This window comes from Ambystoma mexicanum, chromosome 1p, assembly GCF_040938575.1.
Source record: "Ambystoma mexicanum isolate Mex_15411 chromosome 1p, UKY_AmexF1_1, whole genome shotgun sequence".
NCBI lineage: Eukaryota > Metazoa > Chordata > Amphibia > Caudata > Ambystomatidae > Ambystoma > Ambystoma mexicanum.
Genome location: NC_090921.1, coordinates 607,487,582 through 607,559,670, shown reverse-complemented (window position 1 = coordinate 607,559,670; position 72,089 = coordinate 607,487,582).

Below are 72,089 nucleotides of genomic sequence, written 5' to 3'. Positions count from 1 at the left end.
CCTGTCACTTTTAGTATCGCATTCTCACCCTTTCGCCACTGGCTCTAGGGCAGATATCCTCATCATTCCATTCTGAACCTGTTGCCTTTAGTATCGCATTGTCACCCTTTCTCCAATGGCTCTAGAGCAGATTTCCTAATCACTCCATTCTGACCCTGTCACTTTTAGTATCACATTCTCACACTTTCTCCACTGACTCTAGAACGATATCCTAATCATTCCATTCTGAACCTGTTGCTTTGAGTATCGGATTCTCACCCTTTCCCCGCTGGCTCTAGAGCAGATATCCTAATCATTCCATTCTGAACCTGTCGCTTTTAGTATCAGATTCTCACCCTTTGCCCACTGGCTTTAGAGCAGATATCCTCATCATTCCATTCTGACCCTGTCACTTTTAGTATCACATTCTCACCCTTTCATCATTGGCTCTAGAGAAGATATCCTCATTACTCCATTCTGACACTGTCACTTTTAGTATCGAATTCTCACCCTTTCATCACTGGCTCTAGGGCAGATATCCTCATCATTCCATTCTGAACCTGTCACCTTTAGTATCGCATTGTCACCCTTTCTCCAATGGCTCTAGAGCAGATTTCCTAATCACTCCATTCTGACCCTGTCACTTTTAGTATCGCGTTCTCAAACTTTCGCCACTGACTCTAGAGCGATATCCTCATCATTCCATTCTGACCCTGTCACTATTAGTATCGCATTCTCACCCTTTCGTCATTGGCTCTCGAGCAGATATCCTCATTACTCCATTCTGACACTGTCACTTTTAGTATTGCATTGTCACCCTTTCTCCACTGGCTCTAGGGCAGATATCCTCATCATTCCATTCTGAACCTGTCACCTTTAGTAGCGCATCGTCACCCTTTCTCCACTGGCTCTAGAGCAGATTTCCTAATCACTCCATTCTGAACCCTGTCACTTTTAGTATCGCGTTCTCACACTTTCAACACTTGCTCTAGAGCTCCTAATCCCTCCATTCTGAACCGGTCAATTTTGGAATCGCATTTTCACCCTTTCACCACTGGATCTAGAATAGATTTCCAGCAAGCGTGTGCTTCTGGTTGGTGTTAGTCATCTTTGTCACCTGAGATGAGGAAGGGACTAGGGCCATTAGTTAGAGTTTAAGCTGAATGTTTGTGCAGAACAATGTGTGTGTGATGCTTTGCACTATGGAAAGGCATGAGAAAGGTCCTAAGAAACGCACATTGCTGTGAACGGGAGAACCTCAAACACGGCTATAGGAATTTAAAACATGCTGTGCAGTCTCCACTTCTCCCATTCCTTTTCTAAAGATACAACTAAGGAACATGGTAGAGGAGACAATGGTGTTGATCCTGGCACGGCAAGTGTCAACGAGATGCCCTGTTCCTAAACGTCCTGGTGTAATGGCCGACGATAATGGGCCAGAGAGACGCAAGTAGCAGAGAATTTGGAGCAAGACTCCAGAGACATTTGTGCCCCAGGAGTCCATAGAGGATATTCTTGTATATAAGAGGAGACCTGGATTTTCAGGATTCGGACTGGTCATTTGCTTTATTTACTTCAACATTTCAATGACAAAATCCTCCCCCAGTATCAAGAGCCTTAGAGAACTGTAAAAAATCAGACATGATGGCATGTCCTAGTTTGTTGATACATCTAATTTAGGGGTTTGGAGATTTGCCTAGAAGCTTGAAGGAGCATTTGTTATCGTCCACTACAAGACAATCACGACCTCGGCGGTAACGCCGGCGGTATTAGCGCGGGGGCTATTAGCGCGACCGCCATAGCCCCCGGCGCTAATAGTGCGGGATCACGAGTTGGGCGGACTTGGAAGTCCCCATTCCCCATTGAGCCCATTCGGGGATGCCCTATTCCCCATTGGGCTCAATGGGGAAATTTCACGCTCATCCCACCGGCGGGATGAGCGCGAATTCTCGGCGGATTTCACACCAGCTCAGAGCTGGGTTGAAATCCGCCGAGGCCCTGATTCAGCGGACCTTTAAATCCGGCAGTAATAGCGCTACCGCCGGATTTAAGGTTTACCGCCAAGGTCGTGATGAGGCCCAGAGAGAGGAAGAGCAAGATGATGCAATACCAGAAGCTGAGGTGGAAAGCGCTTTGAATGACCCAATGCTGGCACCCATTTTTTAGTTGGGCACAGCATATGTTCAGTCCATTAACCCCATGTCAGCAGACCATCAGCATGCATTAATCCACATATCTAATTAACTAGCACACATGAAGGAATATCTGCAGTTTCCAGTGGACGGGCATCATTACTAGTTCAGAGTGAATCCCTTTGCTCTGAAGTTATATCCTCAAATATTCAGCAGGATGATTGCCCTGTTGGTGGATCTTCTACAAATAAAGTGTGTTCTCTTTCATCCATGCTAGGCAGGATGGTTAAACATGTGTTCGATGTGTCCACAATGCAGTTCAGATTACATAGACAGTGGGCCTCATTACGACTTTGGAGGTAGCCATGGTGCTATTAGCGCCATGGCTGCCTCCAAAGTCATGTCCCCGGGCTCTCAGAATGGGTACTTACCGGGTCATTCCAACCTTGGAGGACCCGGTAAGTCCCCATTCTGAAAACCATTCCCCATTCGAGCCCCCATAGGGCTCAATGGGAAGTCCCCATTCTGAAAACCATTCCCCATTCCCATTCGAGCCCCCATAGGGCTCAATGGGAATGGGGAAGGAGCTAATAACGGGCCTGCAAACAGCTGGCCCGTTATTAGCTCCCTGGTCCCTTAGCGGCTCCCGCTAAGGGCGGCTGGTAAAATCAGCTGGCCTTAGTGGGACCCGCTAAGGGACCTCGGAATGCGGCGGTAAGGGGTTAACGGCACCAGCATCCTTAGCGGTGCCGATAACCCCTTACCACCGCACTCGTAATGAGGCCCAGTGTCTGCCTTTGCAGGACCACGGTTTGATGATCAGTCAATAAATGTCTCCTCTAGTGGAATTCTAGGAGCTGGGATCTAGAGGGGTCATGTTCTCTCCATGGGCATGTAGAGCACTCCTTCCTCCTCAATGGGCTCAGAGACCGAAGGATCCCCTATCAGAAGCCTTCATGTTCGTGGTCTGATAAAGGGTGCTCATGATAGCATAGTTATAACACCATCTGAAGTTTCTAGTCAGATGTGTTGTGCAGCATTCGTCCCTGAAATGAAGATTACAGGCTTCAAATTCCAGTCTCACTGCAGTTGATCACGACAATACAGTTTTTATTGGTACCAGAGAACTTGATGAGTGGAGTGGAATGGAACTGTGTTTTTTACATCAGATGACAACACGAATGGTGCGGAGTGACACTGGGTCGGAGCCTGCGGAGATGGGATTGGCCACAACAGAAATCAAGCTATAAACCAACCCTGTTTGGTGCTGGCAGCTTTTGTTCAACCACTGACAGGATATGCAGAGATAGTGCAGAAATATAATTAAGTAAGAAAATTATAATAACTGTCAGAATGGAAAAAGATACAAGCCTGTCAGCATCCAGACATTTTGGCCGCCAACAAATCCCATCAACTACAACCTGCAAAGTCATTGGTGAGAGATTGTAGGGTTTGTAAGCAAAAACATCTGCAATTTGACAGGTTAGCTATCCCGAATGTAGCAGATGTAGCAGATCACATTTGATAATAGCCTACAATTCATTTGTTGTTTATGAGGCTTTCCCCTATACTGCATTTAGAGAAGTTGTGCTCAGACAAGCTAAGCAGGATGTGTCAAATACATTTACACTTTCCTCTTTAGGCTGAATCTTTTAAGCAGATTTTCAGAAGCTTGACAGACTCTACCCCAAAAGCGTGCTCATGTATTACCAGGCCACTGTTTAGACTTGCTCCCACACTCCACCCCTCCGATCCTTTTCTTCCATACCCCTTAAGAATCAATCTAAGCAAATGACAGATTCCATAAACGAAAATACTGTTTGGTCCTCTAGGGGCCAAGGACCGGCATCCCTTTACAATGTGCACCAGCTGTAATAAACAACTATTTTGTGCCGCAAACGTCCCTAACCCCTCCCCATGCCCACAATCCAATCACACATCCATGCAAACATCCAACACATGCACAACAACATTCTTCTCCAACCCACACTACCTCATTTACATTCCACTTACCACCAGTCAATCCCTTGCAGATACACTTGCATACAACTTGTGGCTCTATAACACATTATTCTGTGCCACAGATATCACTGAACGTATCCGCACCTACAACCTTGACACACTCTTCATTACTGAGATTTGGTCCACTCCCACGTAACACACATCCTCAGTATCCTCACACCTGAAAGGGGTATTACAGTAATCCACACAAACTCCTAGGCCTGCACCCACACTCAAATCTATAGAACTATTCTCCTTCCACCTACTAATCAACACTGAACCCAGCCACATCAAATGCACTACATTTTCTGAGGTAGTTATGGCAGACCGTTCCATCAAATGCCTTCCTCCAATAGCCCAAGACTGGATGCATACAAGCATGAATACAAAAATCCATGTGGCCAACTTAACTATAGTAAGGCAATCTTCCATCCCTACAAGAACCTCCCCACTGATGTACCAAAGGAACACTGCATCTATCTGTGTGGCCCAGCTTACTCATCAACAAAGGTCACTTGCCTGACAGATATAATCAGCCAAACCTTGGCAGGCATTGTCAAAACACACACTTCAATTATAGCACAATGCAACAGACCCAAGCTCTCCCTCCCATGGAACACACAGGAGCTCAATGACAGCAAGTATGCTGTCAGCAGATTGGAGAAGCTCTGGTGAAAACAATGATGAGCCTTGGTTGCCTCCTTCTTGATGGCACCACCGCCCTTCTTTCAGGCCGTCCTGTCTCTACACTGGGCCCCCTGAATCACAATGCCATTCAACACGCCCCTCCCTACCACATAAAAGAAAAAAAGAAAGCCAACCACATCACGCATCCTCAAAGAGGTCCATTAGCTTCGCCTGAAAGCTTGCATCGCCTTGAAGTCAGTATGCATCACCAACAAGGCTGTGATGTCCAATGCCCCACACTGATTTTCTGAAAATCTCACAGTCTCTGGACCAGTGCAACCAAGATACAAAGCATACATTTCTGAGAAAATAATAAAACAAGCCTTCCGGTATGCCCACTGACTGTGGAACAGAATTGGCACATTTATCAGAATTAACCCAGCACTTGAGCATTCCTGTATAAAGATGAATAGCCAGCTCATCAAGCAACACCTAACCGATCACTAACCATAAACAAAGTCGTTCAATCAACTCTAACCTTGACTCTCCCTCGCATTGTATCGCTGTACACCTTACGGTTAGGCACTCTGCTGCTCCTGAGCTCGGTTGGTACTTCATAAATCCCGAACCTAACCCTCAGGGTTGTGCTGCTTTTGAACTTCTGTTCTATGTCCATTGGACTGAGAGATTAATGCTTCAATGTTTCTATTTCTGAATCGTCTTTCATCTAACTTTCCCCTGAATCGCCCCACTGTCCCCGCTCCTTTATAAGATCAGGTGGATTTTGGTCAGAGTTGTGGTATTTTCCTTTTGAACCAGGCCATTCTCCCTGAAGATTAGTCTCCTCTCATGCTTTGGTACCAAGCCATTCAGTTTCCAAGGTGATAGTCTCGGATAGACCACTATCTTTCTGAGACCATCAGCTTGGAAACTGAATGCATCAGCCTTCAGTGCAGGGCGTGGAGGGGTGGGTTCTATGGAAGTTGTGCTACTAGTCCTATTCCTCTAGAGGGACTTTATCTTTGAAATTAATCCCATAACTGGCATTGCAACATCTATCTACATAGTGCGGTAGTAAGGGACTTCATTCAGTTTCATAAGACCTTCTTTAATCATTTGATTATTTGCAGTGTAGATTTGCATCAGGTCTCTATGTGTCATCAATATGGGTTACATTGGCAGCAATAAGCACTGTCTTTGTGCCAAGTGTTGATTTCTGACTGTATATCATCTGGTGCATTGCATTTTTCCATTCTTCCATTCTAGAAGTAACTTGTTGTAACGAGATAAGTTTGTGACGTGATGCTTTTGATTCCTTGGAATAGATGCTCGTTACATTTTAGCCCTCTAAGGTACTCTTTTTGGTGGACCTCTGTTCACAGGTTGATAGAGTTGGAACATTTGTGTAGGGGTCAATTTGTGAGGTTTTTGCATGAAGGCTTGCTTTTGAGAACTTTTCTGTCCTTTGAGACAAAATATAATTAAGAGTTTTACTTGAATCAGGTCATTGTTCTTCCCGAATTTTGTTTGGAGACTCTGTTGAGAAATCATCAGTATTCGTTAGATGCACTTGTGGACGTAGTAAATGCAGGGAGTATCTAGTTGGAAAGAATTATTTCTTTCCACATTTCAGATGCATTGTGCATTTCATTAGCTTTAGTTCATTAGGGCAAGAACCATTCAATGTTGACCTTAAGTTGATGACTGATGATCAATTTATGAAATATATACATTGGAAAAGGTACAGCTCCTCTCTGGATTTACAGCAAAGTGCACTCAGAGTATGAAAGCTTTAGGGGATGATTGGAAGGGAATTCTGTGATGATTCGCCAGGTCTCGTCACTTCTCCCATTGGGGAGCCCTTTGCTATGAGGCTATGGAGGTGAGGCTGCTACCCACTAGTTCCCCTAGGGGTGGTAATATACATGAGACTCTTATAGGGAGGTACTTTCCTTCAGGGATAAGGACGTCCACCTGGGGAAAGTCTCCATACTACCACCACTCTACATAAATCCCTACCCTCATAGTCACCCTTTTCATCCCCCCTTGAGAGTGGAACCATGTGCTGCTGTAAACCCATCACTGTGACAACTATAAGACCCATTGAGACGAAGAAGAATGTGAGAGGCATATGGAGTAACCAGATGAAGAATCAGCCAAGTAAGGTAACGAGGTGGCTCATTGGAGGCATGAAGAGTACCAAAGAGACTTTCACAGATGGGGTTGATGTTACACGAGGGCAGCGTCAACAGTTTAAACAGGAAAGTGAATATGGGCAAAGGAGATCTCATTGCAGAAGCCAGGAATACATGAACAAAGCAATCAAACAAAAAGTGGGCCAGTAGATCGGGATGAAACTAAATTAATTCAATACATATCAAATTTTAATCAATAAACTCATAACAAAAAACAATCTTTGTATCATAAAAATCAATAAAACAATCAATTCATTCCTTCAGTGACAACCACATACAAAACTCATTCAGACATTCATCTGTAAAACACCACAATGTAATTTCTAAACCAGTAAACATTGGTAATGTTGCTACACCAATTATTTCGATTGTCACATTAATCAGTGACCCAGTCCAAAGTATCAGGTGTCGTTATACATCCGGTATTCTATTTGACCAGATGATTCACACAAAAAAGTGCCGACACGTGTTTCGGTCAAAGACCTTCATCATGACGTATGGCATGGAGAAATCACCCAGCCCTATTCTCAACGTATATGGGCAAGTAGTCAATCTAAAAAAGATAAAAACCATAGTGTCATCCCTATTTCTTAAAACAGGTGACTAGTAATGTCACAAATGTGTTATAATTCAATAAACACACACGCCCCTACTCACCCCCAAGTTCCAACTCAAGGGATAGTGAACGGGACAGCGGAAATCAATCCTCCACTGGAATCAATATATGTTGAAAACCTGTGGAACCAACAAAAACAGCTCTCAGCACTCTGGAAATACACCGAGTACTCAGTGTTCATTCCTGTACCCAAGATAAATAGAGACAATAAAATCACTTACAAGCACCCATGGTGCAAAGTGGAGATCTTCAAGAGACTATGACTGACAATTGCCCCCTAGAGCCACACGTTGTTCTTAAGGGGATTGCCTTTACTTCCTAGCATGCATCCGTCAGTGATATTTCACAAGGCTACAGAGAAAGCACAAAATAACAGCTCCTTAATAGAGAATATTTCTCTTCACGTACATATTCTGAATATTATGACTATTTGAAAAATGTAAAAAGAAAAAGCAGCCACATGCTCAGAAAGCTAGTATCTACTGTAACAGTCGAAATAATTGGTGTAGCAACATTACCAATGTTTACTGGTTTAGAAATTACATTGTGGTGTTTTACAGGTGAATGTCTGAATGAGTTTTGTATGTGGTTGTGACTGAAGGAATGAATTGATTGTTTTATTGATTTTTTTATGATACAAAGATTGTTTTTGTTATGAGTTTATTGATTAAAATTTGATATGTATTGAACTAATTTATTGTCATCCCGATCTACTGGTCCACTTTTTGTTTGATTGCTATGTACTATACCTGAAGGATCAGGGACTTAAGTGCAGGTCTACCCCTTTATTTACAATATACATGAACAAAGCCCAGGATTTTAAAAGTCAGAATGCTGCAGCTGGAGCATTCGCATTTCTCCGGGAGTGAGAGAGGAAAGGAAGGATGTTGCCAGAGCGTCCTGAAAGCCAACTAAATTGGTGGAGGCATGACCGCTGGAAGGTGGACCGTTGGGTACAGAAATTATGCTGAGGCATCGAGCCTGTCGCGGAGCATTGCAGGAAGCAAGAAGTAGGAGGAAAGGCCCCTTCAACCTCATGAAGAAGCAGAGCTATGTCCCCTAGGCACTACAGGTAACGGGAATGACGGAAAGACTGGGTGGGGTCCGGGAAGAGGTCCAGCTCATTTCAAATGCATCAGGAGGCCTCTCCCTCGTTGCAGCAGCCAAACCCATACCACCGCTCAGAGTACCTCAGGAGGCATCTCCCTCGTTGCAGTGGCCAGGCCAATACCACTGCTCAAGCAGAGTGCAATGGGAGTCATCTCCCTCGTCGCAGTGACCAACCCAATACCATTGCTCCAGCAGAGTACCTTATGAGGCATCTCCCTCGTCGCAGTGGCCAGGCCAATACTACTGCTCAAGCAGAGTGCAATGGGAGTCATCTCCCTCTTTGCAGTGGTCAAGCCAATATCACTGCTGCAGCAGAGTGCAATGAGAGTCATATCCATTTTCACAGTGACCAAGCCAATGCCACTGCTCTAAGAGAGGGCATCAGGGGTGATCTCCCTCAACGCAGTTTTGCAGGTTTTAGTGGATATTTTGTTGCAGTGGCCTAGGGATATTATTTAGCTTGGTATAGCCTCATATATTGTGGTGCCTGGAAACACTTTCTGCTGTATAGGTGTCATACAAATGCTCAATAAATAAAATAAATATTAAGACTTTCACAAAGAAGGGGGTTGATGCAGTAATGTTCAGTTTACTTACCAGTATTCTACTTTACATTGAGCACTACTGTTCCCTTTTACCAGTACTAGCTTCACTACTTCCATTGTTGACCGGCTTTCACCTCTGTTGATGTGGGTAACAGAGTATTATAGGTCCAGTGAGGGGTCATTACATACTCTTCGAAGATGGGAGTGAAATTCAGAGAGTTTACAGTGACAGAAAAGGGCTTGTCTCTGCGTAGTATTCCGTGGAAGAGTAGGCAGATTAATGAAGATCACAGTAAGTAATCTCATTTTCATAAACAGCAATACACTTTCACCCTGTCATACACAGCTGTACACTCTCACTGCTAATGGTACACCTAAACAATAAGTCCCGAGCAGGGGGGGCATTACCACTTGAGGTAATGCCCCGGGGCCCATAGTTACAGGCTCGAGTGAAGCCACACACCCCTGCCGGGGACTTGATTCCAGAAATTCTCGGGCAGGTAATGCCCTGGCGTGGGCCAATCAGATTGATTGTTACAATCTTAATGACTCTCACTGGGTACTAATTAGAATTGCATCCTCAATTGCCCACATATTGCCCTGCATGCTCACCTTGCCCATTGGACTGCTGATTGTAGGAACGTGAGGGTGCTAGAAGTCAGTGTCTGAGCGTAGTGATTAAGTGAGTTTTCACTGTCATAAAATACTTTTCACACCTAATACTGCACACTCTCCAAAGCCTACCATTGCCTTTCATTATGGAGGCGGCAACGTTTCCTCCTTTCTGACATAGCTCCGTCATCTACTAGGTATCTCTGTCACAATTTAAACTTGATAATGAATATGTGTGTGTGTGATGGGGATGAGCAGATGGAAGGGGCATTGGACGGTGTGCACATTTTTGTTAAAAAACGTAAAACATGTGTTTTGAAGGGCATTCTGTTTTTTAACTGTAAACTGTATGATACACTCCATTACCACTTTGATTGCTTGGTATTTGTAATAAAGCTGCTTCTTATACAGCTTATTGTAGGTTCCTTCAGTTAAGCTTTATTGTAAGTCTCATTAAGATGGTACAGAGCGAACCACTGGGTCTCATCACCCAGGCTGACTTGTCCCCAACTGACTAAAGCCGGAACCTTGACAGGCACTCACACCCAAACATTCACTGCAGCACATCAACATTCTCTCAACTCATAGATACATAGCAAGCACGATACAACACATCCTGTTCCGTTACAAATAACCAAAGGTGAACACAGTCACACCACTGACTAGCAAACACCATTCACACGGCTCTCATACATCCCCTAAAACTCCACCAGAGAACAGATGCACCCAATCAAACGTAATCAGCTTCCTACACAATGTGACAACAAAACCCAAACACTGCATAACTATATGAAACCCCTCGTAACAAAATCCGTACTCCTTCCGTCCATTCCTGCCACGAATTAGACATCTAGCCTGCCACACTAGAGTACACACCTGCCCCTTATGGGCTACCGAACTACATTCCTCGGCCACTAATAACAAAACAAATCACCTTCCATCCGTCCCTCCCACAGACAGATCTGCAGACCCCCACTCCAGAGCACTGCCAAGCCTCTAAATAGGCCATTACGCTGCCACATCCACATCAACAAGAAACCGTACTAACCTACAAAAAATGACATCAACCCGGACACAGGAAGTGCTGACAAGAGAGGGAAAATCTCAACTACCTTCACACACTCGCATGCACACTTACACACAACCCAACTCAGCGAGAAAGGCACACACTCGACAAACACTCTGCACGTTCCACTCACACACAACTTCAACATGCTGGCCAGGCACATCAAAACCATCACACATCACAATTGATTACCATCCTGCACCCAATTGGCAGATGAAATTGAGTCATACATTAATCAACTGCACCTACAAACCCATGAGGATAAAAGGTATAGTTGATTAAAAAAAATAACAATAAAAATATGCAACAAGGCCCAATTCTTGACTTTAAATCCAGGACTTAACACACCATGAACATCTTTAATGCCCACACACCCAAGTTGGCCGACGGGTGTCCCCTACTAGACTCTAACCACTCTACTATCTGCATGTATAACATCACTCCATCTGAATTGAGTCAACTACTGGTGATAGCACAACCTAGTCACCATCCTTACACCTAAATATTACAACCACTGTTGTCATGACCAGAGGCGTTGCTAGGGGAGCGGAGGGGGCTATAGCCCCGTTTTTTTTGTTGTAGCCCTGGATAGAAGCCCAGGAGCTACAACCAAAAGGCTAGCTAGCTCCGAGTCCTGACAGTCTCAACATTAGCATAGCCCCGGACCTCTTCCAGACCTAGCAACACCCCTGGTCATGACCGCACTAACTAGTATCCTAACCAAACGCATCACTTAAACCAGCACAACATCCATACTTTAAAAAAAAAAATTCTCTTCAACGTGGAAGGCGCTACCATCCATTCATAGCCTTATTTTCACATAATAGGAAGGCACGACCTCCACACTGTCACACAAAATCCCCTTCTCTACTCATTCTCTACATGAGGGCGCAACCCACCCAAACCTTTTTGGGTAACCTCACTTTCCACACACAATGTCTACATACTTCTTCACATGCATTATTTAGCTGCTTTCGTATCATGCATTTCAAAGCACCGTTACTGTAACTCAGAGACATGACATTGAAACAAACTTCTCTTCTCCAACTGCCGCAAAGCTTGGCTGGCATTTCCCATGCTGGTCACTAACAACAGCCACACTGTCCTCTTCCTCCCGCCTCAACACCAGTCTGCAGTATATCTCAGCATCACGTGAGGACAATAAGCATTTGACCGACAAAGTTGCTTTATTGTAATCCCTGCTGGTTGTGCATTTGTCGCCCTTTTTAGTGCGTCTTCACAGTGTAAGTAAGCCCTTTCTCCTTATCCAGTTCAACTGAATCCAGGGATCAGTTCCTTGGGCTTTCTTCCCAAACACGCACTTGCCTATATCGGGAGCCATAACGGGTGCGAGTGCAGTCTGTGGCACCTTACTCTCTTTATTCTGTGCTCCTTTACTTCTGTCGCTGGGTGGTCCACTCATGGCACATTCCAGCATGAAACATTTTGGAAAGACCCAGTTTCAAATCCTCACTACGTCCAGAGGTGCTCTCACTGAACAGCACTCCTTTAACTTTTATCCCTGGGTAGCGCTGGGGCCTTTTCTTCATTTCACTTCCCCCTGGGTACTGCGCCTAGCTTCTGCTTCCAAAACTTTTCTTCCCTGGGGCTTCACAAACTTTTCCCCTGGGGCCTGTACTAGGGGTTCTTCTTAGCTACTTACACCCCTGGTTACAGCGCGGGGCTTCACAAAATCTCCCCCGGGGCCTTATACTTCCCCTTCCTTTTTCCCTGGGTGATGGGGACTTCACTTTGGGGGCAGTGGTTCCCCTTCTTCTCTGCTGCCCCCCCCTCAGTAGGCTACTTTCTCTTCTTTTCACGCACGTTCCTTTCACTTTGTTTCCTCATTGCCAGTGTAATAAAGCTGCTTTCTTAGACACTCTCTTAGGTTCCTTCAGTTAAGCTTTATTGTAAGTCTCTTTAAAATGGTACAGAGCAAACCACTGGGTCCCATCACCCAGGCTGACTTGTCCCTAACTCACTAAAGCTGGAACCTTGACAGGCACTCACGCCCAAACCTTCCACTGTAGCACATCAACATTCTCTCAGCTCATACATTCATAGCAAGCACGATACAACAGTATTATTAGGAATCACGTTTGAAAAAGGTGTCATGATGGAAAGACAATACTGACTTTAGAACAGGAAACACTTCATCATTAAATTCAGGTGAATTGGAGGGACATAAATAAGGTCCTGAAGGGCCGTATGTTGTGCAGCTCTGAAACCAATGAAACATACACTAAAATCAATACATAGAGTTTCATTCAAACTATATGGCAATCACATGTTGTTGCTACAAAACACATTCTAATGTGTGCACCCCAAAGGACTCTAATCTAGAAATACAAAAATATTCAAATGCATCCTAGACAACAGTGGGCAACCATGAGAAAATAACATCTTGTCTTGAGATTCCGCAAAAACATGTGCTACTCGGGACCAAACTCTAAGCACCCACTTCTACGTATCCGTGATGTTAAGTCATTTAAATGAGCTCCTGTCAATCCATGGTCTTCAAGGAAAATGTTGGTTTGTGGGTGGCTTCATGGAGGAAGAGGGTGGAGATCAAAGGTTGCTCTTTGATTGGCTGTGTGAGACAGGTACGAGAGTACCTTTACTTGCGTGCAGGTGTGGTTGTGTTTGAATTTGTGTAGGGTATTGGTGTTTACGGCACACTTACTGTAGATATCTCTCATGAACCACAGTGCTCTTCTACCAGGGGTGACTGTTAAGCATAATAATGTAGCCAGTGGAGTAACTTTGCTGAAAATGTTGGGGGGACATGACATCTGAAGAAAAGGTGCCCCAGCCAAATGAATGGTGACAAAATGGTGTGCCGTGAAAGTTGAGGGGGGCAAACACCCCTGTCCCCCCATAAAATAACGCCCATGAATGTAGCATCTCAAAGACTTGGAATGCCTCATAGCTGTGACACGCAACATGCACTCTCGCTCAACAGCAGAGCCAGAGCCAGCCTCAAAACTTGAGGAGGCGGGGTAGGGGGGGGCTGAATGGCAGTTTTGAAAGCTGTGAGTGGAACAAATAAACCCCCGGCTCTGTTGAAATAAGAAAAGGTTGCTCTGAGTCTAGGAGGCTAAATAGCTATTACGCCTTCCCTCGTCCCATTAGATGCGTCCTTCATCCCAATTCATGGGCTATTTAGTTTCACAAAGATGTTAATTCATTGGAGGCGTGGGCCATCTAAAAGTTAATCAGTGTGGTTAAGCCTTAGGCTTCATCATAGTGGGGTCAACTGATTTTGCCTGGCACGCTTTTGTCCTCGACCAAACACGAAATAGACACAGAGCACACCTTGTTAGATGCTAGTTATTGGTAATTTAAGTTCGTGCAAACAGAAGTATTTTAATTTAAGGGATATTCTAGGTGCTGGGGAGAGAATCACAGCCTTAGCTGGTAAGGAACACAACAAAAAATGAGTTCCCAATGTTGTCCTTGGCCAGTGTAGTTTGCTGCAGTCATGTTAATGAGTGTTTAAATGTTAAGTAAATACCCGGCTCTCCGAGGTGAGGAATTGTACAGGCTCTTGCGTTGCAAGGGGCTGGGTATCACAAGAGAGCGATGCCATCTGCCTCAAAGTGGGAGGGCTTAAGCCCACCCTTCACAGTGGTTGGTGCTGCCCAGGCTCAACAGGGATTTCATCACTTGCAGTGCAGTCTCCATTCCAATATCACGTATGCTAGACTCGTTACAAGAAGAGGTGTGGTAAAACAGTGTCAATAACAGAATTCCTGCCACTTCTACCCCACCTCCATTCTACGAATTTGGCAATAAAATACGTACTTCAAGTAAATACCCGGCTCTCCGAGGTGAGGAATTGTACAGGCTCTTGCGTTGCAAGGGGCTGGGTATCACAAGAGAGCGATGCCATCTGCCTCAAAGTGGGAGGGCTTAAGCCCACCCTTCACAGTGGTTGGTGCTGCCCAGGCTCAACAGGGATTTCATCACTTGCAGTGCAGTCTCCATTCCAATATCACGTATGCTAGACTCGTTACAAGAAGAGGTGTGGTAAAACAGTGTCAATAACAGAATTCCTGCCACTTCTACCCCACCTCCATTCTACGAATTTGGCAATAAAATACGTACTTCAAAAAAATGAGGAGTTACCACAGAGGAATTAGCACTTAGGGTAATTCCTCCAAAATCCCTATGATTGCCTGCATATTCCCACAATGGGGAATAACAGCATCATGTTGCCCCTTGTGATCAGGTGGATGCTGGTTGATTACAACTGGCAGTAACTTGCAAATAGCCGCAGTGCGTCTTATGTCTCTTTCTCTGAGCAGGCACTATGGGCATTGGGGGGGGCAGATGGCCAATGCCCTAGCCCCTCTGTATGCCCGCAGTCTGCGCAGGTGAACATGACATGCTTTCATTACAAACAAGGTGGTGTAGAAGAGAATTATTCAGCAACTTTGCTTCTGTATACTTAGAACGGCTACATATGGAGTGCATTTTCATGAGGATATTATTAATTCTGCTAACTCACAGTGCATTTGTGTTAATGAACTAGAAACTACTATAAATCCACACCTCGTGACCGCCCCCTCCCCCATTCCTTCACTTCCGTGGGACCATGGCGCACCACCAAAGCGGGCGGTCACAGGACGTCCCCTCAGGCATGCGGGAGCGTGGGTTGATCCAGAAGTCCCCAGGCTGAGCCCTTTGTAGGGATTTGCCTGGTCTTTCCAGCTATAAACAAGGCATTAACATTCTTGGGCCTGCACTCGGGGTCTGTCGGTGGCTGTCAGCCATCTGCGCGTGTGCTTACAGCTAGGACATGCTCATTAGGGCCGACAGCTAGCCGCCACTTCGGCATCCGGCACATGTGCTTCCTGTCCACCGTGGGCCATCCGGCCCCACTGCTGCCGCCCTGCTAGAATCTGATTTCAATGGCTTGGGACGGGGGTACGTCCCCACAGAGCCTTCGCAACAAACAACGACGAGCAGAAAACATGTTAATTGGAATCTGATTATTTTTCCTGGTAACTGTTTGCAGCTGAGCTGAATACAGCGTGTACAGGATGCAGTCTGGGCAAAAGGGCGGGCGTGTGTCACTCTCATCTAGTTTAATCTGAACTGACGTCGTGTTAGGGGCAAACAGAGTTTAAAGACGTGCGTATGCTAAACGACGTTGTTCATAGTCCTGGCCCAATGTAGCCTACCCATAAAGCCAGCTCTTGGTCTTTTGTCTATTGTAAGGCGCGGTCTGGGCCCGTGATGGACAAAGTGAAGTGACGTTGTTAAACACCAGGCCCTGGGCCGTATCTCCGCTTGAGGGGATGCTCAGACAGGGAAAGACAACTTTTAGACAGCACAGCTGCTTGAGGTCTAGGTAACTGGTCAAGAATGAAGCTTCCCTTCAAAAGAGTAAAGGGAGAAGGCAAACCAACAACATAAGAGGGAATCCATGACAGTTTAAACTCCAAGCAAAACATGCTGCGCAGTTACTAAAAGTACCTGAATGGAATGGGTAGATGAGGTTTCTAAACATGGACGGGTGGGGGGGGATACTAAAGTCATGCTTATTAAATTAACATTACTCACATTGTGTGTGATATTTATTATCCCACAGTGAACATTCTTACCTTTTTAGTTGCACAGCTCCATGTGCTAAGAGCCTAATGGACTCTGGCACAGGTGACCGCTTCCTTAATTATAGCACTCATATTTACCTCGCCAGTAATTTGGGAGGAGGTCATTATCCCGTGATAATGACCCTTCCTTTGGTCCATAAGGCGCATAATTTACAGTTCTGGATAATCTTATAATCATCTGTTATGATATCACAACTATCCGATTTATACGCGAGAAACATTGTTGTACTGCTCTCTCCAGACAAAGTCAACCTTACTCAATAGGCCTGTCCCTGCACCTCATCCATGGATCATCCCTGATACTTGCCCAAGAACCTTTCCTCCAAAAGTCCACTCACACACGTCACGCACCCACTCAAGACCCATCCCGAGGCCCATCATTGGCCCATTTCGGTCCAGAGGACCACCTACATGACAAGCCACTTCCTCGAATTGAAGGTCATCCCTGCAAGGAGCCCCATGCCTGCGCACTTTACCCATCCATGCCCATCACCATTCCCTGTAACATTGCTATTCTGGGTTATCACAAGAGACCGGCGTTTTGATTTTTTGTTTTGGTATTAAAAGGTATTATAAAGAACAAAATGTACATTATAAGTATATGAAGAAATGAACCAAGAGTCACTCAACCTACTTTTTATGGTATAAAACACATCAGTGACTTTTAATATCCTTACTATGTACTGTTCTATATTTCATGTATATCTCTTATATTCATGTAAATGCTGCTCTAGAGTTTGATCAAAAAGAATGGTATAATCTGCATATATAATGATATATGCATTTTTTCGAATGTACTCGACTGCATGAGACTTGAAATCAAGACCTCAAGGACACCTGCACCGCATCATCTAAACAACAGGGGGCCCAGTGTTAATCTATAATGACGCCATTCTTTGAGGCACATGTTCTTAATTTTAAATTTTCACATGAATACAATTATCCATACATTTAAAAGCCTAAGGATGACTAGGCAATAAGCTGTTGCAGCGGCACAACTGGTGTTATGCCAATGCTAGTCTAAAGTGAGAAGGACCATTTGCATAGACACCAGTTCAAGCCCTGCTGCAATCAAAGGGGAAAAGAGAAAGTACTCCTTCAGTCACCTAAGGCTCTGAGTCACAACACAGCACATTCCCTGTGTCAGCCAGCACAATCACAGGGCCTCATTACGGCTTTGGCGGTAGCCATGCCCGGCTGCCACCAAAACCGGGTCCGGGTTCCCTGAATGGGGAATTACCGGGCCATTCCGAGTTTGGAGGGCCCAGTAATTCCTCCCTCAGGGAACCCAGGCCCGGACCTTCCCCATTCCCATTTGAGCCCCCATAGGGCTCAATGCGAATGGGTGCAGGGAGCTAACAACGGGCCAATTACGACCGGCCCGTTGTTAGCTCCCTGGTCCCCTCGCGGGATTCGGTAAGGACGCCTGGTTTTCCCAGGCGTCCTTACCGGGTCCCACGAGGGGACCTCGTAATCAGGCGGAATGGGTTTAACGGGTCTGCATCCATTAGCGGCACCCGTTAACCCATTCCGCCAGGGTCGTAATGAGGCCCACAGTCTCAGCACATAAAGGATATGTAGAGACACTCTGCACTCACAGACAGTGCCTTAAGTGGCACTGGAAGATGAGCCGGTCTCATCAAGGGGGTGTGGCCTGATGGCAGGTGGTGCTGCTGGCTCATTAGGCCACGCCCCCTTAACGAGGCCCGGCTCAGTGATCACCATTAAGGCTGAAAAGTTGAGGCAGCTGGAAGCCGATGCCTTTTTTGCTAAAGCCTGAAACTCCCACGAATAAGTGGGTACTTGAAGCTTTAGAAAAAAAGGCCTCTGCTTCCAGCGGCCTCACCTTTCCCCCATAATGTTGGCGCGAGCCCACAGGTGTTGCTTGCTTGAAGGGATGCCTCACATGTGGGGTGCCAGCCACCATTATGGGTTAAAGGCATTTTTGTATTTTTTTATGAAGCCTGATGCTCTTGCACATGAGCGAGAGCTTCAGGCTTTAGGAAACAGCCTTGTCCTGTAGTGGCCGGGGTTGCCAGGGGAGATTAGTGAGTGCGGCAGTGCCCTGCCTCCAAACTAGATTACTAAACCGGCTGGGGCTGGGGCTCGGCCCCGGCTTGCCCCGACCGACTTAAAGCCCTACTTACAGATGTACTGTCACATTGTCTACCACCACAGGCCAAAAGAAAGAGCTGGCACGTTCGCTGGGTATGACAGCAAGTGCGTTCACAAATGCATCATAGCAGCGTTGCACAGACAAAAGCGAAAACTAACCTGCTTCAGAACTGCTCATCCTCCTCCTACACACACAGGGCCCACCACAAAATGTCCCACTGCGTCAGGGGACTCTGATAGGGGTCACACCAAGGTCCCTCTCACTCACTATCTGCCGCCACAAGCCGTGGCTCGATAGTAGTGGAATCAGATAGGGGAAGGAATGTAACAGACCAGGCCAACTAACACAGTTTGCACGCCTCCCATAGACCCTTGCCTACTGCAGGCCTCCCACCAAGCTTGCACAGCAACCAGACAGGCAGTCAAAGCTCCCCCTGCTGCAGGGCAACAACAGGCCATAGCCTCACCTATCCGAGGCCCACCACCTAACTCACTTAGCCACCAGGCTGAAAGACTCTGCTGATCCTGCTCAGGTCGACAACAGGCCACCACTAGGCAGCGAAAGTGAGCTTCCACTGCATAACCTAGTGGATCAGCTAGATCGGCATATGTTAAACCCGCCACTTTGCGCATATAAATATAATAGTTAAACTGGATGCACGTTTTACCAAGTAGCCAATTTAGTTCGAAACTCATAACATACAATCAACATCTCGGTTTTCCTGAATTTAAGTTCTTTCAGTTCTACACATATCTGGACATTTCAGACAGAGTTGTAGAGAGTTGTCCGTCTTGTGTCAGGGCTTTTTGTCTAACGAGACAGATGCTGGATCATCCCTTGCTGACTGGCAACAGGTAGCACCTTCTGATGAACCTCTTCCACCATATGAACATACATTTTAAACAAGCTGGGTGGGCATCAGGGGCCCCAGGGAAACCCTAATCAGGAAGGCCACATCAGCGCTTTAAGTGAGATTCGAAATCGAACGGGGTTAGAGGGGTGTACGGTAAAGAAGGGGGTGTGGCCTGAATGTTGGGTGTGCCCTAAATAGAAATGTACTTTTGAGTCAATCACCATGGTTCAACATGGTAATGATTGCATCTAGTCACCATATTGCAAATTAATCTATCTGGGGTGCAATGCAGTTCGCTATAACATGTCCACACTGTACTAACTTCATGACCATGGTGTCACTCACACTTATTTCAATTTTGATTATTGCATTTGATCAACATATTCCTCAGAAACAGATACATAAAGCAGGTGAACTAGAGTGAAGAAGGAATGCTAGATCTTAACAAAGGTGTGGACAAAAGCTGGGGCAGACAGCAATACATCTTTTGCAACTCGCTGGTGCCTCAGGGCTAGACAAGGCAAGGTGGCTGAGCAGCAATCGGCTGAACAGTGATCTCGGTGTGCAAAGCCAACAGCTAGCTCCCTCCCTGTGCTCTTGGTCGAGGGGAGTGAGGTGCTAATGGCAGCTCCCAGGGTCAAACCAAATTGGGCACCAGTCTCACCTCCCCCTGGTCAAGGCATGGGCAGTGTAAAATTTGAGGTTGCTTTACCACACCAGCACAGGGCAGCCTTCAACAGAGCGCCACTGCTACCGCAGCATGAGGTAGCGTGTCCCATGCTGGTGCTCTATCGAAATAGAAAGCGCTCAGATTCCGAGTGCCCGGCGCCAGCACGAGAGTGGGTTCATTTCTTTTCAATAGGGCACCTTCACCATGCCAGCTCAGGGGAGCCCTTGAAAGACTCCCCGAGCTGTCATAGCAGGGGGGCTAATGTGGCACTCCGGGTGACAGCCTGGGTTGCCCATGCCTAAAGCCAGCCCTACTAATGGGTCATGGGTGTGAAGAACACAAGCATGATAGCACCGACAATCCAGCAATTGACACTGTAGCGTGCATGCTGAAAAGCATGCATATAGAGCAGAACATGCGGTAATCGATTTTGCATTTTACTGTAAAGGACTAAAGGCAATCCTTCGTGGTGGCCCAGCTAAGTCCCTCCCTGCTTACCTTGATTTAGGCACTCGCCGGGGAAGGTGTGGTGGGGAGAACCACACAGGCTTCTTGTGGGAGTCTTGACAAGAAGCCCAGGCAGCGCCAACATGAACACATGCAGGACACATGACAGGCAGCCCAGGCAGCGCCACTATGAACTTGCACATAGGGAACAATAACATATATGGCTCTTATGGGTGACAGGAAGCCCCAGCATGGCATGGCCCCACCTCAGGGTTTTTTGCAGACTGCCAGGGCTCTTCCCCAGCTAGCCCCGGCCCAACGCCCTGAGGTTTCACTCTAAGGAAAGAGGGGTTCCAATGCATGGCCACTTCCTTAACCCTAGCAGCCATCTTAGTGCTTACCGTTGGACGCACCGCCCAATCACGTTAGGGCCTCTGAAAGGACTAACATAACACAGACTGCAAAGGGTGCATGCTCCTCAAGACATTCTTATCCAGCCAGACCACATCCAACTCAAAACAGATATTGGGTTGAACTGAAAAAAAGATGTTACCTAAAGTCTGAAAAAGGGATTACACTTTGGTCAGCAAAACCAAAGTCAGGGAAATTGTACCAGAACAAGAAATTAAAAGAATGGTGTTTGTGAGGACTTACAGCACCATTAGTAATGAAATACCAAGATTGATCAGAAAGAATTGACCTGTATTCGTAGATCATTTCCCGATCACTATTATGCTTAGGTTAGCCTCTAAATGGAATACAAACAATTGTGAAAACCCAAACATACAGTGATATGAAATATAATGGAGCATTTTTTGGTGGTCTGGTTTAATAGGAAATGCTCGATGTGGCAAATGAGCTTCCTGCAGCTACGCTGGCAGTTTTTGGAAATGGAAATGTAAAGATTAGGAGCAGTTATTGTTGCACTGTAACCCTGAGAACGTGGTGCATGGCATTACATGACCATGACGACTCCTCGACATTCACTGCATAACACATAAAACCCAATTTGCATTGGGGATCATAGATTCCGCATAGGGATGAATTAAATGGCAACAAAGTTAGGTCAGCATTTGCTCCATGCGGACACGAACATCAGCCTACAGATCTAGTGTGGGCTGTAATTGAGCGAATTATGGCCTCGAAAGGCGATACTGAGATACGTTTGCATTCTGGGGAGGGCTTCTGGATCCCCTTTGCATGTGCCATACAGATGGGTTTGAATGATAGGCATGAGGGATATGCATGCCCGATATAAACAGGAAAGTGTTGGAAATATATCTCAGTTAATTGAGCTTACAGCATGCTGCCAGGGTAGCCAACAGTACTAACTTAGATGTGTAGTAAGTATTCAATTGTTAGCTCTTTATTCCATAATTAGCATTAGTCAACATTCTAATAGGATTAAAGTTATTATTTTACTGGCCAATATTACCAGATCAAAAATGCTGTACTTTTATGGTGCATGGTGGAGACATTTCCTATGTGTATGTATGAATGCGTTCCTGTATTAACAACTCCAATATAATGTTTTGTTTAGATAAGTACATTTTTTAATACATCAAGTAGTTTATTACAGGTCTCCTAATCACCACTGACATGTTGTTAGTAACATTATAAACACAACCCCTTCTAAGGACATTTCATCAAAATGTATTTAATATTTGATGTCATCAGTGACATTTGTGATGTCATCTTTGATGTCCTGAGTCTTAGCAGTGGACGGTGGTGGCGCGAGTTATGGTTGCTTAGCTTACCATAACTGGCGAATTTCTGAGGTTTTTCGGTTTTACTTGTAACCATAACGTCCTTTTGACAATGTTTTTTCAGTGAATTTGATAGGCTTTTATTAGTGCAACTTAACCATAACGTCCCTTTAACAATATTTTTTCAGTGAATCTCATAGGTTTTTATAGTGCAACTTAATGATAACGTCCCTTTAACAACGTTTTTTCTTTGAATTTCATAGGTGTTTATTAGTGCATATCCCTCCCATCATACTGACCCCCGTCCCCCAGATGACAGTCGCAAAGTCTGTGGACTGTGCGAATGTCCGCGGACGTTGGACAGCATTTACGCTGTTCAAAAGCACAGGGGTCATCTAACACTGTTGTATCCTTAAACCAACAAGCACATATACATAAAACAGCAATAAGTATATGTTCTACATCCAAAAATAAGTGTGCAGAGAAACTCTTCACTTCAAAATGTCCAACTATGTATTCATATAGCGAACAATATAATGGAATGCGCCAACCACAAAGTATAACTGTACACCTTACAGTATCATCTCAGTACAGCTCTGCTTACAGACACACCTGGCCCTTATTTCAAAAGAAACTCTTACAAAATAGTAAGTACACTGTATTCATTTGTGTATTATTACCATTTGTTATATATACAAATCTTATAAGGAAAAATCACATTTTTGTTTGAACAGAAATGGCAACCACACTGGAATGGTTAGAGGAAAATGTCCCTAAAAAAGACATGGCTGATAAACATTTCTAATGGTATGCAGTACATTTTCTTAAACAAATAATTAATGTAATGTGTTGAAATCTCACTAACATTGTTTTCTTTTTCACAGTACATGCTTGTAATGAAGAAACCACAGCCCAATTCCATTTGAGAGAATCTGAAGAATTAAACAGAGAGCCCCTAACCCCAAATGTACATAATGAACTAATGAAATTATCAGCAAAATGGACCAACTGAATAATAATTTTATTCAGCTCCTAACCTTCGTTAAAAATCATGTCAAGGAAAATGTTCGCTATCACTGCTCTACTTGTATCCGTTCACCTTCTCCCAACCAATCATCCCCATCAAATTCCCTAAATTTAAATAAAAGACACTATGGTGAAACCTCACTCCCTTCCTCCCCTCATGAACATTGCACAGAAATTCCCAGTTCTCCCACATATGTTCCACATTCCGATTCCCCCATCTCTTTGTTAAAGGAATGTATGTTTTTTGGTGTAAATAAATGTGGGTGTAGTCCACTCACTGTTTTTTTTTTATTTTAAAAGCCCAATTATGGGTCAGCGGACAGCGTGAATGTCCGCATTTGAAATGGAGGTGCCCCCAGACACGAGCAATGTCGGCACATGTCTGCTCTCGTGTGGCGCACTTCAAAATAGTCTGGGCACACCCCCCTGTCCTGCGAACACTGGCGCACATGCACACCTGGTCTCCCTGTGCCCCAGACATCGTGCCTGTCTGGACATGTCCGCTCTCATGTGGTGGACTTTCAATAAGTCCGGGGACACCGCCCCTGTCCTGCAAACACTGGCGTACATGCGCACATTGTCGCCTGCCCTATTTTTGTCTGGGGACAGCCGTCGTGCCCCCAGACATCATCATGTGACCGCACATGTGCAGCATGACGAAAGTGTTTGTGGACTGTGCCTGTTCCCCCAGTTTAAAACTGAATTTTTGGCCAATCTAGGGTGTTTCAAGCTGAAACATTACCCTTGCAGAGCTCTTAGACCATGTCTTAGTTGATCTGCCAACTTTGTATTACTTTTTAAGACCTATTTGTGGCTCTATAATACGCAGACAGTCGCAAGGTCCCCGGACAGCCCCTCTGAAAGGACCCACCCGTTACTTTTCCTCATTCTCAATCTGGCTATCCAGCAGAGAGCATTTATTAAGCACCTGCTCTGCAGAACTTTAAACACTTCATATAATGGCATCCCCTCTGGCTATCTCTGCTCCCCAACCACCTCCACCACCATCACCACCATCTGGAAGGCCTGGATAGGGGGAACAGGTGCAGAGATATGGAAGAGGAACAAGAGGAAAATGAAGATGAGGAACAGTAAGATCTCTCCAGCTCCCGTTGTAAGTCCTGGGTGTGGCAACTTTTCACCACCGTAGGCGGTGTACCAAAGGGTCAGGCACAAGGTTTGATACACTGAGTGCAAGCTTGTACTCAGGTGTGGAAAACCGGGTTTGTACTCCTACGGGACCACCTTCATGCGGTGCCACACCAATTCGGACCAGGGGGCAGTGAGAAAAGTGCTACCTTTGGCAGAAGATCCCAGTGGCCGCCTCGCAGGCCATACAAAACACTGTTGACCCTTACTTTCAAGGGTCACAGTACCATGTATGTACTGCAACACACCACTCTGTAGGGGGAGCAGTTTGAGTGCTTTCGATGCCACGGTCAAGGAGCATGAAAAACACTGCCCCCTACCTGATTAATGTCTGCCCAACACCTTCCTCTCTCCACCTGCCCCTCAGTCCCTGTTCCCCTTCCCTACCTTCCCTCCCTACCCTCGCTACCCTCCCTCCCCTTCCCTACTTGCCTCTGCTGAAAACCCAAAAAAAGACAAAATCACAAAAACACAAAGAAAATGTTTCCTTAGGAGCCACCTTTCACAGTTAAAAAAAGAACGAACAAAAAAAGTTACAGGCCCCCTACACAGCCTGTAGAGTCCGCAGACAGCACTGTAGTCTGCGGACATTGGAACAATTCTAGGTGTGGGGTGGTGGCATCAAAACCATTGTAATCATTTTGTGTGCGAAAACGGTGACTCTTAAAAAGAACCTTTTTTTGTATTTTCAGTTTTTATATTTTTTTATTTTTAAAATAAACTTTAAAACATTTAACTGAACTTAACTATTTCTTTAAGCTTTCTCAAAAAGTAGGCATTTCTTTTCTGGTGTTTCCATTTTTTCTTTATTGCACCTACTGAAGAAAGCTTTGTGTATTTACAAAAACTGCTTTAAAGCATTCTGAATGTTTTGCTGAAAAATCTCATTACCCACAAAGATGTACTCCCATCTCTCCAGAAAATGTTGGCACTGTCAAATTTAATATTCTCATTATGGGAAGAGGTCATGCCAACGTCTCCCAAAAATGCACACAAATCCTTTTTGACGTTGCGCCTCGCTTTCTCCATTTGCGGACCAAATGGTCTTGAGCGCAACCACATCTGTCTCTATACAAAGCGAGAAAAAGTCAATCTTCAATTTTGGAACATTTCCTTAAACTTTCCGAATGTCTCCTTCATTGCAAACTGCAATAAAATTCCAATCACATACCCTAAACTGTTCCCTCCACAATGAACATTGTCGGATGTTTTAATGTGACCAAATGTACACAAAATTGGAGCAAGTCCACCCACTTCATGTCACGCACTCAGTGCCAGAACACTTCCAATTCAGGAAATCCAACATTTTTGTCTATTACACAATGCTCAGCATACACCTTCAACCAGTGCACCCAAGAATCCCTCAAAATCCAAACACTCTAATTGCTGAAAGACATTACCATGGCCATTTTCAATCCTCTCACAACCCATATTATCAAAGCTCCTGCTACCCTCTCTTCCTGTACACCACACCCAGGAAACCCAATGGGCTGATCCTCTGATATCCGCAGACACCACGACTGTCCATGGCCTCCGCAGTTCCCTGTCCATGCCAGGCAGCCTCAAAAGACCCGGATGTGGCATGTGCCATCCGTGGACTACTGTGGTGTCCACGGACATATCATCCAATTGAAGGGGGCGGGAGGGAAATTAATCACAATGGGCCTCATTATGACTCTGGTGGTAGCCGAGCAGGAAAAAACAGCACAGCTGCCGCTGGAGTCATTTTCTTTCTGGCGCCCAGCAATGGGGACTTACTGGGGCATTACAGCCCTGGCGGTCCCAGTTATTCCCCATTGCCGGGCACCGGAAAAGATTACTCCCCATTCCCATTTGAGTCCCATTGAACTCAACGGGAATGGGGAGGACGGTAGCACCAGCACAATTCATTAATGGTGCCAACACTACCGTCAAGGTCTGCGAGTGGGTGACATTCCGCCGGCCAGGTCAGACCTGGTGGGCGGAAAAATATCCACTTGCAGAAGTCAGAGTATGTTACCGACCGGCATACTTATAATGAGGCCCAATGTAAGTTATTTAATCTTTGGTGGTGGCTCTGAAAACAACCTTTTTTTGGGTGGGTTGTAAACAAACACCTTTTATCCTTTTTTTTCTTTTATGTTTTTTTTCCTTGCAGGAACCTCTTCAATGCATTCCTAACATTGTAAAGGAAAATTGAATTTCCGACATCTGTAAAGTGAACTGCATCTGGACAAAAAAAATTCACGCCCTGAGAATTGATAATATAAATCTCAAAAGATTGCATTCCTGCAGCATACAAAAAGCAAATACATATTTATTGACAATCTGCCTTGATTGTTCAATTTGAGGACTGAAAATGTTTGTTGGACATCTCCATTTGCGTCTGATTTTTTTGCAAAAAACTATCTGAGCAGTAGGAAACAGTTGCATTAGGCTTTTTTAAAAAATCCTTTAGTGCAACTTGCAAAAGCCCAAACTGTCCCCTCCACAATGGACAATCACAATATCTAGACATTTAAAGTGAGCCGTACTCTCACAACATGAAAGCAATCTTGCCCAGTTTGAACCACAAACTCCATACCAGGAAACTTCAATTTCTGCCAATGCAATATTTCGAAGGATGCCATGACTATCAGCATATACCTTCAATTAATGAATTGAAGAGTCCCCCAGAATCCACACAGTCTGCCTTCTCAAACGCATAGCTACAACTCCTGCATACAAAACTCCTACTACGCTCTCTTCCTGTACACCACAACCAGCCAACCTGATTGGCTACTCCCACAGTCCTCTTTCCATGTCAGGCATCCACAAAACACCTTGATGTGGCACGTGCCATCCGTGGACTACCACAGTGCCTGCGGACTCTGTAGCACAGGGGCAGCCCTTCTACCCTTTCCACTTTCATGTTCTCAACACTCCCTCATTGGCTTTCAAAAAGTCACATCCATCCGCCAATCACATCCAAAACCTCTACACCTAACCCTGTCATCTTACTTCAACGATTCAGATGAACACTTAAACTCTCAGAGTACATATCTCCTGTTAATGAAAGACATCTGCATCAGAAACGACTGTGCAACTGTCCAAGATTTCTATTTCCAGATTCAACAAGATCTACTTCTAACAAAACATAGTACTTATATTTAAAAAACAAATTTCCTCAACTCTTTCCCAAATACATATATATATTACACAGCCACAGTAGTGGCTGTGTAGTTATGGTTAAGTTGCTAATCCCACAGGAAGAGCACTTTTTGGGCGGCTTATAACTTCGCTCCCCCTGGACAGATCCTCACCAAACTTTGCAAATAAAGTATATGGCCCACTCTGAAATGTTTGCCAAATTTGGTGAGGATTGGTCAAGGGGGGCAAAGTTATAGGGGGGGGGTCCCAAAATTTCTTTTTTCCCCATAACTGACATAATGGGAAAAAACTTTGCTCACACCTACAGCCCAAACCGCTGGATGGATTTTCACCAAATTTGCGGCAGGTGTGGCGGGTTGGTCCCGTAAGTGTGCTTTTGTTCATTTGGTGTAAATCCGTCCAGTATTTTTTTTTTTTTTTTTTAATCGACCAAAACCTGAGACAAAAACATTAGTGATATCTATGTCTGGTCCGCAGACTCACTTGCCTGTTCGGTCCTCGGACTGGCCTCTGATTGGCTGTGCTGTTCCGCAGACTGGCCTCCGATTGGCCAGAAAAATGGGCAGACTTTTGCACGGTCCGCGGACACTGGGACGCGGCCGCTGATTGGATAGTGAGAAAACGTGAAATGCGTCTGTTTTCCTGAAACGTCCACCATCTTGGATTCGCTGACTTTTTTGAGGTCTGCAAACAGCGCAGTGAAAACTTAAGAAAATAAAGCAGCATATCACTTGTCAAACTCGACAAACAATCTCTGGGGGTTGGGGGGGATGAGGATGGGATAGGATATGGCCATAAAAAGCCAAAAAATTGGTTGTTTAACCCCCCCGAAAGTCCGCAAACACTCCGAATGTCCTGGGGCAGTCCTGTGGTGTTCGCGGACACTTCTGATGTTCTAGAACATCTGTACCTATTTCTGCATTACTGGGTTGGGGAAAAGCAGTTTTTGGATGGCTTATAACTTTTGCGCCACTCAATGAAAATTCATGTAATTTTGCAATGTTATTCTAGAACTAATCCCGAATGGTTTTGCAAAATTTGTTGGGATTCTGTCAAGAGGGGGTGTCCCAAAATATTGTAAAGGCATATAAATGTGGTGTCATTTGACGAATCTGCACATTTGGCAAAAAGATTTTGGATCTAGATATAAATGGTTTTCTAAAGTTTGGTGGGATTTTCTCAAGAGGGGCGAAATTAGAGGGGGGTCTCAACATTTTTTGATGGCTTATAACTTTGTTGCTATTTGACGAATGTGGACAAAAGTTTTGAGAAAGATTATAGACCCAATCTTCAATGTTTGTGTAAAGAATGAATGGATTTTGTCAAACGGGGGCCAATTTATATGACTATTGTATGTACATACATTTTGACACTTTGTAAAAAATAAAACATGGGCGGATTTCGAGCAAACTCGTGAGGAGCATTGGCAAGAAAATTAAAGCATGGTTTTGCAAATGTGCCCGTGTTTTATTTTTTGACAAGTGTAATAATGTAGGTACAAAAAATAGTCATGTACCTTTGGTGACTGAGGTATAGCCTGTGGCCGTGGGCAGTAGCCAGATTGCCTGGGTCATGGCATAAGGTTATGACACGGACAATCTGGCTACTGGTCATGACCGCTGGGGACGTAAAATGGTGTTAAAGTGGCTATGACTACCTGGGACTGGCTATGTGGTAAAGTTATTCGAAGGTAGGATAGGTTTGAAAGGGAAAAAAAGTGTTTGTGGTAATATGTTCATAGGGTTTTGCAGGCTGCCATGGCAAGGGAAGAGGGGCTGTGTACGTCCCGCTGTAAGAAGAGTAATCCTTCCTTCTTACATATATATAGGAAGAGAAATCTGTGTTTTAGCACACTGCCCTGGGAACCAGGGGTGCTAATGGCCTTTATCCCCCATTTCAGGGGCTGTAATGGACGATAATGGTCCGTAGCCCTCCTTATTTATTTATTTATAACGCACCAATGCCCATAGACATCAGGCTGTGTGGTTACAGTATTTGCTGATGTCATCTTTGATGTCCTAGGTGTTAGTCTTAGCAGTGCACAGTGGTGGCGCGAGTTATGGTTTCTTAGCTTCCCATAACTGGCGAATTTCAGGGGGTTTTTGATTTTACTTGTAACCATAACGTCCTTTTAACAATGTTTTTTTACTGAATTTCATAGGTTTTTATTAGCACAACTTAACCATTACGTCCCTTTAACAAAGTTTTTTCAGTGAATATATATATATATATATATATATATATATATATATAAAATGTTTATATAAAGTGGTCCTGCTACCTACACAGCAATAAGCTTCTCAATCAACATATTCTCTTTTGCAGCCACTCTTCTAAATGCCATGTATTGCATCATTCAGGACACTTACTTACACTGCTGTACATTTAAAAATCTTTCACTGTGGGTTACTTTAAAAAATAAAAGGAAAAGCAGCTTGAGAAGATTTCTAAAACATTTTAAAAGGGTAAAAGGGCACTTGCTAAGTGGAAGTTTAATATGTTGGCAGTGAATGCATATCAACCAACATAACCCATTCCAATCAGTATGTGGTTATGAAATAATGTATTTTTCTCTACATTCAGTGACTTGTAATAGCACTTCTGCCAATGAACATATTGGGCTAAAACTCCCAGAACGACAGCAAACAAAAAACACAGGACTACACTAGACGATTCAAAAGTATAACATGTATATGGAATGAAAAATGCTTTGCGCTTACAAAAATGTATTTTAGGACCATTTCAATTAAAATTGAAAAACGCATATATGCATTTCAACCACCACGGTGTATAACTTCTTTAGAAAAGAAACAAAAACCAGATACAAAAGATTTACACAACCTTTTTAAATGCCACCTAGCATGTACGTGTTTAATATCTTGACAGTACATGCATACTTGCTAACATGACACGTTCCAATCTACAGGTGCATACCCAGTTCTATTTTTTCTCTACATTCTGGGATTTGTAGTCCAGCTTTTCTAATGAAAAAACTGCAACTACAACACCCAGAATGCAAAGCAGAAAAACAAGACTTGATGAGCACCTACATATTGCAATAGATCATGTTTGCTAGCATGCACCCACTGCCAACAAATTAAACCTCCACACACCAAGTAGCCCTTAAACATCTACAAATCTTTAACCTCCACTTTTATTTTTTTTACAAAACAGTTGCACACAGTGCTTCTATAAATGCTCATATGCATTTTTTATCCTTCATAAAAATGCTCCTAAAAACAAACCTTTTTACATGGTCATCATTTTCAATTTTTCATTCCATATTAATATCACACTTTCCAACCTCATTCATTACAACCCTTGCACTGCCACTATTCTCAACCTGCTTTACATATAAAGTACTCTTTTCCAACCTCTACTATAAGCCGCCAAACACTGCTGCAATAACAATCCACCATTACATTAGCAATAGGACACAGTGGGCCTCATTACGAGGCAGGCCGGTAGCCGTGCCCTTATTAAGGGCACGGCTGCCGCTGGTAATGATTTTTTATCAGCGCCCAGAAAAGGGCAATTACTGAGTCATGCCGACCTTGGCGGATCCGGTAATTGCCCTTTCCTGGGCACCGGAAAAAATGATTCCTCATTCCCATTTGAGCCCCATAGGGCTCAATGGGATTGGGGAGTATGGTAGCAGCGGTACCGTTCATAACGGTACCATTGATATCATCTAGTTTGCTTGCGGGTGACACTCTGCACGCCTGGTGTAACTAGGCGTGCAGAGCGGCACCCGCGAGCAGAACTCGTAATGTGGCAGCATGGTAACAACGGCGCCTTTAGCACTCCGGCCGCCGTTGTTGCCTTACCGCCACATTCGTAATGAGGCCCAGTTTCCCTATTCGTTAATTATACTGCAACACATACAAAATACATTGCACCACAAACACATCACTTCTTTCATTAAACTCAGCAGCTTTTAAAGTAACCTACACATACACGTTTTCCTTACACCCATTGTTCCCCTTTCCTTCTAATCTCCCAAACAGCACTACTCATACTTCAATTGTTCTAACAACATAGTTAATATACTTCACTCGACTATCCAAAACACAACTGTATTAACTCTATTTCCCAACAACTCCTACTACATTCAGAAATAACCTCTCTTACTAAAAGTACTTCACCATTACCATAAATACCCACTAACTTTCTTTTATAATTACAGGAAAAAAGAAAATTACAGAAGACACCAAACAGAAGAAGATTACACTTCACATCCTACAAAGTAAGTACATTACTATACTATTAATTTCTTTATTATTGTGCCAATATACTTTTGCTATATAATAGCCTACAGTATTCCTTTCAAATTATCAGCATTAATTTCACTCTTACTCATTACATTTCAGTAGGCACACTTTTTCCATTCTCATCTAAACAACATTGTAACACCCACTACTCTCCTCAAAACATCATAATGTCCTCACGTATTCATTCATGCCACCACTCTCTTACTCACTACCCCAAGCCCTTCACACCTCTACACACACACAGTTACTCTTACATCCTTCCCACCCACAACTATCATCCTATTACACAATCACACAGCCCGGTATTCATCTCTACCATTACATTCACACACCCGTTCACAATACATCCATATATATTCATAACTTTCAAACCCACACTTTCTTTTTTCCAACAGATAGAGCAGAATGCCTACTAAAAAGCAACTCCATAGAAAACAAAGAAAAAATAGAGCAGACAAGAATAAAAGCAAGCCATATAGTCATCCAACTCTAAAACAATGTATAGAAAATATTCTAACAGAAAGCTAATAACATCACTCAATTAAAACAAATCCATCAACCACTAAAAAAGTAAAGCCCCTCTTCCAAAAACTAAAACAAAATAAATGTATAAGCAAAAGCAACCTTATGAATAAACCTAACCCTATATCGAACAATAGTAACATCGCCCCAGTAAACCATTCCAAAAAATCTACTTTCCAAAAAAGTTTTGACAGTAGAGTACTTCACAATCTTATGAAAACAGTTGAAAGGTCACGCAGAAAAATTACGGCAGAAGACTAATCCTCGAAGCTCTAATTGACGGCGCATTTCTGATCAAAAGAAGGCTGTTTATTTTAATTTTAAACAACATGAAACCACAAATTAATCAATAAATTACAAAAAGTACTTCTAAACATGCGCAAGGTCAATATAGATACCTTTCCAAACTTCTATGCAGGTGAATGGATTCACACAAACAGCACAGAACCATATTTCAAGGAAGAGGCTTGTAAGCAAGAACAAAAAACAGAAATAAATGGCAGATGGCACGAAATGGTGGGAGACACCATTATGACACAAGAAACCCTTTTAGAAAAAACAAATGTTCAACCAACTGTTCCTTTTGCCTAAATAATCCATCCAGTGTATAAATGGGCATGCAGCTCAATGTGTAACGTACGCCAACAATCATTCAAATCTTTACAATTCTGCAATCAGTATGTCAAATTAAAAGACAAAAGTAGAATAAAAAACTTTATAAACCATGGACTCCCGTCCAGTGTGCAACTACACTGGACTGTGAGGACATTTATTAGCCTGCATTTTGGGAACTGCTTTCCAAAGCACCTTCCACCACATCAAAATGTTAGCAACACATCATTCCACGATACAGAATCTTGTGCAGAGACTGTACTATGCTAAAAGTCCTACTTTACAACTGAAACATTCAAATAACATACTCCTACATGGAACAGTCAAAGAACACCTTCAACAAATACAGCATATAATTGCTAAAGAATCTTGCTCCTTCATTTTCAGTACATTGTCAGAAAAGAGTACAATAGAAAGGGTACATTAGTATAAGAAATGTGGCCACATCCAATGCTCTAAAATATCTCTGTGTGCATGTCGATTGGGCTCACCATTGAGATACTAGATGTGTCTGTGGTTTCGTCACTGGTGAGGGTCTGTGCTTCCATCAGTGAGCTCTATGTAAAGAAGGACATGTCAACCAACACATTTTGAAAACCTTAGGCAACTTTTAAAGGGCACGATGGAAGTTTTTATTAAGGGTCACATTTCACGGATTTATTAGTGTCCCCAGAAAGCGGGGATAGAGAAACTAGTCTAAAGTGAAACATTTTAAAGGTTGGGTGATACTGGTAACTAGGGAAACTTGAGTAATACAACATGGACGGAAATAAACCCCGAAAACTCTAAACCATTCATGAAGTTACCTTTTCAATACTCTATTTTAAATTAATCGAGAGATCATTGAGAAGACATATTTATAGAGACCACAGTCCTATATACCAACTAACCAATTCTTCGTCCACTACTCACCTGAGCCAGAGTGTGCCAAAATTGAGTCAGAATAGCATTTGGAAGCAATTTACAAAGAATTATAGGTCAATGCTTTTTTGTGCACTTTGATTGTTTGTACATATCGTCGGTAAAGTGCAGGCTGCAGATGCGGAATCGATTGGCCCTCATGTCTCCCAAGACAGCATGGGCTCTAATTTCAACCTGGTCCACTGGAAATCCGCAATTTGTAATCAATCTTCTTATTAATTCGATATCCTTTGGGAATATATGCTGGACTGTGCCTGGAGTTTTGAGATGGCTCACAGAAGGGCAGTCGAATGCGATACATGACGGAATTCTTGAAAAATCTGTAAGATCTGTAGAAAAAATATTATGAATTATTACAAATAATTTATGAATGTGAATAAAGCAACTATTACACAGCTTTGTCTGCAAAGTTTCTTTTAAATAAAGAAAGAAAACCTGTGCAACCTAGTTTTAACAAGGCAATCACTTTTGCCAGAACTGATTGGAACGTATTACTGGTCCCTTGATTAAACTTTGACGCACCAAAAGAAAACATGCTTTCAAACATGGACCAGGAAACATTCCATTCTGTTACAATGCACAGTGATGCAATTTGCTATTAACCTAGAAGAAAATACATCAATCGACAGTGACCTACCCTTACCTGGACTAACAAATAAGCCGACTGAGCAAGCCGGGGAGCAAGAGACGGGGGAACAGGTAGCTCGATGATGATATACCTTGTGGATAGCAGAGATGTTCTCCTGGTAAATGTGAAGGTGTTTAAAAAGGCTTAGAAAAGTGGGTGTGTATGTGAATGTGTGACGTGTTCATTGACACCCACTCACCCTCGGTGTCAATGTTTCACATCTGCCATACCCACCCACCTAGCCCCTTTGCGAGCGCACAGGCATAGGCCTTCTCACACTGCCTATAGAGCAATAGGTCCAGGGATGAACCACAAATGCAAAATGCTTGCGTGGGTCATTTTGTTTTATCAAAGTGGCCTACGTTTTTGGGCAATGTGGGCCAGTTTGATGAGTTACTTCAATATACGGCTAGTAGTAGTGAACACTGTTGATGAATAAATATTTTTTTAATGCACAATTTGCATCATCATTTATTCATAATTCTCCCCCTCGGGTACTATTCAGTGTCCGAAAAGGAATGAATAGCGACTTCCAACTGTCAGCCTTGTTTTCTTTGGTTCCCCATGACTCCCCCATCGCCCAGTTTAGGACTGCCTCTGCTTACTGCACCAGAATTGTAACCTTCTGTAATCGATATAACTATTTTACTCATTGTACTGGGCCGCTATCTTGTAACCCTTAAGCAAGCCTGCATACATATCCTTCTCAGCGCCTCTATGCACATGGGTTGCAGCGCGGTATACAAATACTAAAATAAAATAAACAATCTTATGGCCCAGTATGACCCTGTTCATAGGTGCCAACTGCGATTCATACCACGGAGGGGGATGGATGTGGACAAGGGGCCGGAACACTGCTTAAGGGACACAAATGTATGTTGATTGCAGGGACAGGGACTTGAAGAGGGGAGTCTGGAGACTCTGGGTTGGCCATGTAGACAATGGTCACCATGCAGAAGATCCCTTTGAAGTGTATATGGTGTTTGGAACCTTGAGCGTTTCTATCCTCTCAGGCCCTTTGCAAGCAAATGGCCACAGGTGCGAACTGCCATTGATACCGGAGGGGGGATGGATGGGCATGAGGCGATCGCAAAAGGCCTGGAAGACTGCTGAAGGGACACAAACCTATGTTGATTGCTGGGGTGGGGTCTTGAAGAGGGGAGTCGGGAGACACCAGGTATGGGGGGGGCATGGGAACAAAGGTCACTGTGCAGAAGATCCCTTTGAGTTGCACATGGTGTTTGGCACCTTCAGCGTTCCCACCCACCGACTACTGGAGTGGGGGATGGAGGGGGACGAGGCGAGCAGAAAAGGGCACCAACCATTCTCTCATGACCCTCAGACGATTGGGTGTGTTCTTGACCCACTGAAAAATTCAAACAACTAATCGTATATGCTCATTTGTATTTTATTCAGTTTGATGACGTTGATGGCACAAACAAACTACACATTTTATACTTGAGGTTGCAGCACAGTGTTTAAAAATCCCCTGTACTGTCCACTGTCACTGGGGAATTTGGCGCGAAAGGCTCGAACGACACAGGCGGGTATTACTTGTCAAACATGAATCCAAGCCTCCCACCAGCCTGTACCACCTGTGAAAGAGAAACAGAAATATTTTAATTGAATGAACCAGATAAGTGTACCACCTTACTTGAAGTTGCATCCTAAATTCGATGGCCTAGTTGCCCTTTGAAAAGTAACTTTCTGAAAAAATGTAATTGTGCTTTGAAGTATTGACACATTACAAAAGTGAACACCCATTTAAGCCACAACGGTTTGGGCCATGGAGAAATATTGTTTTTAAGTCTAAAGTGAAAGACAGATAAGCAATGAACACTGTGATTTGCAATAAGTATGAGAAATGTATTCAATTTACAAATGAAATTAATTTGCCAGTGATCGATCAAAGTCTCAACAATGTACGAGAACAACATGAAACTTTAGTTGACTAAGTGGTCAAAATTACATCACATCTAGGGTATACTTACTCGTTACTTGGATTCCGAGGGAAAACTGTTGCTCGAAGTTCATGCATAAGCACCATCATAATCCTCAACACGGACCTTGTGAGGCAGGCTACCCTGAAGTCATGCAGCTCGGTAACGCATAGCAGTGGTGTGCCTTCTTCGGCTATGTAGGCCAAGCATCCAGAGTTTTCTTGGCAGCAGCAGTTCTCCACCTCGGTTGGCATGACCCTGCAATGAATACAAGTACACCAGTTTGAAACATCTTCCATGCAACTATGCTTAGGCTCAAGTGACTCATCTTCCCAACTGTCGTCTGATTCCCCATCGTTTACGCTTCTTTCGGTTTCTCTTTCATTTAGTTCCTCTTCGGAATATTCAGGCTCATACTGGTAGGGCTGTATTGGTGCCATTGATCCTGAAAATGGAATAAGTACAAAATGCACAGTCAGAAAAATTAAAACGTTTGTGTTTGCATGTAGCTACTACTGGTAAATAAGGAGAAGAAAATACATTGCAATGTTAACGATACCCATGAGCAAATAAATGCACAATCGCCACAAACTATGACATTTCGAAATTAAATAAGGTTTGGTGAAGACGCACAAATATGACAAATATTTAAATAAAACACAAGTACCGAGTAATCAGTTCTGCTAGTGTATGTACCTGTTCGCGGGGCGTACTAGGAAGATAGCTGAACAGAGCAGAAACGAGTCACAGGCAATCAAAACTAAATACAGTGAGATGATTGAAAAAGCAACTGCAATTTTCTCTGCTCAGAAAGGGTCTGTTTATACTTGTTGAGGAAAGAGGTGTCCTGGCATTTCCATGGAGACATGTCAATAGCTTGAGAACATCGGCACTAGACTTGCATTGGCGTTGTGAAAAGGGGCATAAGCGACTAGTGATGTCAGTTTGAGGGGCGGGCGATCTGTATTCTTTCCACGAGGGCACTTGAATTTATGGCGATGCAGCAACGGATAAGATTAGCACAAGATGGCTGCACCCAACACGTTGTGTAAAAGTGAGGAAAACTAAGGTACGATGCATAGGAAAGATTTTTAAGATCGATTACAGTATTCTTAAAAATACATGCCCGAACCACTCCTTTAACTGACTTGACTATCTTATTGAGAGCTCATAAGTAGTGTCACATTTGAAGCCATGTCCGTTGATCATGTTTATACTGCTTCATATTATGTTGCAAGGTGTTAAAGTACCTATTCCCGAGACCAGGGGGCTGGAACCACACCAATATTTTCATGTGGTGGACCTGACAGGCAGGTATAAGGTTTTACACTGTGAGAGGGACGAAGTGTTTGGTGCTGTCCAGAGTCAAGCAAAGAATGCCTTGTAATCGTGGACAAACACTACCTACAATATCTTTTCCGTTTGGCCGTTTCTTAGTTTTTTCGCAACGCAATCATCCTCCTATGCAAGCGTGCAGTATGTAGTGAACACCGTCACACACACTCACTAACTCTCTGATAGAAGACAGTTATGCAGCTAACGTGGTGCTCCCGCTTTCTCATTCACACCCAGCATGCAAACTCAGCACAAATTCTGCTGGCCAAAGGCAAAGGAACATAGGTGGGATGCAGGAAAGACAAACATACACGTTCCTACAAAGCGGCATTGTTTTTTAAAGTTACGTTTTTTTTTTCACAGGGTTGCTTTATACCGTCCTTCCCAGGCATGCTAGATGGATCCCTCTCCAGCCCCCCCCCCCACTTAAACCCCTCCCCAGAGCTGTTGGTTTTGCATACTGGTGCCACCTGGTCTGCAGAGCATTTAGAGCCTACAGACCTGAGCCACCCTGGCCTCCTGACACCCGAGATTCCATGGCGTCTTTTCCATCCCAGGCCACCCGGATGGTTCCCTCTCCTGGCTCTCCCACCTGAACCACCACAGCCTCCTCCTGAGCAATGCCACCGAGTCCTCCTACTGAATGCCATCGGAGCCTACCGACCACTGCTCCACCAGGACCTCCTGACACCTGTGTTAGCGTTGCTTCCTAACAGCTGAAACACTAGGGCCCTGCTGAACTACGCTGCGTCACCAAGGCCTAACGTGCGTCACCGGGGCTTCTTGACACCTGTACTACTAGGCCAGTATGTATAACCCTAAAGCGTTGCCGGTTTGCTTTCAGCAAAACGCCTCATTTATGTTTCTTCTTCTGGTGATTCCTCAAAGGGCTTTACTATCCCAATGCCCTATGCCTGCTCGAGTCACCTTAATCAGAGCCCTATGGTAGCCATTCCAAAGTCATCTGTTTAATTCAATCCCAAAGGCCACCTCTGATGGTCTCCCTCCCACAGTGTTACCTAGTATTTACGCCATGGCCACTTTATGTGTGCCTCCAGAGCTACCTATCCAGTCCTAAATAGGAGCTGGATTAACCAAATGGTTAATCCGCAAGTCCCCCAATCATAAAGAGTCATAAAAAGCAGATGAAATGTACACTTGTCCACAGCCCCCACCCTAAGACCTGTTCAGGTCAGGAAAGTACTGGCACTCACGCATGCCAGAAGCTGGACTCGAGGTGAGGTGCGGCCTGCCAGTGTGCAGGGTTGGCCAACCCTAAGAGCAGCATGGAGAACTGATGCCACTGCAGGAGCAGGTACGTGGAAAAAGCATGTGGGTGTGTCCGCCTTGCTGTGCAGGCCAGGAGAGGGAGCCGGTGACTGCAGGAAGAAAAGTGGAGGGATGGAGCTGAGAAAGATTTCAGATGGCAAGCCAGACACTTTGGATGTGTTACTTGGTAATTTTGGCATGTATTGGAACAGCCAGCATGACCAAGACAGTGTTGGCATTAGAGGGCACAATAGCAACTGTGATCGTATAGTGCCAATACTAGCATTACTGAGAACAGCCAAAACGATTGGGTTGCCAGCGACAATACTAGCATTTTTAGGCGCAACCACGCAGACAATGTCCCCTTACAGTGGCATTAATGGAATTAGGCACAGCCAGCATGATCATGTCTTCTTACAGTGGCAATTCTAGCCTTTATTGGGCACAGCCAGCATCAAACATTGTGTTGTATTGTTTTGGATTCCAGCTCTCAAGGATTCAAATTATACCGATGTGATCCTGGGCCTAGCACCTTGGTCAAAATTGCATAAAGCAGATGTAAATAAGCATTGGAAAAGTAAATATTCTTTTCTTAGGATAGGCATTGCCAGAATGGTCTGAGGAGTGAGAGAATTAAGAGCCGTAAAGGAAAGAGGGGTCATGGGAAAGAGTGGGGGTGAGTGAAAGAAAGGCCCTGAGGAACAGACAAAAGAGGGTGGTGGCATAATATTTTTCCTCGAGTTACGTTGTGTGTTTTAAGGACTCAGACAAGGAACATTTAGTAAAATGGGAACAAAACTGCAAGATGTTCACAAAGTCAACATAAGTAAAATGTAATGGCCCTCATTCCGAGGTTGGTGCTAGTCATGGCGCTATTAGCGCCATGACTAGCACCAATAGCGGTACTGCCACCGACTTGGTGGTATGGGGACTTACCGGTCTATTCCAACATTTGCGGGACCGGTAAATCCCCATTTGAAAAGCCATTCCCCATTCCCATTTGAGCCCCCATAGGGCTCAATGGGAAGGGGGAAGGCGTCAATAACCGTACTGCAAATTGCGGTACCGTTATTGACCCCGGTAACCCTTTGCGGGTCCCATCCATAACGCCTGGTAAAACCAGGCGTTAAGGGAGGGACTCGCAAAAGGGACCTCGGAATAGGGCACAAAGGGATTACCGGCACCGGTGTGATTACCGGTGCCCGGTATCCCTTTGCGCCCAGGTCATAATGACCCCCAATGTCTTTTACAGAATACATTTTGGAGGTGTATGGTAAGAATATATGTGTTCTCTGTGTTTAATGAGCAAACTGTGGTGACAGTCTATGGAAAAGGTGCCTATTTGTTTTCTGCTAATATTTATAGATTACCTGCCTGTCAAATAAAGTACATTTTAGCAACTGGATCCAGTAGAAGCCAAGTGAGATATCCCACCCTTGCTGTAATTAACCTCTGCTGTCTCATGCTTTTCACTGGAAGGCAGGGTGGCCTAGATTGAATTCCAGTTGAGTGTATCCAATTGGTTTCCTCTGGCTCAAGTTGCTCACACATGGGTGTCTGTTCAGCTTGGTCTAGCGTTGAATTTATTTTATCAGATGAATTCCATTATTAAAACCCATATGTTACACCTGGATCCAGTTCTTTCTTTGAGGTCCCTCAGATGTTTTACTTGCATGAGCTACTCGCTGTAGGCATAGTACTCTTTCATGATCATGCCCCTGACGCAACCAGTCTTTTTTTTTATCTCCATTTATTTTTCTTGTAGAAAGGATATTCTGGTGGATAATCCACTTGACATTTTTCCAAATAGTTTCGAATGGATCCAGGTGCTGACATCGGTTTTGTGCATCTCCTGAACTGTTATGAAGGAAGATTTAGTTGGGATTTCTTTTTCTTTTTTTTTTTATCCCTGGCCACTGCACCGCCCTCCACCACCTCACACTTTTCATGCGAAAGTTAAAAGCATAGGCAAGCACAGCACCTTTACCACTGCTCCCCCAGCACTCCCAGGTTCAGCTTTGTGTGAACCTGGCATTTCAATAGACAGAATAGAGGTTGATGGCCCAGACACAGGGGCACTTGGGTAAGGACTGTTGTCCCTTAAAAGGTGCGAATGGTGGGTGATGATAAATGGGAGGGGAGAATAATGCTGCATGCTGTGTGTAATAATGGCTCAAGCAGATTACCTTATATAGTATTCTCTTTCACTGTGAATACGTCTTTTAAAACCAAATGAGACTGTTTTTAGGTCCGAGTACCTTTTTGGGCTGCTGCTGCAATCTTGCCTTCAGGGTTGCAAAACTAAAGCTACACATGTCTTTTTTAGTTGACTTACTTCTATAACATTGTATGTAATACAAGGTTCATGTCTTCTGTGATTTGTGTACGTTTCAAGGCATTGCGAGCAAACTAATTATTTAATTTTTGGAAACCCAGTACTCATATGATGCAGTCAAGTGTTTAAATCGCAGCCTGGGTCCAAATACTGATTTCACAACTTTAATGAAATGTGTGATCCTGGCCAAATCATTTAATTGCACTGTGCGTGATCTGCTGACATCGGGTGTCCCCAGAAGGGATTCAGTTTGTAACTTTTTCTATGAAAAAAAACCCTCATGTTTAACTAAACTATTAAGTTGTTGCGTATTAAAAATAGTGACTATTCATAAATTGCACACCACATTATTCTTCTCTTGGCTTGCACATGGAAACTTCTTTTAATATCTTTACCAATGGTGCTGTAGATTATTAAAGACTGATGTCATTGCTTGTAATGTTATTTTTTGTGATGTCACTTCTGTCCATGTCAATCCATATCGTACAAATTAGGGGTCTGCATATAGTTTGCTCGACAGGCCTGGATAGGTCGGGAAGACAAATCAAACATGTCAGTACCTTGTATGCCTAGCAATGACACAGTGTTGTGATTTTGTTGTGCTGTGTTTGTGTTCAAGAGCTTCGGGGTGGGGGGACTCGAGCAGCTGCCCCTATTCTGGCAGTCATACTACACAGCAACATATTTCTTTCATGCCATTAAAAGTGCACTTTGCCCCGCATGCATGTTACAGGCTGCCCTTTGTTGGCTACTGCGCCACATAAACTGAAGACTTTAAATGCGTGCTTTGCAGCAGGTTACAGACTGCTTTTCATAGCACCGAGCATCCAGAAACGTTATCACTACTTTGCTTTTACTCTGGTTTCATCTGTAATCGCGCATTGCTAACAAAGAGCAATTACTAACTTTTCAGTGGCCGTTTAGTGTTTCAGCTCCCCTCTGCCTCCCTGCCCTGTGAGATTAAACGGCATTCCTTTGTATCCATTCTCATTTAAGGTACCCATGGATGCCACAGACTGTGTCCACTCCCACTAACTGTAAGCAATGGGGGGGGGCCCAATCAAAATATTGCAATGGGCCCCACGAGCCCAGACAAATGATCGGCTGGGCCCTGTTAGTGAGGGCAAAGACTACACTTTGTTATTCCACTGTGCCCGACTGCCAGCAAGAAGGGATGAGGGTGTTTGTTTTGGCTGATGTAAAGAGATTGGGGAGGTGGCAGACCAGGACATGGGAGGGCACGCTCAGCCTTTTCCTTTCTTCCGAGAGCTAAGTCCATCTCTGACTATGGCACTGGGCTGCACATGTTGCTTCTTGACCAGGCTGCTAATGGCTTTCCACTATTCACACTCTCTTGCTGTGAAGTCAGCGGTAACTCCCCTTTGTTCACTACCATGCACAATGCTCAGAGAATGTGCAGTGCAAACATGGGAAATGGAGACCGCCATAGCCCTCCCACTCCCGAATGCAACTGCACTGATTGTGGCTAGTTCTGACTGGCTTAGAAAACCCGGGCAGAATATGTACAACTCCGCCAGTGCCATGGGCATGGCAGTAAGCATGCAATGCACCCATAAGGTTGGTGTGCGCCTACAGACATGAGACTGCATTGCATATGTCAATGCTTTAAACCTGTAATAGAAAAAAGTATCTGGTGGTAAATTTCAACCTGCCCTTGCTCAGAATGAGCCTTTTTCGCAGTGGTTCAGCTTCTTGGAAGGAAGACTTATGAGAGTGTTTTCAGACCAGGCCTGTGCTGCAGCGACCACCATCCATTGTGGAGTCCCACAGGGTTCTTGAACCTCGCCTACTCTGTACAATATTTTTACTCTACCACTTTTCAATGACCTGGACAATCATGGCATAGCATACACCAACTATGCAGATGATACTCAAGTTCTCCTCCCCCTCACTGGCTCCTACGAACTAGACTCAGAAACACTAAGCAAAACATATGCCCTTATCCAGTCCTGCATGGCGGTCAAGGGATTGTGTCTCAATGGAGACAAAACAGAAGTCCTTCTGGTGGGCCCAAAGTAAATTCTCAACAAACTTGACATTCAATACAAATCCTTCAGTATTGAGAATACTGTTATCACTGCTTCAGCAGCAGTCAAAACATTGGGAGTCTTCCTTGACTCCACCCTCTCAATCACACGTCAAACCAGCACCATCTCCTCATCTGCAGCACTTACCACTAAAATCATAAAAGCAGTCAAACCGTACCTCTCTGCCGAAAACTGCCTCACCATAGCTAGAGCCACCATTGGGGCAAGTTGGACTATTGTAACATTCTGTTTTTAGGCACCTCAGTAAAAAAACCTTAATAAACTACAAATCACCCAAAATAATACCCTTAGAGCGGCGTTAAGCATTCCCAAAAAGGAGCACATCTCCCAAGCTGAGGCCCACTGGCTCCCAGTCAAAGAGCGCATACTCTTTAAAACCCTGACTATCGCACACATATGCCTCTCCCTTACCTTGCAGAAAAAATGTATTGTGCCACTTCTACTAGACCTAAGAGGGCCCAGCACTCCAATCAGCGTCATGTCCCCACCGTCAAAACAGCCAAGCCAGAGGGGCAAGCTTTCCTTTCCTAGCACCTACAAATTGGAACGCCTTACCCACTTCGCTTAGGAAACCCTTCCGTAGAGCACTCAGAACCAAGCTATTCAACTAGACCTGTCCTCTCAAACAAAAAGATCAGTTGCTCCTCTTGTAGACCTGGAACCTGTTCTTTTTTTGTACTGAAGCCACATACCCTGTAAATGTCATTATAACTGTTGCACTGTATATCTAACCACTGTAACCAAGTAATCTCTATGTCATGTTCTGCTAACCATGTAACTAAGTAAGCGCCAATGCAACATCGCCACAATGCCCCAGAGCCGCCAATGCGCTTTATACATTCAAATAAATGACGCAGGGAAGGAAATGATGCATAATGAAGCAGCATCAGATGAATCGCTACGCGAGAAGCGAGATGTAACTCTTGCCAAACTACAGGAAATACTACAAGGTAATTTGTAATTGAGTGCAGTGGTGCGGAGTATGCAGGTGGTCCAGGGTACAGGCCCAAACCCCCTCACCCCCACCTCCTCCCCTGGGAAAAGCCACCTGTGCTAAAGGTTCCTATACTTTTCAATGCGAAAAAATCTGTCCACCGTCACATCCCGGGAAAGTCAAAAGTCAGCTATCCTGATTGAGTGCAAGGCTTTTGGGGGTTGCAAAAAAATGGGGTACGGGTGGGAAGAAATAGAACTGAACAGGAGACAATCTAGTACTCTGAGACAATGGGCCTCATCACGAGTTGGGCGGTAACGCCGGTGCTATTAGCGCCGGCGCTAATAGCCCTACCGCCAAACCCCCCGGCGCTATTAGCACTGGATCACGGGTTTGCAGAAGGGTTATTGCCCATTCCCCATTGGGCCCATTCGGGAATTCCTCATTCCCCAATGGGGAAATTTCATGCTATTACCGCTGGCGGATTTCCCGCTGGCGGTACTCGCGCCGAAAATCGGCAAATTTGCTGTGGATTTCCCGCCAGCTCAGAGCTGGGGGAAATCCGCCAAAGCCATTATCTGGCAGACCCTTAAATGCAGCAGTAATAGCGCTACTGCCGCATTTAAGGGTTACCGCCAGACTCGTGATGAGGCCCTATGATTTAAAAAAAGAATATGTTAGGATTAAAGGAGCTACTGAAAACCATTTCTTAGTTTATACTGACCCCTACAGGCTAAAAATGTGAACATTTGTAAAATGTTTGTTAGAATAATATTTCCAGTAGAGATTAATAATCTGTTTCCAGTGTCTCTGAGGCTTTGTGTGTAGCTGTTGCCATTGAATTGTTCAAGCCTGAGGTATATAAGTAAGGAAAAGGACTTCTCGCATTTGCAGGGAGAGCGTTGGGGCTTATTGGAGCTTTACCTGTACTCGATGTGAAAAGGAGCCCCTCTACACCAGTTGGGTCGACGGCCTGAACTCTTTCTTTCCTACAGTCAACAGACCCTTGCTTGGTCACCTTGAAATTGGCCACCTTGTATGAACAAGTAAATACTAGTCAGTCTCTCTCTCTCTCTCTCTCTCTCTCTCTCTCTCTCTCTCTCTCTCTCTCTATGTCTGTCTGTCTGTCTGTCTGTCTCTCTCTCTTTGTGCCTCAACTATCTTCCTCTTTATCCATTGATAACACAGCAGTGTGACCAGATAAGAATTAAAAAACACATAGCTGCCTTTAATTTGGTTAAAAGTAGGGATACGTGTCTATTGATTTTTATTTTAGTTCACATTTCTTCGTTCTAGAAGTGTGTTATAGAAAGCAGGATGGAAAACCCACGTAGCCCCACCCATTGCCCCTACACTAACCCCAAATCCATCAATAATGCCTACCCCACATACCTTTTTCGGGGAAAATTCGAGCTAAAAATGTATAGCTAAAATGGTTCGATCAATAGACCTACTTTGAAAAATAGAATTAGAGTTGCAGTGACAGACACACCTGAGGTGGGGACCAGCCTGATTTTTGGAGGCCTACATCATCATTGCATAGCTTTCAGGATTTAAACACAGCCATATTCATGTTGTGTCAGGATTCGGCTAGAACCATAGATTAAAAATTCTACCACTCTCACAGATGACATTTGACTTTACTAAAATATAATGAAACACTAAACAGAAAAAAAAAATAAAACCAACATTGCTGAAAACTTAACTCACCCTCTTTTTGAATTGTTGATGTGCTGATAGTATTTTGTGTTTGCTTTGTATATTGATGTTGTAAGTTTTCTGTACTTGCCATGTTAATATTAGTTGTTGTTTAGTGTGAAGTCTTGTATGAGGATATTCGTTGCAATATTTATTTTTGTGAGCTAGTTACTTTCATAATTGTGGAACTATGTGTTAAATGTGTGGAGATAATTTAATATAAGGTGTGATTTAGGGTGTATGTTTTGAGGTTATGCAATATCAGGCTATATTAATGACATTTATTTAAATGGTTACTGTATTGTGTTTTTATAATGTATTGTATATATGTTGTTTTGTTTTTTGCTGTGCATTGCAAACATGCATCTGTGTGCTGATGTTACCTTTTTATTAGTCATTTGCGAAGATGGGTTAAGGTTTATGCTATGTTTAGTGTTAAATTGTACGTTAAACCTTAACGTTGGCACTCCAAACATTTATAAACTTCAATATTTTATAGATGGCGATCTTAACATTTTTTTGCAGAAAAATAATCCCTGCTGATTTCTACTTTTTATATGGTATTAATGCGCAAGCTGTATGTGAATAAGGTAACACAAATAGCTCACCTTTTTCTTTAGCTTTTTGCTCATTGTTAGGGAGAATTCTCAAATATGTGCTAATTCCCTTCACCGTAGAGACCCCCAGCAACTTTGCTGGATTTTGAGGACTTGATTTTTTTACCTGGAAAGAGTGCAAGTCTTTTTTCCACTCTTTCATGTGTTTTGATGTGTGTTTTACACTTGTGTTCTTTGAATATGAGGTTTTAGATAACTCCTTAGGCATCATCTTTTCATGTGTGTTACACAGCACCTTCAGTGCAGTGACACAGGGATGTCTTTGAGAGAATGTTTCCCAGAGAATGTAAAGTGAAGTTGACTTTACTAGTCTTTCCGAATTCATAGACCCAGCACACACCATCTTACAATGGAGTGCTGGAGGGGTTACATGGTATCCCCGTGTCTAAATACTCATGTAGCAGTCAAACGCTACTTTTTCTTTCGAAAAGGCTGGTGGCAGTGGTTTTACAATGAACTACTATGATTTTTCCCGACCGCGAACACTGGTAGCTAAAAATCACGGGAGACATGTTTTTCAAGATGGCGCCTTAAGCCCCTTTGCTTAAACGGGTCCCGGTCTTCTTTTTTCGCTGTTTCTTTTTGGAAAGGCCCTTCTAGAGTTTGTCTCTGCGCACCAAACCAAGTTTGGTCCCTTTGTTTGTGTGCCTTTGGCGGGCTTCAGGAGTGAAGACCGCCTCTGGCGTCTGAGTGTCTGGGGTGGGCAGGAAGTGCGGGAGGTGCCAGAAACTCCCTGTGCTTAGTCTCCTAGGAGACCCAAATGCACTCTGGCATGATTGGCTGGCTGACTGCCCGGCAAGGACAGCCACCCTGCTGGGTGAGTGGCAGCTAGGCTGGAATGAAAGGGAGAGAACCGTTTAAAAGGTGAGTCTCTTGGACTGGAAAGCAGAGTCAACCACTGGAACGAAAGAACCGAAGAAGAGCTGGAAGAGAACGGCTGCTGCAACTTCAGGACCGTTGGTTTGCCCGGTGAAGCCCTACTGCAGGTCCGAATTGCCAAACTCCATTCAATAGAGAAGCTCCTTCAAGGACAGCTTCTTCCTTTGAGTTGGTAGGACCAATCAACTCAAAGACACCTGGATACCATTATCAAGGCTGGTTAGGATTAACCAGGGAGAGGGACACCAGCTTGTGTTCTTGAATCTACAGCTACTGGAACTGAAGTGACTCCATCTGGTTTGCTTTCTTCAATGATCCTGTGCAGTGCAGGAGTCCCCTGATGCCCTCCCTCTTGTCCCCATGACTGAGGCTCAGGAACAGTGAGATCTGCATGAACTGCCAGGAATCAACGACTTCAGCAGCATTTGTTTCTTCAAATTAAGGCACTGCGCCAACCCGATTGAGAGACCGCCACTCTCGCGGTGCAAGTTCTTGAAACTTTCCCAACTTGCAGGCCTAATCAGCTTGTGACCCTACATATCATTCTTTTTTGCCTAAACTACTTCTGAGAACTTTTGCAAAGACTTTACCGTTTGATAGCAGAACTGCTCTTTCCTATCCAGAACACTAGCCCATTGACTCTGGCCTAGGCCTTTTGACTTGAATGGTGAACTGAAACTATTTGCACTAACAAGTATATGGGATCTATTCTACTTACCTTGTCCCTTTTTGCTCACTGCTAAGTAATTGAACTGCTATTTTGCTCCTACTTCAGGGGAACTCAAACGCTCTCAAATCTTAGAGTTTCTTATTGAAGTATATTATTGTATGATATTAAGTTGCCTCCTTCTAGTGAAATGTTTGATAAATGATTGTGTAATAAATTAATACCTGTTTTACCAAGAAACCTTGAGTATAAGTGTCTACTTGAACCACTGTGATTGAAAGACCTCTGTGTACCCTCTTGTACTGCTCACATTCACTCTTGAGATAAGTTTGGCTGCTCAGCCCTGCTACCACTAAACTGTGTAGTACAGACTTATACCAAAGGATGATTTTGCTTACACCTGTAGTCCCAATTGTATGTGGTGGTCCCAGAGGGAACTGCATGCAATTCTGCCTAACACTCATTGTTTTGTTTGTTTGTGTGTGTGTGTGGATTTTCTTAGAGAATGATCTGAGTATCAACTTGCTACAAATTGTTTTGTTGGTGTGTGGGCTATATTATGCAAATGGTCCGCCTATATACAGATTATAAACTATATTGTTGAAGTGGTAGCACCTTTGGTGATGAATTGATATGGTATGGATATGGTATTGGTTAATCGTATAGCCAATCAAGAGAGTTGAGGTTTCCAACTTTTGTAATAATATGGTTTGCGATTGGATGAGTGCAGATTGTTCAGCAAGCTTAAATAAGCAAAAGTAATGTGATGTGATTTAGCAAGGTTTATGATAAAGATCCGTACTAACGAACATGATTTTGATTGGTAGGTCATTCTTCTTAATGCTTTTAGAAAAGCACACATGACATTTTGGTGTGTGGCTTGAGAGCAGACGTTTGATGTGTTGTAAGAAATTAGCTAAAGTTTCATGCTTATGATTCTTCCTTTGTACATTTTGTTTCATTTTCTTTTTCAAGTCATGACAATGTATGGTAAGTGGGATTAGCAATCGATTTGAAAATGTCTAATGAAACAAGGATTTTTGGGCTTGTGGGTTATGTAAGGGTGTCCCTAATTACACTCACACCAGAATCACTACACCCCTCTAGGGAAATAAGGCAAAAAGGAAATCCTGTAAGGATAACAAGTTTAATCTTACAAATGAGGATGGTAGCAAATGACTCTGCTGCCTGAACCGTCTTGTCCCTCTTCCCGTTCCTTCCTGCCAAAGCGGTTTCAAGCAGGGGTTTATATAGGTCATGGCTTGCCATGGTGATGTCACTCGAGCTGGATCATGACTACAGCCAACTCTGTCCTTTTTCCATAACAGGGATGCTCCAAAGCCTTCTTTCTTCGTTGTCAGCAGTTTTGTCAGGGCATGCTGTTCTACATTTTGCTAGCTATGCAAAAACACATTGCAGCTCATGCTTTCCTCCATTTTGCTAACTATGCAAAACACACTGCAGCTCTGCAGACTTTTACAAACCTTGAGGCCTAACCCAAAGAAAACAAAACATTGTTATCTATGTACAATTTTTTTTTCATTCATTCTATCCATATTTCACTCATCCTGTTCATGTTATCTGGGTCCTGTAGTTTCCTCCACACTTTAAACTTTGTCATTTCTATCTCTAAATGCACTTTGCCACACAAAACATGCGAGTCCTACTTTTAACCCGCATGGATCGTTGACGGACAGTGGACACCTGATGAGTCAGTTTGTGTTGGCCATAGAGAAGAACACTGCACACTTAAGCGCCTGCAGTCCATTTAGCTCCCACAGGCCGCATTCCTTCTGGGGAGGAGGGGGAGTGTGACTCCTCTACAGCACTAACTAGTCTTTTAAAATGCCTGCGATCTGACTTTACAAATCTATCAACTAATAGTTAATTGTGCCTTATATATAGATAAGAACTACCTTCTTCAATGCTCACCTATGTCTATGTGTATGTGATTGTGCTTGCATGAGAGAGCCTTCCAGTGCTCCTCCTCCCCCCTAGTCCATTATAGTGCCTTAAAGATATCTTACCTAACTCTAAAGCACTTGGGGGTTCGGGAGGACCCTGGTTCCTTCCCGATAGGAGTCCCATGATATTGTCGAAACGGCACATGCGTATTGACCGAGTTATGTCGATTGCATGAATAATGGTTAGATGTATCTAATGAGCATCTATTAAATCTGTGACTTTTAGTTGTAACCATATTGAGTAGGTAGGTTTTGGAGCAAGTGTAGCATCCTGTTTTGGGATATATAAATATTTTATACCTAGCATTGTTGTAGGCTGTTTTGGAGAAGGAATATTGATGTTTGGTGGTGTGATTTATTTCAATGCAATATGTTTTGTTCCTTGCTACTTGTTTTTATGTTTCTTTGTGTCCTTTTGTAACCCCTTATTTAGTTTTGTGGGTAGGGACCATCTGTTGTGTTCTCTTTTTGACAGGTACATTCTGTAATGTGATTTGGACTACATGTTTCATTTTTGGGTGTATTGTTTGGTGTGTGTTTTAGGGGAATGATGTCTGAATTGATTCCAGCATCCACTTTGGAGGTGAGACACACTTTTTGACTAGTGGAATATAACAGTTTTGAACCAAAAAGGGTGTGTGTTAGGTATAATTTGCAAGATGTTTTAACTGCAAAGTTGTTCATTTTCCTAGGTCAAGTCAGGGGAAATATTTATTTTGTTAGCTTGCAGTGAGTTTTCTTGTAAAGCACTGGATTTTATTTGAGAAGGGATTTGGGTGTATGTTGTATTAATTCTTTAATTAAATGATGATGATCCATTCATAGAGAGATGATTGTCTCTGGGAAGGTATGGTTTTGTTTTAGACCTCCAGATTAAAGGTTTCTCTGTGTGAAGCAAGATGAAATAATGCTCCTTTTGTAGCGAGATGACTATTTTAATGAATGTCATTTGAATTACCAAATATATTGCCAATTATATATTTTTGTATGCATTTAATTTTTTCTCATTAGTTTTTTAGCTGCAATGGGCCTGCGTAAATCTTCTCTCGTCTTTTGAAAATGGAAAATTGTTTATGGAGCCTAAAGTTGTATTGTACGGATTACAGCACTTTTCATGGCTGGTGGGCTCGGGATATTTGAAAAATGTCACCTGCTCATCTTACCACAGCAAAGTGGGGTTGCCTTGCAAAACAATAGAAATACTAAAATGTTAATTCCTAAAGGGCATTTGTTCAATAAATGCATTAAAAGCAAATTCCTTTTGTAGAATGTTAATTTGGGTTGCTGCATTGCTTGCCATTAAGTTTCATTAAGCCACAGAATTGGTATTTATATGCTACTATACCCATGTCTTATATTTCTTTTTAGAGTTGAAAGTTTCGTGGCCTCCCCGATGCAGAAAGGAATCATTGTCTGGCTCTGCCGTGTGTGTTGGGAGCGGTTTTATATTTAAGCCATACTAGTGACTTGGATAGGTGACATGGTTAGTGTATTTTTTGCAAGGTGCTGACTGTTTTGACATGTGTGTTTGTGTGTAGCGTCATATTCCATCACTCTGCTGCACACTTCCTCCTTCACCACCTTTATGTTCTTCCACTTCTCTTCACTTTCTTTCACTTTCTTCTAGCACCTCCTCTTTGTTCAACTACTCTCCTTCCTGATATTATTTCACTCCTTCCCCTCTGTCAATAACTCCTTATCTGTTTTCTCTATCGCCATCTCTTTTCTTGTCCACATAACGTAGCCTGATAATTATTCCGGGCTGCTTAAGTCTCTATCCTGACAAACTGAGTATTTCTCCTCCAAGCCCCATGGGTTTGTCTGCTCTCAGCCCTCTGGGACACACTCCTCCCAATCGGATGGGCCTTTCTCTCCCCAGTCTCCCGGGATGGTCTTTCCCCATCCCCAATGGACTCACTTGTAGCCTCCTGGCTCCTTCTCTTCTTGAGCTCCAACGGCACTCTTGCTCTAGCTCCAACTCCTACTGTTCACCTCCCAAGCCAGCTCCAAATATGCTCTTCCTCCCAACTCCCACCTCCACCTTCTCCATCACATAAGGGAACTCTGGTGTGTTTCGTTTGGTAGCTGGAATAGAGATGGGTTTATAAGCTCCTCCCCTGGGGGTGGTTTACAGTTCTGATGTGGGAGTTGGGTGGATTTTCCCACGCCATGGGATGTCCTCTCTACCTACCATACCCTGCCCACTCTCTAAGTATGGACTCCCTTAACCTAACATGTCTTAGCTGTACAAGTGTGGAGCCCCTGGGAGATGACTGATGTATTGTCCATATTCTATCTCCTGGTCACCAACCTTATGTGAATGTCTCCCCCTTTACCACCAAGACAGGAAAGAGGGATAGAGGAGTTAATATCACTAGAAGCAGGAAACCAACTCTGCGTTGTAGTCGAGGGAGGATGTAAACAAATACTGGAACTTAAGTCCATCCTCCACCCTTTTATAATACTGTGACACCAAGTGCTGGGACATATGGAGGTACCCCTCCCTTTAATAACACTAAGACAATAAGTGCTGTAACTTATATACATTCCTTTCTCTTTAGCAACACTAAAAGAATAACTACCGAGAGGTATGTACCCCCCCTTTTTACAATGCTGAGATGAGAAAGTGGGATGGAGTGATGAAGATCACCAAGAGCTGCAAACCAACGTTCGGTCTAGCAATTGGAAGTTGCTAACAGGTGCCGGGACATTAAAAAAATAAAACACCCGAGCAGAAGGGGTGACTCGACCCTCCCAACACTTGTTGGAACACAGGAGGGAAGAAGCTGCAGACTAAATAGCAAGGAGACAGGAGTAGACTGTGTACAGAGAGGTAGGGTGTAGGAGTGTTCGCCAGACTGCCAAGAGGAGCAGCAGGAGCAGCCAAGTCAGGGAACAGGCAAGAGGGCAACCGAGAGTCCAACAAGATGTGCTCCCAGTTAGCAGATGGACAGCAGAGGAAATGGAGAAACACGAAGGACACCGAAGCTGCCAAAGACAACCGTTAAGCCCAGAGAAGGAGATCAGGATACCAGGGCACTTGAGGCTGAATGCTGCACACCGTTAGCAGTGAGCAGAAGCCCACACAAGAGGGTTGGGACATTAAGCTTAACGGAGCAGGGCGGTGGCCTTAAATATAAGAAATATAATTACCTGGCTACAGAAAGTAGAAAAGGCAAATGAAGAAAGTAATTGTGGCATTTGCATGTGAAATGAAGTGGGCTAAAAAAGCCCTTCCAGGAGAGTAAACCAGGCACTCAGCAAGTCTGGGACTCGCCCCCAAGTTGAAAGATAGAAAGCCGTGGCAGGAGAGTAAACCAGGCACACAGCGAGTCTGGGACCCTCACCCAAGTAGCAAAGTAAAAACCCTGGCAGGAGAGTAAACAAGGGATTGGAAAACCGGGGCAGAGACACCCCGCCCCAGAAATTGTGGAAAGCTGAGCAAATAGCGGAAGAGATCCCCCCACTTTATTTCGTGGATTTAAAGGTAAGAGCCATACTCCTTATCTGCAAAAGATATCAGAGGTCCAAAGAAAGAACTGTGAAATATTTGTTTAAATGGAGAAAACCCAAGGGAAGAACCATCCTCCTTGGGGATTGTGAAATATGTATATAAATGACATTATGAATATTTGTGTAAACAGAAAATCCAAGGGGAGAACCATTTGGATCATATCAAAATAGACAATTACATAATTTGAAATCCCAAAATACTGAATTGCGAAAAAAAACTATGTTACTATATTATATATACAGGGGGTTAAGTTAATAAAAATGGTGGAGGGTTATTAGGGGGACGTGCGCGGGTCTCTCCCCGCATATTTATGGGTTAAAAGGGATAAAAATGGGCAATTCAAATATTCACAACAATCACATTGATCCGAACCATCCTCCTTGGATCTGTGGAATACAAATAAGTGAAATTGTGAATACTCAGAAAGACACCAAGTGTGTCGTGCAAATGAAGATAAACCCAAGGGAAAAGCCATCCTCCTTGGGACTGAAATATCAGAATGTGACATTTTGTATAACAAGAACCACGTTCGGGGAAGGGAATGCCTCTTCCCTAGTGGAAATGTATTCCTTTTTCTTTTCTTCACTGTAAGAGACTTTTAAGTTTGAAACTTTAGAAGGAATCTGCAGGTGGTCAGCAAACAGACATTACCTTTTCACATTATATTGAGTTTAGTGTGCATGGGTCAGCTTAGGATTTTTGGACACAGGACAGAGAACTCTTGATTTTGACATCCTGACACACACTTTCATTAGGTTTGTCGAGGCAGGGAAACTCCTCAGAGTTGGGGATAGGTAGGATTTCCCCAACTCCTAATTTTCTTTTGATAATAAATGTTTTCTTTCAATTTGAAACCTGTTACTGTGTCGGAGTCTTGGAGCCACATTCAAAGTGTGGCAGTCCAGAAATAAGGGTGCCGGTCACACCCTACTGGTACCCTTTCTGGACCGCCACACTTCAACTATGCCTTCTGGGGCCAGTGAGCCGGCAGGTCTGACCTGCCGGGCCCAGCAACCCCGAATGGCAGAGTTTTTGCGGAAGCACTGGCACCATTAAAAAAGGTGCCAGTGCTTCCGGGAACCCATTCCCATATAGAGTCCTATTGGACTCCATGGGGATTGGGACTTCCCAAATGCACTGCCTGTTATCCCAGGCCGCTGGGACTCGTTATGTCCCGTTGGCACCGGGATATAAGGCGACAGATTCGATGTTACGAGGACACCCAACACCAAAAGAGCATGTACAACACCCCAGGAGGGAACTACTGTTTTAAGGGGAAGGGTATGTGACGAATCTAGAGATGTTGTCACTGCTTCCCTGGAGGTAAGCTTCCCTTACGTGGCCAGGGAAAAGAGGCGACCCGACTCTGACCCTGGGGGTGGCTATCTGCGGGAGGTCCACATGCGGGAGGACAAATTCCAGAGAGGCAGAATAAAAATGTTAAACCAGAATAATTCTTTATGTGGATTCCTTGATGACAATTATTTGCCTTTTCCACGTTCCTGTATGCCATATTGTGGTGTGAATAAAGAATCCCTATTACTTACTGGTCACCAACCTTATGTGAATGTCTCCCACTTTGCCACCAAGTTACCAGGGGAATCCAGACGTGGACCCCTTGCTCACTGTTCTTAGAGAGGCACAGCTACACCTCACTGAGGAGGGCTGACTAGGCCGAAACACGTGTCTGGGGTTGCTGTAACATTTCGGTGCTGGACTGCCCTTGGGCATTACAAAGACTGATATGCAGGGATATGTCTCCTCTATGAAAGGGACAGTGAGCTGAAGACTTGGTTAAGACTCTCCCCGGGGACATCCCCCCCAAGAACAGGTCAATGGGCTGTGTTTGTGCCAGAAGAGGGACTCCCAGAAACCCCCTTGTTTTGTAGATTTGAAAGTACACCAGTATTAGAAAATGCACCTAGATTTGAAACACAGCAGCAGTGGGAGCAATGCTTGTAGTGGAGACACAGCAGTAATGGGATAAAAACCTATATTTGAGAACACACCAGTATTTTAAAATACACCTTTATTTGAAGCACAGCATCAGTGGGAGAAATGCCCAGAGTGGAGACCACAGCGGTATTGGGACAAAACCTAGATTTGAATGTACACCTAGATTTGAAGCACAGCAGTAGTGGGAGAAATGGCTAGAGTAGAGATAACAGCAGTAGTGGGACAAAAGCTAGATTTTAACTTACATCAGTATTTTAAAACCCACCTAGATATGAAGCAAGTAGTAATGGGAGAAATGCCTAGAGTTGAGACACAGCGGTAGTGGGACAAAAAAACAATATTTGAAAACACACCACGCCGAAATTTGAGACACAGTATTAGATGGGAAGATGCCTAAACATGAGACACTGCAGCAAATGGAGCAGCCTGAATTTGGAGGACAAGTGATTGGAAAACTACAAAATAGATGACTAACAAGGGTATGCTATGTTATGTAATGTAATAAGAGTGGTAGGGCTTTACTGGAGTAGAGTAAATGCTGCACTCCCCACCCGGACCACACTTACCTCATCAGTCACTGCTGGTTGATGGTGGCAGGCTTCACAGCTGAACACGGGCAAACACGGAGTGGAGCTGCTTCTTCAGGAGGTGCCCTCTTCCTTGTGGCCCTCAGTCAGCTGCCCAGGGCAAGGCTACTTTAGGAATGTCATAGAAGTGGTCTTCCAGGTCTCGAGTGAGTGCGATGGGCCAATCACAGGGTAGTGGACTGGGAGGGAGCCTGGCCAAGTGAGAAAAAGCAGTGAAATTGAGAGGCATGGGCTCTGCTTGCAGCAAAAATGAAAAAAGGCAGAAATCAAACAGAAATGGGAGCTCTAGGGCTCCGGTAGCAACTCACCACCTGCAAGCACTGAAGTTGTGTACAAAACAAACGTCCTACCCTGACCCTCATACTATAAACCAAACAATAAGGGGTGCAAGGAAATGCCTTCAACCTGATATTGGCAAAAGAAGCGTTCACAAGTGAAAATAAGAATAACTCCAAAAAAAGGCGGAAGACCTTGGATCCAGAGGGTGTTCACCTTCCCCTGGATTCTTAGTAAGATGGCAATTGTCTCATTTACTAACAGTTCCTTTGTGTGTCTCCTTGATTCACAAGGTTCCGGTTTAGGCAACCAGTTATTTAACAGTCTTTCTTTAACACAGTTTTCTCCTCTGTTTAGAAAACACTGTACTCCTTTATTATTTCTTGTAGCTTTGCAAATTGCCTGGTATACTCCCCTGCCAGTACTCTTTATGCAATTCTGACTTCCTGGTACACTCTGCCAGGATTCTCTTGCCAGGACTTCTTATGTGTTGCAATGGCCTGGTAGCCTTCCCTTGGCAGGAATTTTTATGCATTTTACAATTCTACTTGGTCACCAAATTTGTATGTGGTTTGGTATATATGACTGCAGTAATGCTCGCTCATGCATCTCATGCATCTGTATTTCCCTGGGGTTTGAATCTGTCCTTTGCCTTTTCTGACTTCAAACATACTTCTTATATCCTGCGCAATGGTATTACATTCAAATTGTCGTTGACGCAGTTGCTGTAACGCTCCGGGTCCCCCTGGCCTTGGGAGCACTCAGAAGCTCCTTCACTCGCTTCCCATTCTGGAGTGGACAGACGTCTCTCGGGCTTCCTTCGCGGCTCCGCAGTCACATGCAGAATACCCTTCAGGTCCCAGACTGGAGAACGCTGCATCTTCCAGCTTCCGAGTGCCCATGAACTCTCTGCGGTTCCCAGCGTATCCACGGCACTTCCTGCTAACGCACGGCACATCTCCTGAAATACTGGCAGTCTTCTCGGTTCCGCCACACAGGTACGTGTTTCCTGCGTTGACAAGCCTCTGCATATCGGCCAACGTCGTCTCCTGCAATGCATCGGGCTTCAGTAGTGCGGTTGACATTATGTCCCGCGCACAGGTAATTTGAAATACCAACTAGACTGCATGTTGTGCTTCGAGCACTTGATGCCTTGGCCAAACTCCTTCATCCTCCTCGTCTCAGTACTTGGTTGATTCCGGGAGTTGGAGTCAATGGTGTGTAAACAGTTATTCTTAATGATTTAACATACAGGTACCTCAGAGGTAAAAAGTGTTGTGTTGGAGCTTTGTATGTTTAAGTCATAGGATGGGTTTTGAAAAAAGGGATATTCAGACAAGGTTTCTTCACCCTCGCTCTATGGGGGGGAACTTTTGTATCCTGATTGGTGTAAATGAAGGTGAATGCATGAGAAAATGTTGGTGTGCCTTAGATAATGTTTGACTGAGTGTAGGAATGCCTGTTGTGAAGGTTCCACAGTACATCAGTTGGAGAGCCCCAGCCTGGGTGATGGGACCCGTGGTTCATACTAGTTATCTTAAAAGGGACTTTGTGTAACATGGAATAAAGCTGACTAATGAAAGCTACCCAAGAGGTCAAAGGATCTTTGATTATTACAGGAACCAATATCTGACAATATGCCATTAAGGTTTTGGGCATTAGGTCTTCCTCATGACAAAGGGCTTTTGGTAATAGAGGGTGTTCCTCATGGGAAAGGGGAAGAAACTGTGCCTCGCCCAATGAAGTCATGACATCTCCATGGTAGTTGTCTCCTCCCATGTGATCTTCCCTCACACAGCTGCCCCCAGGGTGAGGACAGGTAGCGGCTGCCGCTGTCCCCTAGCCATATGATGGGCAGTCACTGCCAGGGAATATGTGAGGACTCCATTGGATGCATGACACCAAGCAACAATTAAACCTTGCAACACACTCTAATATCCCCTAATAAAGGTTATCACAGGCCTAGTCAACAGCACAGGAATACTACCAACCTAAGACTGATGCTCATCTCTTCAGCTCGATCACACACCGCCCACATTATCAGGCAACATTACCATAAGCATTCTTTACATCTTTCAGTCCTTGAGCTCTTCCTTTGGGATGCACTGCCAGATTTTAAAGGGACTGCTGTCAAGTATATTATGCATTTGATATTAAACTTAAAGATAATAGGACGATGCTTGCAAGTCTACATTTCAAGCTGATCTACCAATATTCAGTTAGGGTGTTTGATCGCTGGCCGTCCCCTTCCCATTTTACTCCCTGTTTCATGGAATTATTTGCGCGTAAAACGCACATTTGCACGCCATTCTGCACGAAAATCCCGGTTTGAGGTATGGAGATTTTCGGGAAGAATGGCGCGCAAATGTCTGTTTTACACGCAAATAATTCCATGAATCAGGGGCTTAGTTTTGTTAAGATCCAATTTGGCCAGAAGGATTCTTCTTCCTCTAGTTTTCTATTTTTCGAGCTCTCCAAATTCACATGGCAAGAGAATCACTGAAGAAGTTCTATTCTTTGGTGTTCAAATTTATTTGGAGCAGGGAGAGGCCTCGGCAAAGCCTTCCCAAGATCATGAGATGATGGGAGGGTGTTCCCTCTCAAGCTTTCAGGCTTATAATTGAGCTGCACATCTAAATTGGCTTTGAGGATTGTTTAACAATATGATTGAAGCCTCTGCCCGTCTTCATTCAGCTACTGCACTACAAATTGGGTATGTCAAAGAACAACTATTTCAGTGATACCATATTCATCACAAAACAGAAAACCTAAACATATTGGAAATGTTCTCCCAATTTTTACAGGAAGGCAGGCAACTGAAATTCCCTTAGTTTGTGCATATATAATACTGGGGTCAAGAAAAGTCCTACTCAATATTATTTTCAGATGACATCCCATGGAGGTGGGGGGCAAGTTGGGTCTTACTAGGATTGGACAACTGTTTAGGAGGTTTTGTTTGCTTTTAAACAAGAAAGGGAAAAACTATCCACTTTCCAAATTAGATTGTGTTTTCTGCTCTTGGGGTCAATCGCAATCAGTCAAATCTTGAATTTGTAAGGGGCTTTCGGGGAAAGGCTGCCATTTGCTTCCCTTATGTTATGTTCAATGATCACCAGGGATTCAGTAGTTTTGTCAATAAGAAGTCTTTTATTTTAGTCCGGTGACGACCCCCGGGAGGGACTCAACCAACGTCCACAGCCTTGTCTTTTCTCCTTCTCCCCTCGCGCCCGGAACCCGGAACCCTTGAGGTTCGGGATCCACATTCCGAGCGCACGGACAAACAGCAACATACTTACATTATAATATGCAATAACTCTGGGCAACCTGTTTCTATCTATGTAACATTGATATCATATCCTAACACCTCCTTCCTTTCCTTGAAACCAATGATAGAAAACAATGTCTAAACATATATATATGAAACAAATGTGCTATAAACTTAAGATAAGGTAGAACTCTGACTAAGTGAAAATATCTTACATTGTACTGATAATATTATGTCTATAAGTGATATGGTATTGGTGACCCTATGTGCAAGTCCATCACTCCCTTCCATTGCTGAACTTGACAATTGCTACTCTCTCCTTGTTCCAAATGCCACCACCTCTGACCAGTACCGATGAGCCTAAATCTTTTACCACTTGTTTAGGCTCAGAATATAAAGATGCTCCTTTGCGAACTTTGGTAGGTAATTTGATTTTGATCCACTCACCTTCATTAATCTTAAATTCCTTACAACAACTCGGACTTGCAAGGTTCGTTGGAGCGTAAATTCGCCCGGCGTCCAGCTGGTTTCTTCTCTCTGTTATTCGTCTCACGATGCGTCGATAAGCGTTCCGCTGTGCTGAATTATTCTTCGTTGTTTACATTTGGCTGCCGCTCCGTATGTGCATTCTCTTGTTGCGTGTAGACGTCGATCACGGCGTTCGTCACGCCGTAGGGTCCTCTTTTCAGTTGACTCAGTTGCGTCGTTGGGTCCTGCTGTGGAACGCTATCGGAGCGTATAGCAGATCCGCTTTGGAATGCGCACGCAAGTGTTTCATTAAATGTAAGCACTTCGCGTGCTGGTTTCTTTTCTACCACTCCTTCATACTGTCATTTTCTGTAATAAATAAGGTTATCGCTGGTACCTGTATTCCAAACAGTTCTCCCGAGCTTATGTCAATGCGTGGCCGCTCACTCTTCTTTTACGATCCGTAGCCTTTCTAGCTGATCGTGCCGGGGGTCGTCTGAAAAATCCTTTATCCTCGTCGCCAGCTGTTATGTTCAATGATCACCAGGGATTCAGTAGTTTTGTCAATAAGAAGTCTTTTATTTTAGTCCGGTGACGACCCCCGGGAGGGACTCAACCAACGTCCACAGCCTTGTCTTTTCTCCTTCTCCCCTCGCGCCCGGAACCCTTGAGGTTCGGGATCCACATTCCGAGCGCACGGACAAACAGCAACATACTTACATTATAATATGCAATAACTCTGGGCAACCTGTTTCTATCTATGTAACATTGATATCATATCCTAACACCTTATTATGTGAATATGACAGAAGGAAGACAGCTTTACATAATCCCTTGCCCACAACCATAACCAATATTAGCATTGCTTTGAAACATTGTGCACTCTACACATTTAATAAAATCATTCCACCAATTATTTGGTGCTTACACAACTCACTGTCTATTGTCAACGACAGACCTCAAACTGGTCCATGTCATGGAAAAGTAGGTAATCGAGGCCTGCTCTCTTTCTGTGCATTTGCTGACTTTTTCTTTTCCCATTATAAATGCAAGACTAAAAATACTGGCATGCAAAAAAATTAAAACCAGGATTGAAAGGCTCTCGCATGTTTGATTATTGGGATTTTTGTAATGTGCTTCATGCAGAGATAGCAGTGGCAGCTGGCTTACAAAGAGTGTTACATACAAACCTGATGTGATCGAAGCATCTTAGACCAAAGAGTAGTCTTGCTGCATGATTTCTTGTGCTTTGGAACTTGCCCAGAGCCCGTTGTATCAGTCATTGCAGTAGTCTCGTCGCCATGTCACCGAAGCCCGTAAGAAGGCTTTCCTGTGACCAAATTGCAAAAGCGGGTGAATCATGCATCCTGTGCAATTGGCGTTGGTGACAGATTAGGTTTAATGACTGCAGAAAGAAAGTCAAAAGGTTAGAAGCGTGCTCTGCTTGCACAAATGTCTTATAATTTTACAAGTAAATTCGGCCTTTGGATTACTCCATATTGATAGCTAGGCTACATAGGGCTTCATAACACATTGGATGCAGCCCAGATTTATTTAATTGAGAATTACAAAAGATTTAGTCGATGCAAGCAAATTCAATATTGCTTTGAAGAATCACACTGTCCACTTTCTGTAGTCAATGGTTGTTCTCACTGCCCCACACTATTCAGCACCATTTAGAGATGGAGCACATAATGTTACTCTTTGTAGACACAAAACCGCATCAATCGACTTTCTCAAGAAATTAATGAACTGCTTAGAGCCTCATTAACTTGACACATGGTGATAACCTACTGTGCTTCCTGTCTTGAATGGAACAAATATGGTGCATCTAGGTTCAATAAGGCAGCTACCCAGAACCACCAAGAAAACTCCATGAAACTGTAAGGATTCGTCTCCATAGAATGAGTGTCAGCAGCTTAGTTGCTCGAGTCCTCCACCCTATGTTCCTTGTGAAAGATAGATTGAGCAAAAGAAAAGCCAGAGGACCAACTGAGGACCTTGGTTCAAATTAGCTGAAAGAGAAAACTGAATCAGTCCAATCTTGTGCCTCACCAGAACAGAGTTTAATTAACCAAAGTATTTTCTATATTTGTATTTTATGTATTCATAATGCGCTTCCGCCAAAGCGCCGTACATAAAAGAGCGGTACAAAAAATATGTTAAATAATAACAAGCCAACAGAAGAACAATTAGGTCGCAGTAGAAATCAGGTAGTGTTTAAGAAGAGAACAGAAAATAAGCCTAAGAGGTGATAGATCCGATGTATAGGGCTGAAGCATTCCATAGCTTGGGGGAAGTAAACAAAAAGCACGAAAACGAGATTGGGCACATGGCGGCTTAGGAACACTTAGTAAAGATTGTGACCGGGAAGTAACATACAAGGAAACCAATGTATGAAGATACAGCACGGCCATTCCATGGAGACATTTAAAAGTGATGCAGAGGAAACAGCACTGTAGACGAAGTTCAAAGGAAGCCAGCATAGAGAGTGGGGAGAATGAGAAATAGACAAGCAAGGGGGGGATGGTGCAAAGAGTCAGAATAGAGGAATTAAAAATTGATCGTAGTGGAGCAAGATAAGAAGTAGGAAGGTCTACAAGAAGGCATGAACGCTACTGAAGGAAGGAAAAGATTAGTGAAGTGATAAGTTGCGTGGACAGCAAGAAAAGAACAAACTTTACGTATGTTAAAAATTTGAAAGTGACACGAGTGTTCAATATTAGAAATACGTGAAGAAAACGAAAGTGAAGAATCAAAGAGGACACCTAGGTTACTGCAGTCTGAGTAAAAAGAAGAGGTAGGAGGAACGTTAATGCAGGGCGGAATATGAGAGGGAATGGAAGGAGGAAAGAAAAGAATTTCAGTCTTGGAGACATTTAAGTGAAGAAAGTGAGAATGCATCCAGGTTTGAATAGACAGAAAATAGATAGCATGAAGAGAGTCTGAAAAATCAGAAAAGGAAATGTAGAGTTCCGAGTCAGCATAAAAGTGCAACGAGACCCCAAATGAGGAAATTATAGAAGATAAAGGTGAAGTGTAAAGAGAAAAATAAAGGAGAGGATGCAGAACTGAACCTTGAGGAACCTTTTGGGCAACAGGAAACGAGGGCCATCGATCCACCCCAGAAAAACAGATAAAGACCGATCAGACATATATGACTTGTACCAGTAAGGATGGAACCCGAGAACCCCAAAGACCGAAGTGTGGACAAAAGAATAAGGTGGTGCACGCTGTCAAAGGGAGCAGAGAGATCAAGTAAGATGAGAATAGAACAGAGTTTAGAGTGTCCAGCGGAAAGGAGAGAATTAGAGACAGAAAGAAGTGACGTTTCAGTCATGTGCAATGGTTGGAATCCAGATTGTGTTAAGAGGGAGAAGAAAGTTGTGATCAACAAAGCCAGAAACTTGAGAATAGACCCACACATTCCAAAGTAGTTCCAGCCCCCACACCAATACAAAAAACTAGTAGCCAAATAGAATCTCACACATTTGCCTCCCTCTCCACCACCACCTCCATTCTTCTTTTCTCAAGAAAACTGACAGCAAAAGAGTTATGTCCCTGAAAGCATCAGGAGAGTAAAGATATCCTTGCCCAGACTCTCTCCTGAAATTCTGTATTCACCTTGCCCTCCACCCCCTCCTTGCCTGCCATATTCAACTCATCCTTCCTAAAAGGACAGAAACACAAACTAGACCCAGCTTATCAAACTATAGTCCAATATCCAACATCACTTTGAAGGCCAAAATAAAAAATGTTACTCACCATAGTGACTTCTGTACTCCTAGTCCATAGTCGCCTCTTCTCAATATTTAAGGGTGTCCGTCCAAGGGGAAACAACAAGAGTTATTCTTTCACAGCAGAAAAAGAATAGTCCCCTTTAAAACAGTGTTGCTTTGCGTGGTGTGTCACGGCAGCATGTGCGTGGCTAGCCCTGCTGACCACACCCACCTGCAACACCCATTAGTCCTTGAAGCCGCTAGATGGGTCACCTGACCTATATATGTATTCTTTTAATGGGGACAGCGGGAAAGGGTGTCTGGAGGAAAGGGGACTATGGACTAGGAGTACAAATGTCATTATGGGGGGTTTGTTTCTTACGCCTACGTTCTGCCCCCTTTCTGCCATACTTATTGGAGATTAAACAGCACTAATACACTAAGGGATGAAGGCCGAAGTCTAACCCACCAGATTTTGTAAAACCGTATGGCCACATAGCACATCTGCCCCAGAACCAGCGTTCATACAGTAGTGTTTGCAGAATGCATAAATAGAGACCCAGGTAGCTGCGTTGCTGACAATATCCATTGGGACATTTCTCTGGAATGCAACCGCTGTAAGCCTTACCCCTGACCGAACATGCATGAAAGCCTAGGAGCCACTTTATTTTGAAGCTTGTAGACTTCCACAATGAACAGGATAATACAAAGATCGATAGTAGTCTTGGAAGCCTGTGATCCTGGCTGCTGCCGGGCAAATATCACAAAGAGGCGGTCAGACAGTCTAAACCCCATGGAACAGTCTCAATAGAATTTAAGAGCATGTTCCACATCCAAACAAGGCAAGGCTCCTTCACCTTGAGACTGTGGAGAAGGAAAGAAAGTAGGAACCACAACTTCTTGATTTACGTGAAAAGAACAGAAGACTTTCTGTAAAAAAGGATGAGTACTTAGGACCACCTTGTATGGTTCTGTAGCTGACAGGGCTGCAATTTTGCTAATATTTCTAGCTGAAATCACAGCTACTAAAAAAACAGTCTTACAAGAGACTAAGTTAGATATCAACTGCTGCCATCAATGCAAACGTCTAGTGGGCTATGGCTGCTAAAACGGCATTAAGGTCCCATGGTCAATTAGGCCCATTTACCGGTGGATAAGTGTAGAAGGCCGTCAAAATGCCTTTTAATAATTGGGTTAGTGCTAGAGATTACCAGAATTTGAGAGCCTAAATAGGCTCCAATAGCTGATAGGATATGATCTACAAGATTGAATCTTGACCCTGATAATGCAACGTAAGACCAGAACAGAATATCATTCAAGGAAGCAAAGTGCGTATCTGCAAAATGTTAAAGCATCAGGTGGCAAAAGTGCATCCATTTGCTTTTAAACTTTCCACTAGTAGAGGTTTTTTCGACTCCCGAAATTGTTACAAATTTTACTTAGCTAGCCCTAAAGCGCCATTAACTATTTCCTCAAGAACCAGACTGCTAAGCGCAGCAACTGAGTGGAAGGATGGAGCACCTGGCCCCCTTGCTGGCTGAGTAGATCCATCAACACTGGAAGCGTGGATCCTCTAGCTTCAGCCTCAGAAGATAGGAGTAGAAGATAGTGTTGGCCCAATTTGGTGTTATCAGAATTAGAGAGCAGTCTTTTGAGTTGCAGAATTTTGAATGGAAGAGGCTGGGATACATAAAGTGTTCTACAATCCCACGATATTTGCACAGCGTCTCCCGGAGAGCCCAGATCCATCAAGGATGCAAACATTTTGCACTTGGGATTTTGAGCTGTTGCAAACAAGTCCAATTGTGGATGTCCACATTACTGAAAAATCTAGTAAATTACCGAAGTCCTGACCTCCCACTCGTGATTGAAGTGAAAGAATCTACTGAGCTTGTCCGCTTCCGTATTCAGATCCTACACCAAGTGAACGGCTTGGGGGAATACTCTGTGTAGAATGGCCCATTCCCAAATAAAAACATGGCAGTCATACTGTCGGTCCTTAGGATTACAGAGGAGCTTTGAATGATCGGTAGGAATGATTTAAGTGCTTTGAAGATCATTAAAAGCTCCAGAACATGTGTATGAAACTTCCTCTCCATTGTGGACCAAAGAGTGTCTCTGTTGATCCAGGGTTGTTTGCCAACCGTGAATGACAAATCTGATATTATACGCAGAGAAAATCCTGAAAAGAAACACCAAGCAGTCAATTGCATTTGTTGTTCCACCACTTTAAATCCGGCGTCAATTCCAGTGGATTCAGAGGTTTGGTTGATTGTCTACTTCCTGATCCCAGCAAATTGAGATGAAGTTGAAGGTATCTTATTTTGAGACAAGCAGAATGCAGAGTCAATATGGAGGCTGTCTTGAGACCTTGTGGGAGCGGGAACAACTGAGGTCACCAGACGCATCAGGAAATGAGATGTGGCCAATTGGATGTCCTAAATCGGTACCCAGTCAATTTGCCAAAAATAATTCCGAAAAATACTGAAAACATTAATATATATATATATATATATATATATATATATATATATATATATATATATATATATATGGTAGTGGGGTTTAAATGGGTCCGGATGCGATTGAGGTGGTGTTATAAGGATAGAAAATCAGGGAGTTTGGAGGTGGGGGACACAACCAAATAAATAAGGAAAAAAAAACAAAAACAAAAAAAAAAGAATCTGTATTTTTCTGCATTTTGATCACTATGAAATGTACCACCCTGAATTTTCCATTGGTAAAATCACATATAACTCTGAATCCTGTACATTGAGGAATAAACTCTCCCTATACAAGCCCCACTGAAACCAGATGAACTTGATGATGCTCTCAGTGGGAAAGACAAAGGGATTTCTTCTGATTGACAGACAGTCCTAGATCGAATACAAGGTCCAATATGAACTGAAGTGACCTAATTTCCTGGCGAAAGGTCTCAGCCTTGATGGCCAATCGTCTGAGTATGGACAAATGTGGACTCTTTGTGGACAGAGGTGAGCTGCCACTGGGATCATTAATTTTGTAAAACACCAGAGAAGCCACATTCAAAGGGGAGAATCCAGTACTGAAAATGATGACCCCCCCCACCAGTGAAAACCTCAAATATTACTTGCGTGTAGCCACTATGGGGACACGCAAGTAAGCATTTTTCAGATCGCCGGCACACAACCAACCTTCCGTGTAGAGGTCAATTTAGATCTGTGCTGGCATAACCATCTTGAATTTTTCTAATCTAAGGGAAGTTATTAAAAAAAGAAAGATCCAAGACAGTCCACAAGACCACCTGGTTCTTTTTCGGGACAGTGAAAAGGTGAAAATAAAACCTGCTTCCTCTTTCCAGAGAGGGGATTTCCACAATCGCCTTCATTTGCAGTATATTAGCAACTTCTAGAAATATGGGGTAAGAGCAGACCTGTAAAAGAAGGGGAGACAGAGTAACTAGAGGGAATTGATAAAAGAGACCCCTGAGAAACAAAAGGACCAAAGAAGAATCCTCTGAAATGATGAGCCAGCCCCAATTGTAAATACAGATTCTGCCCTCTACCAGGAATGAGGATCTGGACGACTGCTTCATTCTTTCTTTAGGTAGAACAGCCAGGAGATGAAAAGAACCATTTGGTAGAGGATACCTGTTGCTTTCATCTCTGCTTTCATCTCTACAAACTAGGAGATCCGTCTGGTTGCCTGCTTTTTCTATCGTGTTAACCAAAAACCTCTTAGATCTGAAATCAGACTAAGACTGTCGCAATGCAGGAAATGGTTTTTGAGGTACTTTGGTAAGCATAGTAAGGATTAGCCATGTAGTTTGAACCTTTATTTTGTAACTCTTCATCTTTGAAGTGAAAAAGATAATTTCACTCAAAAGGAAAATACAAAATGTTCTCTTGTATGTCCTTCTGGAAATGTGTTGCTCTCACCCATGAGATACAGATCAATCCCCAAGCACTACATTGATATATAGGAGGACTCCCTCAAGTCTTGAGTGAACCGTTTTGCCTCCAATTAGCCAGACTTTAAAGCTGCCATCAGCCAGAAAATGCTTGAAGTCTGTAATCTGTCTATCTTAAGCCTACATTGTGCAAAGAAAACCAGGCTTTCGTCAAAAGATGGGAGCAGATACTAAATAAATGCTCATTGGATTTAATCCTATTAACAATTGAAGAATTGTCTAAATCTTTGAATACTATCAATGTGGAAATTGAAGAAATCACATCACAGCTCTCAAAACTAAAAACACAGAAAGAATTGAAACAAATCCTTGAAGACACAAATCACAAACTTACATCATACAAACAAGAGATCGAACAGAGGAAAATCCACAAATTTAGAAGGGATACTTTGGACTATGCTAGGGACATTGTATACACCTGGCAGGAGTATTACAATAATTTACTGCCCCAAAAACTGCCAACAAGACCACCAAGACATCCAAACCAACAGGACAACACTGACAGTTCAGACGTGACCAGTGGAGAGTGCGAGAATCCAAGTACTAGCATCAGTGAAAATCAGACACAACCCAGTGAAGCTCAAACACCTAATATAATTACGCCAACAGTACCTATCAGTGTTCCACCTCGTTTTTTAGAAGGAGGCGAAAGACCTGCCGAGGGCAAAAGAAAACAAAGACACAAAGACAGAAAAACAAGTAAAGGATTCTAGTATCTTCAATATTTCTTCTAAACAACTCACCAAAGCACAAGAAGACACTTTAAACTTGGGAATTTCTTTTATTCCTACAACCTACACAACACCTTTTGAAGACGAAGTTAAGCTCTTTAAACTAATCCGCAAAATAAAGACTTCTTTGACTCAATTCCTGAACCTCCCACTCGACGCATCCAACACAAATTCCTTGAAATGAATAACAAAAGCACCTTTCACCCTCAACTAAACCATGCAGCAATCAATTTATTCAAACATAAAACCACTAAAGATCTCAAACGCCTCAAATATGGCCCCAGCAGTATAATCAACATAAGGAAACATCAATTGAAATTTATCAAAGAACTTGCAGAGGATAATACGATCACTCTTAAGCCAGCAGACAAAGGCGGAGCTTTGGTTATGATGGATACTACAATGTACAACGAAGGATGCATGAGGTTATTAAGAGATGAAGGACCATACATGGTGTTGGATAATGACCCTACTACAGCAATCAAAAAGATGATAAAAAAAAAGACCATTGACAAAGCAATCGACTATGATTGGATCTCAGATCGCACTGGTGAATTTCTACGCAAGACATTCCAGGTCATTCCAGTACTATATGCATTACCTAAAATTCATAAGAATATGCAGGATCCACCTTTCAGACCCACTGTAGCGGGTACAGAAAGCATATTTCATCCACTTGCCATATATTTAGACAGGGCACTCCAGCCCTTGGTACAGAAGACAGAAACTTACTTAAAAGACACTTCGCATGTCTTGAATTTGTTGGATGAACTACATTTAAATGAATCCCAAGTTTTTCTGTTTACATTAGACGTTACCAGCCTTTATACGTCAATTCCACATGCAGAAGGTATAGCTTCATTGGAATGGTTCTTGTTACAACATGATGATGTTCTGATACATAAAGAATTTGCAATTGAAATCATCAATATCATTCTTTACAATAACTACTTTCGTTTCAACAACAAATTCTACCTCCCGATTTCGGGCACATCAATGGGCTCCTCGGTAGCCCCTGCATATGCAAATATTTTGATGTACCATTTTGAGAAAAGATTCATTCTAAACAAAGAAACTTGGAACAAGAACTTGGTTTTCTTGAAAAGATTCATAGATGACATTTTTAGTATCTGGAATGGGACACAGGATGAATTGCAACATTTTTTTGTCTACCTTAATGAGCGTCATAGAAAGATTAAGTTCACATTGGAAATAGGCAATCCACAAAAACATTTCCTGGATGTTGACATCGCCAGACTAGACAATACATTTATTACAAAAATCTATAGAAAACCCACGGATGCTAACAGTACCTTGCATTATGCACGTTTTCACCCATCACATTTAAAACAGAACCTACCTTCACTTCAGATGCAACCCAATTGACACATGAATTTGAAAAAATGCAAAGAAGATTTAAGACAATAGGATTCCCGGAGCATACTATCAATAAGGCTATTGAACGTTCAGCAACCTTGGACAGAAAAGAACTGTTGAAAGAGAAGCCGAAAAGTGAAAACATGAGATTGATACACACACTCAAATGATTTAGAATCAAAAAGATTATTCTAAAAAATTGGGACATTATAAAGTCTGATAGCAATCTCAACAAACTATTGATCAGAGCTGAAAAACAAAAAAGTCAACAGCAAAATTTCCTGGCTAAACCAAAACACGGCACGTTTGCTTGTCTTAATTGCCAACATTGTTCTAATATTTTGAAAGGTGACCACATCTGAAATCCTAATAGTGGCAAGAAAATTCCTCTAAAAGATTTTGCCACTTGTGACAAAGATTTAATTTACGCCTTGAAATGCCCTTGTGGCAAATACTATGTAGGTAGGACCACAAGAAAAATAAAGGAAAGACTCACTGAGCACAAATCTAATATAAGAACAGGCAATCAAAAGTCACCAGTATTTAGGCATTTCAATGAAAACTGACATAACATCTCACAGATCCGATGGGTAGTCTTGGAAATTATGAAACACTTACCCAGGGGAGGAGACAATGCAAAAAGACTTGCACAAAGAGAACTATACTGGATCCACAAACTTGATGCATTACCCGCATTGGGTCTAAAGGAAGACTTCTACATGGGGCCTTTCTTATAAATCATATCAGAAATAAGATGAATCTAGGTGATAATTACCACCCCAGAATATTACTTACAATTGTATTACTTTCGGTAGACCTTTTCTACAACCCCCCAGGTCCATGGTTCGTGTTCCTGTTATTCAGTTTTTTTTAGCTCCTGTTAAAACAACTCAGTTGTTTCTGATGATATCTTCTTCAGGATATATTCTTTTGAGATTGTGAGCTTTGGTTAAGACAGCCTTACTGTAACTAATGATTTTTTTCCATTGTAAAAACCTTGCAAAAAACAGAATGGTTTTTGACTATGTTGCGATTTCTTCATTATTTCCATTTTTTGACATTTATCTCAGATTAGATATGTTGAATACATGGGAAATGTGATTACAAACTAGGACTACTGATTTTTTGAGATGTATTCCACACATCAGGATTCTTTTTTACACTATTTATCTTAATTATTATTTCATTTTTACCATCTTCCTTCCCCCTTTTTTCTACACATTTAGACCGCTTTTACGTTAATTATATTTCTTACTATGATCCCATAATAGATTTTATCTGCATTATCCATTTTTATTGGTTCTTACTTTGTTTTAGATGCTTTTACTCGTCAACATTATTTAGATGTTTCTGCCAGTCGAGTTTTCTTAATACATCCATTATATATATTTTTTTTACAATTAACATGTTTTCCGAGACACTTTGTATCTTAGTATCCATTTTCCTGCTAACATACAGGATTAAGCAGATCTTTTTTCTTCTCTATAGACATTCTCCAACATTCTCCAACAACCATTCTTTATTCATAACTACGATATTCACTGCAACCACGCATGCGCATGATGACGTCACAATGTTTACACCGTGACATCACACGTTCTTATGACGTAGTACGCCGATTTTCACCGCTTTAATTCTGAAAATTTAAGGACCGCTTCCAGTTCCTGCCAGGATACAGCTCCCCACGGAAGACAGTGTTCTTCTTCTTCACTCGAACACCCTTTCGTTCAATGTGAATATACCTAGACTCTTGATGCTTGTTCGCTTTTAAGTCCACTGGGGTCGTTAAATCCTCTTTCTTTGGATTTATTTTTCAGATCAGGGGCTTCCCTGACCCATTCTTTCTTGAACAAATGGCTGACCACACTACTAAACTGGATCACTTCAGTATTTACTCGTTAACTGTGTACAGATCCTTTCTGGTGAGATATAGCAGGGCCATTGCCTTCACTATCCTTATTTTTTTCTTATCCATTTATCACATTTTTT